At 36.4% G+C, this 72,089-nt stretch overlaps 1 protein-coding gene across 2 annotated transcripts; it reads right to left on the bottom strand.

Moving 5' to 3' along the window:
• Window positions 1–12,756: 12,756 nt before the first annotated feature.
• LOC134667958 (octopamine receptor) lies at window positions 12,757–66,472 on the bottom strand. 2 transcript variants are annotated; one of them, XM_063525392.1, is made up of 3 exons: window positions 66,240–66,472; window positions 15,117–15,186; window positions 12,757–15,042 (listed from the first exon to the last, which is right to left on the bottom strand). In XM_063525392.1, the coding sequence occupies exon 3, from the start codon at window positions 14,849–14,851 to the stop codon at window positions 13,424–13,426; it is 1,428 nt and encodes a 475-aa protein (XP_063381462.1). In that variant the 5' UTR covers window positions 14,852–15,042; window positions 15,117–15,186; window positions 66,240–66,472; the 3' UTR covers window positions 12,757–13,423. The 2 variants fall into 2 exon arrangements, with proteins under 2 accessions (XP_063381462.1, XP_063381461.1); XM_063525391.1 differs by having other exon boundaries at window positions 12,757–15,023.
• Window positions 66,473–72,089: the final 5,617 nt, after the last annotated feature.

Below are 72,089 nucleotides of genomic sequence, written 5' to 3'. Positions count from 1 at the left end.
GGATTAGTCCGGTTTCGGTTTGTGAGCATGACGTAATAAAAAATCGTGAACGGATAATAATATTTCATAGATACTTAGGTACAAATTTTTCAATAAACTCATTGGCAAAAATTCGTTCGGCTTGGTCACCAGCGTTTCCCATTAAAAACCACCAACACTATAGTCCAAAATTAACTCATTATCCTCCTTTAGGGTTAGAAATTAACCAAAACCATACACAGAACATTAGTAATACATTATGTTGTATTGGTACACTGGTACCGTAAAACGCGGTGAGTAGGTTTCGCGGGGAGAGTTGGGTTATGAATGGGGAGAGAAGGTTTGAGAGGGGGGTGAGAAGGGATTTTAAGGCTACTGCTACAAAAATAATGTATTCCAATTTAAAATGGGGCTATAGTAATACGCATAATAAAAAAAAATCAATCCAACAATCTTCCAAAATCAACTTTGTATGAAAAACCCTCTCACCCCAAATACGAGGCACTACGGGGTGAGGTGGGTTTTCCTCTTTATCGTCAAAGTTATGACTTAGTTAAACTAAAATACAAACGTCCGAACCACTTATTATATACACCATTCAGTTTTCACATGTAAAAATAAAATTTTATCGAGGTTTGAAAGTCAAATTTCACCCAACTCACCCCATTTTACGGTATGTATTTAGGTGGTTTAACGGTATTCATAATAAATGTGCCAAGTGGATAAAAATCCTTAAATTGTATACATCTATAGCTGTGAGGATCGTATATGGGTTAGTAGACTGAAATATATGAAAATATATTCAGCAGCAGCATCTGTCGCAATCGCAATGCCGCAAAATTCAATATCTGGTCAAATCGAAATCCCGGTTTTAAAAAGAAGTTTAAAGAATTTCCCATTCATATTACAGTGGTCTAAAAATGATTTTCCTACATTAGAGTATTTCTTTTCTGTCTGTCCTAGTAAAAATGAGAAGCTAGAGCTATGTGGCGGAATAAAAGTGACAAAAGACAAATAATAGTGTAAATATTGTTTTAATGCGAAAAGTTCATTAAACCTTTGTTTTTTAGTTACATTTATGTTTATAAATATAATTAATGTCTTCAATTATTGTATCTCATGTACATAATATTAACATAAACATGTAAACATGAAAAAAAATGTTATTCTGATTCTAACGCACTCAGAATTAATTAGCATATGACTTTGTAAATCTAAATATTGTTTTCCTTTTTAATATTTAAATTGGCTCAATAAATAAATGAGTAGGGGCCTGATTCGGATTTTGAAATAGATATCTATTAGATATCTTTTAGACATCACCAAGATACGATAACGATATGTTTAAGATCTAACCTATAAAATTTGACATTTACGCGATTCTGGAGATACTCTTGGACGATTTCCTCAGGATATGACTTAGAGATCCAATTCACATCTAATAGATATCTTACGCTATCTAACGTAAAAGTGATATTGGTTGCCCGAATTGCGCTGCAAAAGAGAACTAGTTGATATCTAAACTATAACGTGTCTAGAATGGATCTAGTACGTGTCGTCTCTTGTGAATATCTTGAAGTTCGAATACCGCAGTAGGTATGAGTAGTATTTAAGTACGACATTCAAAAATAAAAAACTTACCTAGGTAGACTAAAAATAAAGCAGCAATAATTCATTCAAATATCTAATTACTCTCTAGGCAAGTATTCACCAGTCGAAAACCGTTTTAATGTCGCCAAATAGCACCGTCAAATTTCCGGGATTCCTGGAATACTTGGAATTGTCAAATCAAATCCCGGGGTGGACGCGCTGAATTGGAATGGTAAATTAACGCATTCACTGCCAGGGGGCGTGGCCTAGGAACAAACTTGTATGACGGTGAACGCACATGTGCGTTGGGGGCAGTGAATGTGTTAAACAGGTTTCACGAACGAAGCACGTCAATGATTTTGCAAAGTAATTTATGACAAAATATTGTTGGAATTAACGATTAATTGTTTATTTCATACATTAAAGTTACATAATAATATTAAAGTTATGATAAATTTCTTGGAATTACGTTGTATCCTAAATCCTGGTCGGATTTAATATTTAGTTACCTAGTTAGTGCCTATATTAATACCGAAAGTGTCTACAATTTTATCGGGTTTCTAAACATCATTAATAACGATTTTTTTTAAAGTTATTTTATGTCTTCCAAATCGGTCAGTAGTCACAAAACAAAATCAAGTGAAAAGTTTTATGGCGCAATTACATAGAAAGTCTTAATTCCTCTAGTTAGGTAAACATAGTAAGCAATAAGAATACTTATTCAGAATACAGAGAACGTAAACAGTTGTAATACAAGACTAAAAAAATCATACATATAATAATATTCTCTCACGCTTTGCCGTCATGGGTTTAGTATAAGCCATGGATTACCTTATAATAGATTATGTATTAGAAAGTATTAGACTCCTGGTCATCGAATATTGGACCAATTAGGTACCTACACTTAGATCAAGTTAAGGCACCCCGAGCTCATGTTTAAATATCTATAACTTTTTTTTATTCCTTATCAACATTCAATATAGGTACCTAATCGTTTCATTAGAATAACAGGTCGCGATATTATAACCGCACTGCCACGCTACGTGTCCACTTACAGTGGAAGTTCATGACGAAAGTGAAAATTATCGCAACGTATAAAAATAAAAATATCACAACCTGTTATACTGACACTCCTGTCATCCCGATTTATAGCGAAGATTTAAGACGTGGACTTAACTAACTGAGCAATGACGCTCTCATACTTTATTAACATAAATTACATGATGCTAATGACGCTCTCATACTTTATTAACATAAATAACATGATGCTAATGCATGGTGAGTTGCTAGTCGATTTCAATGCTTCGTCTAAATGTAGGCTGTCTGTGCCTTAAAAGCAATAAAGTTTTACGGGGTGTTTATATCGCGGTCGGAATACGGCGGTTATCGCAAACCAGTCGTTGTTTGTGTGCTAGGCAAATATTCTTGGCGTGTAGGGAGTAGGTAATTACTACACCTTATAAAACAAAGTCCTCCGCCGCGCCGCGTTGACTGTTTATGTGTTTGTTTGTATGTTCTCAAAAACGAATGATGGATTCTCATGCGGTTTTTCAACATCAATAGGGAGATTCTTGACGAAGGTTTAGGTGTATAATTGCTAACCCGTGCGAAGCCGGGGTGGGTCGTTAGTAATTGTAATGGCTCCTCTACACGATGGGCCAACGCCGGCCACTCCAAGGGACGCAGCCATGCGGTAGAATGAGATAGCAATATCACTTGCTCTAACGCATAAATGCGTCCCTTGGAGTGGCCGGCGTTGGCCCATCGTATAGATGAGCCATAATAAAGGGAGAAGCAAGCGGAAACTCTGATCCGGCTCTTGCCAGCCGCCTTGCGGAGGTCATCGTTGCCGCAAATCGTGCTCAATGGCGTGCAATACGAGAGGCCTATGTCCAGCAGTGGACGAGAGTAGGTTGATGATGATGAGGATGATGAGAAGCAATGGCATAAGCCTATCCTTTCTTTCGCAGAGGAACCTCCGAACCAACGTGTGCAATGCGTGTACTCTGCCTGCCTGTGGTTTATATTGTCTGACTTACATTGTCAAATGTTCCTTTTAATATTTAGGGCTCCTTACGCAATAATGATCTACAGAGATAGTCCTGCTGGAGATGGTTGACTGGTGCAAATGCCCCGTCCTTGGAGGACAACGAAATTGTCCTGTCGACCTTCCTTGATTATGAGGACGCTTTCGACAACACTCGCATTAAGACATTGGTGGAGGAGCTGAGTGCCAAATATTTACTTTACTAAACTAACCTTTCAACTAAACTTTTATTTCTTCGTTTTAATACTTTATTTCTAGCACTGTCCGCTGGGTGAAAATTATCCTCTAATGGCTCCTATACACGGTGGGCCAACGCCAGCCACTCCAAGGGACACATTTATGCGTTAGAGGGAGCAAGTGATATTGCTATCTCATTCTACCGCATGGCTGCGTCCCTTGGAGTAGCCGGCGTTGACCCATCGTGTAGACTTATAGAGGAGCCATAAAATAGTAGTTAAGCTAGAACTGCTTAGTGGTAGGTCTCTAACGGCAACCTTAGAGGATATTCTGTACGTGCTGCCATTTTACTACCATTTTAAATTGGTGACCAGGTCTAGAATAGCGGTCAAAAGGAAAGGAAATAGGAAATAGGTTCGGTAGAATCTTTATCATAGTAGGTAGAAACATATAAAAGTAGATCAGTTTATTGAAAAGCCATCTTATATGGTCAAAACTGGCTTAAAAGAAAATTTGTGCCGTGCTGACTGAACAACCACGAACTCCTCTTAAGAAGATGCACTTTACTGATACCTATTAACTTGCAATTTTTCCTTGCAACTTCAACACTAAATATAGAATTCAGTGTTGAAATATATACCTACGTGCTGAAGTAGGTGATGACACCCCTAGAATAATATGTTCATAAAACGTTATTCCCTACTAAATACTCAGCAGGATGTACACATATTTACCACCTTAAATATTTTAGTAACAAAAAAATTAAGAATTTATTCTAATACCTACTTATTTCCTCGTGACTCTTATTAAATTAGTAACATTGTATATCGTATTGAATCTTCTTTGTATCGAAGACTCTTATAAAGCTCGTAAGAGGCTTGTACCTATAAGTTTCGACTAAGTTTGTTATTATAAGTACGCCTGTTGATTGTATTTAATATTAACTAAAGTTATTATTTGAGTAGGTGTTTAGACAAGCAGGTAAAAAATAAAGCCTGTCAATCTCCATGGAAATAAAGGTTCATCATCATCATCTCTGCCATAAGACGTCCACTGCTGAACATAGGCGGAGCCCTTGGACTTCCATCTGCATGATGGGGGGTGAATGCCATAATCGCCACGCTTGGCAGGCGGGTTGGCGATCGCAGTCGAGTACACCGAATTTGAGGGACGCTGCTGCCCGTCCACCGGTGGTCTTGGACGTAGTTTAAGGACATACCCGGGTCCCGGGTCCGGGTCCTTCTGGGTAATAAAGGTTAGGTATCATTATCATCGGATCTGGCGGCCTAGCCAAGGTGACAATCGCGATAGCGATTGGCATGTTGTCTAATACGGGGCCAGATTCGCACCTACAACATGCTTTTCTAACCACGAAGCGGGTTCTCCCCATTGGAAAACATTCTTCTTCTTCTTCTTTGTCCGTCCCTGCTCCCGTTATCTGGGGTCGGGTCTCCTCACACTTCTGCGCTATTGGAAAACATTATGTGCATCCATTGAAAAACAGGTTAGAATCTGAAATTGGTTGTGTGACAATAATTGAATAAACATACTTGTTGTTTCGGCTGCTATTTGTAGGTAAGTAACAGATTTTAGAAATTTAATCCGTTAAAAAAATTGGCAATGTTATATTTTGAATTCCCATAGATCGTAACAATAACGATCTGTGTCCTAAATAATTATCTACTTCCTTTTAACAATTTGACTGTCTAAGGCTGATTTATTTTTATTTCACGTAATAAAGGTAACTTACTTTTAAAGAACAAAAACTGTCTCATACAAATTCCTGATTTTTCTGCCTTAACGAGTATTTGCATTGAGCAACCTGTATGTCAGTGCACTGTTTTAACACGTCTCGTTATTAGCAAATGAGCTGCTCCGCTAGGTGCAATTTCCGACCTCATTAGTATGTAGTGTGTAGTAGTATTGTATGGACTTGAGGGACCTCATTAGTTGTAGCAGTGGGGAGACACTCCTCACTTCGGTCGAAATCGGATCCGTTCGGCTCAGACTTCCTTTTGCGTGCACGACCACAGATAAGCTAATCACTTGAATTTATATGAAACACTGGCTTGTGACGTCACGATCAAATTACTCTTTATAGTTTTATAGGAGTGTTAAAATAGATATTGTGTCCAAAAATAACTGCTGTCTACGCTTCTCTATTAATCTTCTGATGATTTATTCCATGCATGGTGTAAAATAATATGTTAATTTTAAAACATTCAAATACCCTATACTTGCCTGTTTCCTTCCCCTGTATAGATATTAATATATATTTATTCAAGATACCTACCTATTTCACGATCGCGCGGGTTCTAACGTTTTTCCTCCTTTAAAACGTTAATTTCATATCAAACTTTCGTGTAAAATTTGCAACCACACAAAACAACAAAGGACACTTTTATAAATACATTTATTTATTTTATTATGTGTACCGTAAAACGGGGTGAGTAGGTTTCGCGGGGAGAGTTGGGTTATGAATGGGGAGAGAAGGTATGAGAGAGGGGTGAGAAGGGATTTAAAGGCTACTGCTACAAAAATAATGTATTCCAATTTAAAATGGGGCAATACGCATAATAAAAAAAAATCGATTCAACAATCTTCCAAACTCACCTTTCTATGAAAAACCCTCTCACCCCAAATACGGGCACTACGGGGTGAGGTGGGTTTTCCTCTTTATCGTCAAAGTTATGAAATGGAACTACCCAAAATAAAATACAAACTAAAATACAAACGTCCGAACCACTTATTATATACACCATTCAGTTTTCACATGTAAAAATAAAATTTTATCGAGGTTTGAGAGTCAGAGATTCAGACCCAGCTCATCCCATTTTACGGTACGTGCAATTTTGCCAGTCTGTTGTACGTCGGAAATATAATTTCGTATCATACTGGTATTAAACTTCGCCTGACTTCGATACCAGTACAATGTCGCGCGATGTCGACTTATGTCAAATGAAGTTAGCGAAGTCGAGGGAGTTGTCGTCGAGATTTGTTGTGAGATAATATTTGTCACCCAGTGAATCCCTGGCTTAAGGTAAGCGTGTTCGTCATACATCACGTTGGCGAAATGATTACGGAGGAGATTGAAAAGCAATAATTGCTTTTCAATCTCCTCCGTAATCATTTACACAAAATTATTTTGTGTTGTGATGCTTATTCCTTCTTCTGGATAAATATTTATGGGTGTATTCGTAGAATTAATTTGTGGCAATATGTATGCATAAGATATATCTCTGTAACACTGTTTACATTTTACTTAATCCATTTTATGTAATACAGGGGAAGTTTGAGTTTATCGTTAAATATGTAGCAGTAACGTAATGTACATTAGGTACCTAATCACGCAAAAAAATATTCAATAACTTTCTGGCCCTGAAATACATATCTTTGACCTTGGAAATGGTAGCTAGATTTAAATAAAGCGTGTCGATTTTTCTAGACGGCATTTTAGTCATTTATGTAGGATATAAAATGTAAGCTTGAGTTATTGCCAATTCGATGAAATCTATGGCGGCATCAAATCGTTTGACGGGTTTATGGCGTCCTTGTGTCAAGAGAGAGGTGACCTTCAGGCGCCGTCTTTCAGCACTTTTAGTGCCTAGCTTTCTAATAAAAGTATTGCTTAGTGCAGTAAAAGTAGGTATGTAATACGGTGGGCTATAATTTGTTATCTACGAGTAACGGAAGAAAGCTTCAAGTGACTTCACTTATCGCTGACTGGCAGCGTTGATGTAATTGTAATTACGGCCCGATTCGAACTTTAATATACGTCAGTTAATAGATCTAGAAACGATATGAATTAGATATATTTCTTCAAACAAAAACGTCACTTTTGACACTGACACATCTAATCCATATCGTTTCTATAGTTCGTTTATTTTAGCATTAGAAAGAACTTGAAAGAAGGTAAGCGATCTTGACATGTCTTTTAACTGAAAAACCCTTTTTAAAAATCAGTAACTATTACTTATGAAAGCAGAAGAATATAAATGATAGTATTGGATTCATAATTGTTACATAATTGCCGTAACTTATTTTTTAAATGTGTTTTTCAATTAAAATACACATCAAGATTGTTTACCTTATTTCTAATGCTAAAAAAACGAACTATAGATCTATTAATTGACGTATCTTAAAGTTCGAATTGGGCAGATAGGTACCTACATTTCATGGCATAAAATAAATAATCGATAGATTTGTGAAAAATAAAAGTATGACGATACATGCTTCCAGCGTCCGCGTCGAGTGTATTCGCTTAATTAAAGCTTTCATTCATGGCCGAATTGGCTGAGCCATAATAATTGGCATTTACTTATGCGTCGTTGGCAATATTTTCATTCCTGGAAATGTTCCCGCGCGCCATATTCCTCAATTTCATATGAAACAGGTATACAAGTCAAAATTATTTACCTATATTTAATATCAGTGTAATATGACAAAGAGGCCGATTTTATCTAACAATTTGATATACTTTTCATCTCATTTTGATACGATGTTTAAGCGTGCCTAATAAGACGACTGGCTGAATTTCGTGAGAATCACGGCTCGATTCAGGAAATGAATTTGAGACTCACTAGATATGAAATAGTAAAGATATGTGACGTTCCACTGCAATAGTACCTTATGGCGGCTGGCGCCGCGATTCGGGAAATGAATTAGAGATTCACTAGATATGAAATAGTGAAGATATGTGACGTTCCACGAAAAAAAGTACCTTATGGCGGTCGGCGCTTACGCATAGCGCAGCAATAATATTGGAGCGGCGTTAATAATAGCGTAAGCGCCAACCACCATAAGGTACCTATTTCCGTGGGACGTCACATATCTTTACTATATCGTATCTAGTTAGTCTCTAATTTATTTTCCGAATCGCGCCGTCAATCAGCGTGAGCCGCTAACGTTGATTGGCGCTCACGGTCAAGGTTATGTTATTCAAGTAAGATGAAAACCATATTAAATTGTTAACATAATCGGCCTCAAGCAACATAATTCTCCTTCTGATACTTACGCTCTGAAATTGTAATCTATTTTTAGACATTGATAGCTCTTTAAATTGTCCTTAAATCATAGACGCGTTGGCTATTTACTTATTTTCACTTCGAACCTAACTAATAAACTAAATATTGTAAATTATTATTTGCCTACTTATTATAATATTAAAATAAATAAAAACCGGCTAAGTGCGAGTCGGATTCGGATTTCCGTCTCGCCAATCACTCCGTAACATTACGCCAAAAATGGCAAAAATATTATATTCTGTTTTCAGTGACAGACAGACAGACAGACAGACTTACAGCGGAGTCATAGTAATAGGGTCCTTTTTTACCCTTTGCGTACGGAACCCTAAAAAGTAAGTATATTTGGCTTAAATACCTAGTTTACTGATTATTTTAATCTATTTTCCAAAGAGAATTTTTTAGTATTAGTATTAAAACAATTAAATATAATACAAGAACATGATTTCAAAAAAGCGTACTTAGTTATATTTGTAAATAGAATGAGTAGCATCTACAAGTACACATGATTTCAATAAAGCGTATAGGTACATATACAGGGTGATCAATCCAAATGGGTCAGTATGGAGAAGTCAGAAACTATGAGAGATAGCAAAATCTGTTCTTAGGAACCATGGCTTCGATTTTAGATTTAATAATAATGGCATTAAATTTTTTTTTTAAATCTATCATACATAACCGGGATTCGAACATGGTCAATATTCTTGTTGTTTGTTTGTATGGCAACTTTTAAACGATGCGTGATAGGTGGGGGGTGCTCGACCAAATATCATAGAGGGCCCCGAGACAAAACAAAGTACATTAAAAAAAATCAAAATGGCCGACTTTTTTTTTAATTTTTTCAAGTTGGTCCGAGCGCGCTGAGATTCGGCATGCGGCGAGCCTGGGGGCCCAAGATTACAATGTCAAAAAAATATTTTTGGAAAAATACAAAATGGCGGCGGACACGGGCAAAGTAAAATTTTCAAGTAGGTTAAGCGAGCCCGAAGGGCGAGCTTCATGCCGGGAGGCCGAAGGCCGACCCCGGTGGAGGGCCCGAAGCCTCCACCCCGACGCCCAAAAAGCGACTCCCAATAGGAAAAGTGTTGGGTCGTGTTTAAGCTCCAACTTCCCCCTCTCGTGTGACGCCTCGGGCCTTCGGCCCTACGCCTAGCTCGGCCTTCGGCCTTCGCAAGCCTCAACGCTTCGCCGTGGGGCATTCGGCCTGCCGGCTTCGGTCATCAATACAGTTGATTTGGTAGAACGCTTGGAAGCACCGAATTCACGCAGTTCGGCCTTCGGCCTCGCGTTTTGGGAGTAGGGGTGGAGGCTCAGGGCATTCGGCCTTCCACCGGGGCGGGGTCGACCTTCGGCCTCCCGGCATGAAGCTCGCCCTTCGGGCTCGCTTAACCTACTTGAAAATTTTACTTTGCCCGTGTCCGCCGCCATTTTGAATTTTTCCAAAAATATTTTTTTGACATTGTAATCTTGGGCCCCCAGGCTCGCCGCATGCCGAATCTCAGCGCGCTCGGACCAACTTGAAAAAATTAAAAAAAAAGTCGGCCATTTTGATTTTTTTTAATGTACTTTGTTTTGTCTCGGGGCCCTCTATGATATTTGGTCGAGCACCCCCCACCTATCACGCATCGTTTAAAAGTTGCCATACAAACAAACAACAAGAATATTGACCATGTTCGAATCCCGGTTATGTATGATAGATTTAAAAAAAAATTGAATGCCATTATTATTAAATCTAAAATCGGAGCCATGGTTCCTAAGAACAGATTTCGCTATCTCTTATAGTTTCTGACTTCTCCATACTGACCCATTTAGATTGATCACCCTGTATAGTATATTTTCTTCTTTCACCCTACCAAATTACTTACAAAGTTTTCCAATCGAATGCCCGACTTCCAAAAACCTCTCGATACACTGGCTTTCATTACAAGCGTTCCCCGCCGTACCTTCCGCTCGTGCGTACGGAATGTTCCTCTGGCCGCGTAGCCAAGATGCCAATCGCTAACGCTCCGTAGCGATCGAAACGCAACTGTCACTGTCACACTTATGTGGAAGAGTGATAGAGATACACAATGCTTTTCGTTGTCGAAGCGATAGCGATTGTAACCTTGGCTAGGCGGCCTGTGCAGAATGTTCTTCTTTACCGTTGGACTGGATATATTGAAGAGTAGTTCTTACCTTAGCAGAGCGTGTATTTCCATTGTTTTATGACGTCAATATGCCTACTTGAATAATAAACTATCTTTATATATTTTTATTTAATATTGATTTTAATGAAGATCTTCCCGTACTATTTTTATACCGGGTGTGGCCTGTAATATGGGCAAAAAATTAAATTGTAGGCTGTACTCCTCATACTGATCAACATTTGTTCAGCGAATTTTAAAAATAACTTGTGGTTTGATTTTTAATACACTTTAAAGTTTATTCTAAGACGCAATTTATTGCAAATTGTGTTATGTTATGTTAAAGCCGTGATAAGCACCGTCAATCACAATGATATGGCGTGGCGATGGCATCCATTGAAGATAATATTTATTTTGTATGAAAAGTCTAAATACTTCATTAATTTTAAAAGATGTTGAATAAAAGTGTCACCGTTTAGTGAGTACAATCTATGTTTTAATTATTTGCTCGTGTTACAGGCCACACCCGGTATAAGACGAATACTACCGAGCATAAATAATTGTAGAAAAAATACTAAATCTAAATAATGTTGATCAAACTTATCTAAACTTACTCTCTAACATCAACATCTTTATATGTGTACGCATATTCCTATGAGTTTGGATAAGGTATCCTGATAAGTATTGAAACTCCGCCAAAAATGTATTGAAGATATCATCGCAATGTCTTTCATAAAGGGATATGGGGCTTAGTATGAAGATATCTCGCTAAACCCAAGATTGTTTTCTATCTAAAGTACCTACACCGATATACTTATTTGAAATACATAAGTTTCGAGGTTTTATGTGAATAATATATGGTTTTTGTGGGTATTCAAAAACTTAATACATCCTATTTACTTTCAATAGATAGTAAGTATTTTATTAAGCTTATATTTGATATTTTAGTATAGTTATTTGAAGTAGTTCTAATCTCATAGTTCATAGTGCTTTTCGCGTAGTATGCCATTTTAATATAAATAACTATCATTAACTGAATTGCTCAACCTATTTTGTGACATTTATTGTGACAATTTGCTCAGGGTTTGTATACGTTTTCATACGAGATAGCCCCAATATTGTGAAAAATCTCATCCATTTAAGTAACAAATAAAAATGTGTTTACGACAGATTTACGTTCCTTTTGTAGTAGCCTAGATTCCGATGAAAATATGACCTAGAAAGGTGTATGAAGTGTTTTATGTAGGTATACCGGGTGTGGCCTGTAATACGAGCAAAAACATTTACTGTAGACTGTACTCCTCATACTGACCAACATTTGTCCAGCAACTTAAAAATAACTTGTGGTTTGATTTTTAATACACTTTAAAGTTTAGTTCTAAGACGCAATGTATTGCGAATTTTGTTATGTTTAAGGCATGACATGCAACGTCAATCACAATATGGCATGGCGATGGCGTCTATTGAAGATAATATTTATTGTGTATGAAAAATAGGAAGTCTAAATACTTCATAATTTTTAAAAGTTGTTAAAGAAAAGTGTCACCGTTTGAGGAGTACAATCTATGTTATAATTATTCCCTCGTGTTACAAGCCACACCCGGTATAGTATAGCTGTAACGATGACGTATTGTGCGTAATTAAATTAAAGTCCGATTCAGATTTAAAAACTTCCGGCTTGATTCGGGAAATGAATTAGATACTCACTAGATATGAAATAGTAAAGATAATTATCTTTACTACATCGTATCTAGTTAATCTCTAATTCATTTCCCGAATCGCGCCGTTCTTCTTGTTTTGAAATGAAACACCAACTTCCATTAATACTTTATTAAAATCTAAACAATAAAAATTGTTGTTAATATCCCTTTCAAAATACGGGCTCAAATTATTTTAAAGGGATATAAATTTAAAAACAACAAACATGTACCTACAGATTCAACAGAATGGCGTAACCAATAATGTGAAAATAAATTTAACTGTGAAATATTATCATACTGACCAATTAATTTTAAAGATATGCATTAACAATTTATAAGAACTCATTCGTTGACAGTAAGTATATTAAGATTCGTTAAGTTTAAATTCGATATTTTAATTAACCACGAAGTATTTACATTGAAGCATTTCTTACAGTAGCTAATGTGCTATGCACATGCACAATTTAAAACCTGTAATTGTGTATTCGTATACACTCTAGAATACAATTTAGATCGACATTAAGTTAAATATACTAATGTTATTTATATGCAATTATTACCAATGCTGTACAAGAAATTTTAAATTCTATTCAACATTGATCGTACCTATATTTACAATAATGAGTATTTTTATGAAGTCCAATCATATTTATACACTTATGTAATATAAATATCAATGATTGATGAAACTAATTAATTTGAGCAAACCAGCGGCTTTCAAAATCATTAAGCGCGTTATACACCCTAAACGAAATTCTTTACAGTCTTTGGCACCAAATATAACAGCTACGCCTTTATAAACAGTAGTTTTTTGAAGGCCCTTCTAAAGTCCATATTAAATATGGTGTATATTAAAGGATTTAATGCCGAGTTAATGTAGCCGAGCCAGGTAATAAAGTTGATGAACTTGTTGGACAAACAACAGCTAGCACAAAATGGTATAACCACGTAGATGAGGAAGAAAGGGAGCCAGCATACGACGAAAACTCCCATAATGATACCTAGAGTTCGAGCTGCGCGGCGTTCCCTGGTTAAAGAGATACGCTGTTTTTCTTCTATAAACTGATACACGGTGTTCTGTTGGATCAGCCGAGGCTTCTGTGGCGGTTTTTTAGTAACCGGCTCTTCTACTTCCACTTGACCTTCATGTGTTTCTTTTGAATTACTTTCTGAGGACGTGTTCCTATTCTCGTTATCAGCTATATCAGTTACCGAGTTTTCATTTGACAGGATAGGAATCATCAGCTTATTTTGAGTTTTTTCATCTTTGCTCCAGTATCGCCGTTTTGGCTTCTTTTTCGAATTTGATTTTTTGGAAGGTTTTTTCTTTTCGCTATCTGACATGAGGCGCGTGACACCCGGGTGCTCATTGTGGTTCGCTTCCGAGCTGACCGAGTCTTGGTCATTGTGATCACTCTCTCGAGGTGCGCATTTGTTACGGCCACTAGATATTGTACTGATCTTAGTAGCTTTAGCTCGATCTCTCAGTCTTTTTTTCGTCGCCAAGTATATTTCGAAATATACTACAGTCATAATAACTAACGGTATATAAAAGGAGCCAGACGAGGAGAATATGACGAAACCCGGTTGAGAGGTCAAGCGGCAGGGGGTGTCGGGTTCGAATACTTCCGGCCAGTCATTCCAACCCAACAGCGGTGGCGAGCTAATAATCAGTGACAATGCCCACACTATGCCAATCATGAAAAGTACCCTTTCGAGAGTTCTCTTTTGTGCGTAATTTATAGGATCTGTGATAGCCCAGTACCGATCTAAGGCGATTGCGCACAAATTTAAAATGGACGAAGTGCAGCACATTATATCGCAGGTCAACCACATTTTGCACACGTATATACCGAAGACCCATTGTCCTAATATAGAATATGCTACATTTAAAGGTAGGACCAGTATCGCTACTGTCAAGTCCGCCACCGCTAAGGAAACGATGAAGAAATTTTGAACGATTCGAAGGGGTTTGTAGGTGAATACGCTGAGGATTACCAAAATGTTTCCCACTATTGTAGAGATTATTATGAGGGTCAAGACTATGGCCGTGCAGATGGCTTCCCATTCAGGGACTGCGAGGGTGATGCCGAGGCTGCTTTGGTACTTAGGTTCGTCCGCGACGGCGCAGAGGTCGGTCTCCGCGCCGTACAGCAACGACTCATTGCTGATGGAAGTGAAGTTGCTGTGTCCGTTTGTCGCCAACTGCCCCATCGCGCCTCTTGCTACATCGCCGATCTCAATTTATGCAGTTTTATTTACTAGCACATGGAACTGTGAAACAGTTTTCATGTCATCATACTTAATTAGCAAGTAACGCAGATATTTTTTCGTTTGCGATACAACCGCGAGTTCCCGACGGTTTATTCTTTCGTACGCCATTTTCCTGTAATCAAAACAAAAGCCTTCTTTATAATGAAGAAATATTTGCAATGTCGTCCTCAAAAGCATCGGGCTGGTAAAATAAAGACTAAATTACCCTCTGCTCGAGATCTTTTCTAAGAAGTTCCATTTGCGAGGCTTGTTCATTTTTTCGAGTGTACATAAATCTGAAACAAAAGAGAAAGACATATTTTAGAAGTTTTGTATGGATCGGAATAAAATCCATTGTATTGGCGTGGTTGGCGTTTTTTATGTTCGTTTTCGTACGTTAATCAAAACTATTCCCCTGGCACACATTCCATTACGGCACAATATACCTGAGTAATAATGTGAGCTTCCCCTGGGCATGAGTACCCTAGTATACTGCTTCTCGAATAATAGCGAATGTAAGGCATAACTAACCGTTCACAGATACCTAATAAAGGCACATGTTCAGAGGCTAAGAATACGTGAGTTAACTTCTACTTTAATGAGTCCGAACGTCGTTTAGGCAGAAACTTTTATATCGGGTGAAGGAAATTGATTAAAAGGTTATTTAAGGAAGAAACTGGCAATTGCAATCTACCAAAGTTATTCTACTAAAGGGTGTAATGTAGTGAACTGTTTTTATTGCGGAAAAAGTCCTTTGTTAAAATGCTGGAATATTCAGTTTGACACTGCCTGGATTTCATTATTAGTGTATACATTTACCGAATATTATCTGTGAAAGATTTGAACTTATATATTGAACTTTATACCTATTTTTCGTAAATAAATAATAAAAATAACATGTCTGAACCAAAAAATATCTAAACTGAAATAACCAACCAACCATAATTTAAGGACATGGCTCTTGTCGGTGGAGTATGCGCCAGTTTTCGTGGACCTCGGCCAGGTTCTTTAGGTCCCTGTAAGACACGACATTTGCTTTTGCTTTTACTGACGAACTGAAATAAATCGAAACCTAAATAAATGTTGTCTAGGTACACTTAAAAATAAACATGAACTTTCATTTGTATACCTACCTACCCACGAGAATAAACTGTAACCAGTCCCGGGCTGCTCCCGACGCAGAGGTGCCCATCACGCTTACTGGGTTTCTGCGTTGGTTTGCAATAGACTTATAAATTTATATAAATTTGATCCTATTTATGTTAGGTTTTTTATAATGTGTTTATAACTTTTTTTTATTGTTTTGTAAGTGTTTTTATATTTTACTTTTATATTCATATTATAATTAACCTAACTTAAGAAGAAAAATAAATAAAGATCCTATTTGATTATTATTACAAATTCTAACTAAGCAATAAAAAAATTGAGTGAAAGCGAGCACATTATTTGCAACTAGAATAAATACAAAAAAGGAAATTAAAATCAAAATTGCCCGACAAAGAAGAACCAGAAGAAAGGCAAACAAAAGCTTGTTGAATATGCATTTATTTTTCATCAAAAGTCGAAAAGGAATATATTGAATTTTCTTTTGAATAATTTTATCAAAACGGAGGGTCAATTATTTAATAATAAGTAATGGGATTTTTTTATAACAGCCACAGCTTTTTTTAGCTTCGAAATAAAGTACGAAAAGTTAATCAATCAAGTTCGGAGTGCGAACAGCGTCCAATCAGAAAAAAAGGAATTGTAAAGACGGGAAATAAAGAAACGAAACGATCGTTATTTCATCCTTTATAAAAGTTCTATTTGGTTGATCCTTATATTATTTACTTACAGTAATCATCCTTAATGGTTTGCTTATGTTAGAACTACGACCCCTACAAAGAAACTGTTGCCAAAAATAGTGTAGGTTACGTTAGGTTAGAACTTCGAATTAAAATATTTGACTAATTAGTTAAACATACATGAGGTAGGTACGTAATGAGTAAAACCTTTAATTTATAACTCACTAAAACAATTTTTTTTTATTTTACGAAAAGAAGATGATTGCGGACTTAATTTTTTGAAACTCATATTTCTTTAACTATTTCCGCATATTGCGAAATTAAACTAGATGAAAATCCTTTGGTTAGATACGACTCGAATCAACCCGTAACATTTAACACTTAAACACTCCCCCGCATCTCCCTCGCACTTCGCCTCCAAAAATTATAGATCTGTCTCTGGACACCCAAAGTGCAAAAATAATAATTGTTTTGTTTGGCTTCGACATGCAGCAGAATGCACTTTCTTCTGCTGTCTTGTCTCGGAGGCCAAGTCTTATTTCGTCGCCGCAATATCTTTACTATTTCATATCTAGTGAATCTCTTATTGATTTCCCGAATCGCGCCGGTAACATTTGCAAGTGACAGGAAACCTTCGCGACAGTATTATCCTGTATCGTTAGTGCCAGATATTGGATCTATCCATTAGTGAGTGCTAGCGCAAATATATATGCTTTCAGCAATACAACGTGAAGGGAACGGTTAGGAATCGTAGTCAGACAATTTTTTGTTTGGTAAGCTTTTATTGCTTTTATATATTATATATATCGACGTCTGAGTACCCACAGCACAAGCCTTCTTGAGCTTACCGTGGAATTTAGTCAATCTGTGTAAGAATGTCATATAATATTTATTTATTTATCAGTTATCTATCCCATTTTTACGATTATAGCGACACTTTTACGTCATGTCATTGTATATATACCTAAAGTCCCTGCAAAGCTTGGTGCGCCTCTATTGCTTATTTTTGTTATAGATTTCATACGGTTATCTGCAATAATTATTCATAGTATGCAAAATTTGAGTCTTATCCGATAACAATAATATAAGGTGCTAACAAATTAGTCACGGATATTTTTACAGCTGACAGTACTCGGTTCTCGGAGTACATTTAAGTATGAAACATCATTAGTTTTGTTATGTTTTTTTGGAGAAAACTAGGAAACAAATTTCCTACGTTAAAACACCCTGTTAATAAGACAATTAAATGAGACCACTTTAGACATTCTAGAACCTATTTAAACTTGACGTGACGTGACATGACAGACAGTGTTAAACATCTTGACAGGTACATAATAGGGTGAATATTTTAAAAATTTATTATAATTTTTTTTTTGTTCGGTAAATGAAAACAAAAAAATATACCGGGTGTGGCCTGTAATACGAGCAAAAAAATTAACTGTAGGCTGTACTCCTCATACAGACCAACATTTGTTCAGCAACTTTTAAAAATAACCTGTGGTTTGATTTTTAATACACTTTAAAGTTTATTCTAAGACGCAATGTATTGCGAATTTGGTTGTATTTAAGCCTTGACAAGTGACGTCAATCACAATGATATGGCGTGGCGATGGCGTCCATTGAAGATAATATTTATTTTGTATGAAAAATAGGGACACTAAATACTTCATAATTTTTAAAAGTTGTTGAGCAAAAGTGTCATCGTTTGAGGAGTACATCAAACATCAAACATCAACATTTATTCAGCAAATAGGCCACAAGGGCACTTTTACACGTCAACATTGAATTTACATAAAAGCAAAAATAATAACATCAACAATTTTATAAAATAAAACTAACAATTCAATCTAACGTATTACAATTACTAAGAGATGTATATGGTCTCTTAATGTCGAATTACATACAAAATACAGATAAAAAAACACACAAAAAAAATCTATAATATTTAGAGGTGTAAATGTCTCTAGGTGTCAGAACTATAAGATTATATAGTTTATCAAGTTATCCTTAGAGATGTATAAGGTCTCCAAGAGTCAATATCCTGTATAATTAATACATTCATTAAAAGAAAAGAAACATACGAGAACAGAATGAGGCGTCTCACTGTATTTAATTAATAAAAGTTACTAAGTATAATAGCTCGTGTTAGCTTAACAGACCAGTCTCCACAAACAGCACCCGTTCACGAGTATGACGCGTATCTCAGCCATCGCCTCCCTCAACCTTCATTCGGGAAAGTGGCGACCCGATCAACAACGCCACCGTAAACAAAGACTTTTAAGCGAGCATGACATGTTCAAGCTACCGGCCTATATTAATATTAAAATAGTAATAACATGTAGCTGTAAGACACGGCATTTTGTGCTCATATGTTACATAAAAAGACAGTAATATAGCTTCACATAATTACTAGCCTAAGTTGACTTAGAGATGTAAAGGTCTCTAAGTGTCAGAAACATTAAATGTTTTAATTATTTGCTCATGTTACAGGCCACACCCGGTATACAAAGGTTCCTTAATTACAGTTAAAAGTTAATTGTTTTAATGTAATGTATTATTTCTTAAAATATCCGTGACTAATTTGTTAGCACCTTATATAAATGGTCGATAAATGGGTTGCAGTTTTTTTTGTACAAATTACATAATTACATACAGTTGATGCCTATATAAGTTATTTCAAAAAAGCTTATTTATAACAATGTGAACATTTATTTGATTAAATAAATTGAATTGAGATTAAAAACAAATACTCTTTATTGCACACCTCAACACAGAAATCAATACAATGAATAGAGCAACTCAAATAGGTCTTATGATTGCTGTATAAATATAAGATGAGCCACTACATTTACTGTCGATGTTATTATGTACCTATATGTAAAAAATTCTCACCACACTCTCGCCGGGTTGAGTACCTATACTACCTATTAACAGTATAGACGTTAGGAGGTTAAGTGGCGGAAGTATGCTTCAGATCCTGATCCTCAGTCGGATGCAATGACCGAGAAGCGTTCTTATCGGGGGGCCGTAACGTCACATGCGTGATTCAATTAGGTCTCCAGCCTATTCTGTTTTAAAAATGTAATAAGGTTTTCATTTTGTTTTGAGCTTGAGCTAACTTTATTTGCTGTTCGCGATATGCATTCACATGTATTCTCATTAGGCATCTTGCTCGCACTTATTTGTTGTGATCCACTTGTGATGCCTAATGCCACGACTCGTGATCGTATCAAAACAAGATAAAAATCTTATCAAAATGTGAAAAAACACTTCAAAGTGCAAAAATAATCGACCCTACAATGTGATTTAAAATGTTCTGATGTTTTTTTGCTTTGTATACCTAACCTTAATTATTTAGGTAGGTATTTATGTTATTTTTAGTAACTACAGATTAAATGAATGACATTATATAGTAGCTAAACTACTTATTAAACTAAGTAAGAGCAAAGATCAAGAGTTAACGACATAAACAAAAATCTTGATGGCTTTTGAATTATAATCTATGCTGTATAATCTCGGATTCCACGGTTCTCCCTGGGAAGTTGTTACTCCTCTAATTATAATCTATGCTGTATAATCTCGGATTCCACGGTTCTCCCTGGGAAGTTGTTACTCCTCTAATTATAATCTATGCTGTATAATCTCGGATTCCACGGTTCTCCCTGGGAAGTTGTTACTCCTCTAATTTGGTAATTTGGTAACTTTTGACAGTGCTAAATTTTAATTACAAAGGTACCTAATTTAAGCTGAATGGGCTGGAATATTCATATTAAATTAGTTTAGTTACTTTTGATTGTAAATAGGGAAAAGTTAAGAGATTAAAAATATTTTATTGCCCTTATCGTGTAAAACAATCCTTTCAGATAGGTACGTACGTAAATAAATATTATTTTGTACAGGCAATGAATTAAATTTCCAACCCATTTCGTACCATCATGGCAGTGAATATCAATATGAAAGTTGCCAGAGACTTTTCATTCATTTATTAACTTACATTTATAGACGGGTCTATCGCGAATTTCACTGTGACAAAGTACAAAATGGGTAGGAAGTAAAAAATTTTGACGTAACATTATGAAGCTACATAATGATTTCAGTTCTTAACGGTTGCATGATTGGCCTAATTTCATGTTTGGTAACTATTCATAACATGATTGCTAATATTCATAACAAGTTGGGTGCAGGTGCTCTGTGGGTAGGTGCAAAGTTTAAAAATCTCTACTAACACAATATGTTTAGGTAGGGTTTTCAATTACAGGTATTTAATTTTGTAGTTATTTTGCAACTCCTTTCGGGAGTGTTTTAGTCTTCATCTTATTTCAAACTTACAGTTTGATATCAAAGTGACGTAATTTTGTAATAGTTCGCGAGCGTGTGCATTTTATTAGCGCGATCGAGACAGCGACGGGTGAATGGTAACAAAATTACATAATTTTCATCATTATATGAGTTCAAATTGGCCTCCGTGTGTCGCTTCAATAATTTATCATTTTCCCTTGAGGAAAAAAAAAACAAACTCGTCAAGTAAATTCAAAGCAGTCAAATTAATTTCGGAAATTAGACTTGTTGACGGTTTGGCAAGATAATTTCAACTCATCACGTTGATAAATTTTTCTCCTGACTTATTAACAAGAAAGTTGATTTGCATCGTACAAAGTTTGAAGGACTTTATACCTTTGCAATTAAGGACGTGGCTTACCTAATGAAAAGGGAGCGAATTATTTTATATAAATAATTATTGATTAAACTTTCATCATTTACGCCATTTAATTTAACAGAATGAACACAATCGTACCTACCTAAGCACTTTTATTTACATACGTGTCTATCGTGAATAAGAAAAATTGTTGATTTTATAGTCGCACCGAGAAGTCTGCAGCGGATTTAATAGCCCACGCAGTGTAAGTGTTATTTATACGTCATAATTTCATAGAAGTTTGACGTTTAAAATTACACTTGCACTGCGTGGGCTATCAAAATCGCTGCAGACTTTTTACGGTCTAACTCTAGTAAGTTTTGTCATCTTTCGGTAGATTTACTGTCCCTATGGCCGCGTATAGCGATGTTATCGTCGCTGCTTTGATTTTTGCCTAATAATTCAATATTTTTCTTATAGATTGCTTTGTTTGTTATGCAAAAAACGACAGCTGCACTACTGTCAATTTTACTATGGAAATTCTGAACGCGTTAGAAATGGAATGTTACCATTAGTTAAACAAAATAACCGTCACGAATCGTACCTGGCTCAAATGTCCTCATTAGGCTGGAAGCGTTACCGCGCTGAATGGCCAATTAGATCTGTTGGATAGGTACGATCCAGACCGAGGGTCGTACCTCCTGTCCCTCAGCCGTCGACCCAAATATAAAATTGCTATAATATTTTTTAATGATAAGAGGCAAACGAGCAGACGAATCGCCTGATGTTAAGGGATTACCGTCGCTCATTGACATTCTTGAAGGTTTGAAGGTCGCTTCGGTCCGGAAATAACGCAGGCGACAGTTCATTCCACAGCCTAGCTGTGCGAGGCAGAAAATTATACGTATACCATACCAACCAGAACTCTCACCAATAAAAACTCAACTTTCTCCATGACACCCCTATTGATTATTATACTCGTATACTAAAACGGGACTTATGATATAATATAATATAGCCTCTTTATTCCCTAATAAACAAACATAATTTCCAGTCTCATTTCTTAAATACATTAAAATTTCATTTCATGCATACTTTACATATAACATATAACATTTCAAATTTTTTTTTTTATTATTATTATTTTTGAATTAGAAAATTATTAATTGATATATTATACATACTTAATTTAATTTGTATATCATACATAATTATTTATTTAAATGTTTATTTAAGGACCTCTCTACGAGTAAAGGCCTCCTCCATATCCTTCCAGGTATCTCTATCCATTGCCTTCGTAATCCAGTCCTTTCCAGCAGTTCTAGCTAACTCGTCTGACCACCTCTCTTTCGGTTTTCCTTGAGTTCGTTTGCCGAGTGGTCCTGGCCACATAGTTACTTTATTTGTCCATTTGTCCTTGCTCATACGTGCCACATGGCCTGCCCACCTCCATTTTAGTGTTTTACAGTATTGTAAGGCGTCTATTACGTTTGTTGTCCTTCTTATGTCTGTATTACGTTTCCTGTCCCTCCTGTTTATTTTCAGTATACTGCGTTCCATGGCTCTTTGACATGTCTGTATCCTATTTGTTGTGTAGTTACTGTAAATCCATGTTTGGCTTCCGTATGAGAGACATGGGAGTATACAGGAGTCCAGAACCTTTTTCTTAAGCTTGACTGGGAGGTCTGACTTTAGTATTTCCTTATAACTCCAGAATTTGTTCCATGCTAAATTTATTCTTCTGTTTATTTCGTCTATGTGTCTTGATTTATTGAAAGCTATTTGTTTACCTAAATAGATGTATTTTTCTACATATTCAAGCTGTGTATTATTTACATATATGGGTGTTTTTGAAGCATTTGTCATGACTTTCGTTTTAGCTGTATTTAATTCCAAACCAATATTTTTGCTGACTGTATCAAGCTCGCGAATCATTTGTTGTAGTTGTGTTGCAGACTCCGAAAAAAGAATTAAATCGTCGGCGAAACGAAGATTATTTAGAAAATCACCTTTTATATTTATTCCTTTCCGGGTCCAGTTTAGACTTTTCATAACATTTTCTAGGACAGTGACGAAAATTCGAGGCGAGAGTGGATCGCCCTGCCTGACTCCTCTACAGATCTTTATTTCTGGACCTTTTGTTTCCATTCGAACACGAGATACGCTTTTATTATAAATGTCTTTTATTAGTTCTATAATCTCTGTGGGAACGTCGCAATCGTGTAGAGCTTTCCACATGCTTTTATGTGAAATAGAATCGAAGGCCTTGGCATAGTCAATATAGGCCAGATATAAAGGTCTTTGATGTTCTTGATACTTCTCTATTATAAGTTCAAGCGTGTGGATATGATCCATGGTCGAAAAGCTTTTGCGGAAGCCCGCTTGCTCTACAGGTTGTCGTTTTTCAGTAAATGTAGCGAGACGTTCTTCAAGGCAAGATGCGAAAAGTTTGTACAGGTTTGGTTGCAGGCTAATGGGTCTGTAATTGGCAATATTAGCGGGATCCCCTTTCTTATATAATAAAATTATATCAGATTTTGCCCATTCCGTAGGTATCCTTGACGCGTCTAGAATTTTATTAAATAAGTTTGTTAAATGTGGTACAAGTAGCGATTTGCCCACTTTGATTGCTTGGTTTGGAATTTCGTCTGGACCAGAGCTTTTATCTATTTTTCTATTTTAAAACGGGACTTAATCGGAGGAAAATTTGAATTTACCTCCGACGTTTACAACCCTAGTGCGCAAATGTTCAAGTTGATAAACAAGCGGCGCGATTCGGGAAATGAATTAGAGATTCACTAGATATGAATTAGTAAAGATATTTAACGTTCGACAGCAAAAGGTACCTTATGGCGGCTGGTGCTTACGCTATTCTACACGTTATGTTCTTATGTTTTTTCGGAAATAAACTATTTGTATTTGTATTATTAACGCCGCTTCAATATTCAGCCGGGGCAATGCTACCTTTTGCCATGGAACGTCACATATATTGATTATTTCATATTTAATTAATTTCCCGAATTACGCCGAAGACCAAGTGCGGGTAGTTCGAAAAACTCGTGCGGCTCGAAGATGTTTATCTCAACTTAAGCCTCTCTTCTCCGAGACCACGGGGACAACGCCATCTTTGAAACATTGGAGGTAAATTTTTAACTTAATTTTGCGCGATTAAGTTCCGTTTTAGTACATGTATAAAAATCTTGAAAGTTTAAACCAGACCCCTATTGATTTCAACAAACCGAGGCCTAATGGCTATGCAAACGTCGGACTATAGGGGGCAGTTTGAGGGCAAGGGAAGGTTTACAAAAAAATCTTAACTTAAGAGTATTATAATGTACCTAGTATTTGTAACATAGTTAATTAAATTAGTTACCCGTTATCATTATCAGACTATTTAATCTTATTTTTATTGAAAATTTAAAGGATATAAAAAAATAAACACCTAACTAACGTACCTACAGCCTTAGTGCCGTGTTCATAGAACTTGACATGCCCAGTTAACTCATTTGTTTTGTTCCTTTCTCACAGCTGCAATTGTCTGAGTGACGGATAAAGCGAAACGAACTTTTTCGCCATTTTGACTTATGTGCAGCGAACTGATATACATGGAAGTATTCTGTCCGCTCAGTTATGACCCAACGTAAACTATTCGATTGTTTTTTTGTAATTAAAAATGTCTTCATGTGTCGTGAAGTGGTGCAGAAATTATTTTAGTTCATACCAAGGATAGTGGAATCACTTTTCACTTGTAGTAAACAGATAACTTCAGTAAAATTTGGAATAAACATGACGATTTGTTTTCAATACTACCGTGCTAAGTTAAAACGTAACAACTGCATACGACTTTCATAACAACATACGACTTTTTAAATTGCGAGTATAATAGGGATGGTGTTATGCCAAATGAAGTAGACTATTTTATTAACTTGTGCTTGGTTTAGGTATTTTCTATATAATTATAAATGTAGTAATGAATTCTTTCTTACAGATTTGTGTTTTCCTTTTTTATTTCATGAGATGGAGCTGTAAAAACTACCTAATTATTCCAAATTAATAATCAAATTTGATATTATCATTTTACATTACTTTCCATTCAGATTCCCACAAGATGCTATTCGCAGAGAACTATGGAAAAAAGCTGTCCAATTAGAGAGACATGAAATTAAGTGGATGCCTGGAAAGATATCTAGAATATGTTCTATTCATGAGATATAACTCGTGAGATAATCATACCCGGTCTCCTATATGTAGATACACTTCCACTGAATTAATTTAACAAATACACACATTATCTGAAAATGTTGATCATTCGAATCCACCCTCTACCGTCACATATATGTAGGTTCTCTCTCAAGCCATTTCCGTCAGTAGAAAAGAGCGGCAAATTTAGAAAATGTAAGCGTGCGAACGGGTGTGGTCCCAAACAAAATTTTAATTTTGCACCTTTTTGTACTGACTTGCTTGACCGGCTATATACATATAACATATTTCCATTGGAACTGAAAGTGGGGATTTATTGTGACTCCGCCTATTCAAATATTTTTGACCCGATTCGTGTACCCGTGTAAATTTTGCAGACTGCAGCCAGTCCGATTTTTAAGATCAAGTTCGCCATACATTTACTATGGCGTACTTGATCTTAGAAAAACGGACAGACTATACCTGAACGTGAATTCGCACTGCCATACAGATTGATAATAAAATATACAAAATACTTATTATAGCGGAATACATTTATACAACAATGATATATTTACTTATGTTGAGTTAGTCTGTCATTTCATAACAACATTTTAACTAGTTATCTTTTAATCTGCATTAAATTATTATACGTGAATTATTTGACTGGTTCTTCAATGTATGGCATAAACTTGTCCCTGTCCAAGTCATATTCTAATCAAATATGAACCGCGAACTCTCAGCGGCCAGTACGTACAGCAAGAAGGTTATTAGCGGATTAATGTCGCTGATTGGTAGTTATTGACATTACACTTAGCTATGTACCATTAGTGTAATAAAGATGACTATTATTTCGTTTACCAGCTTTGATTACAGGCTCTGTAAACGCGTCGTCTTATTTGAATGTAGGCGTAATTGTGTATGTGTGCTAATTTGGCCCGAGAATTTGAACGGTAATGTTCCTAAAGGCGGTATCCATGGTTATATATGATCGCAGCTTATGTGTAGTCCAAGTACGTTTATAAATAACGCAGTTAGTTGCTATGATATTTGGAATTTCACATTATAAATACTAGGTACCAAATACTAAGTACAAATACTCGAAAGTGAATTGATTGATTTGCGAACCTTACCTATCATTCTGACATGCCACGAAAATGCCCGCTGGAGTCCGACGTATGGGGCTATGTGTTTCACAACTCGTTTTAATTGACTGTGGGACATTGGTATTCAGAAGGCGTCGTACAAATCGAATCCACCTATACCCTATATCAATCATTGTCAACGGTGACTTATCTATATTGGCGTAGACGGCCTGTGGGAAAGCTTCTTTATAAATACGTTAGAGTTTGAGTTATTATTATGAATTTGCGTTGAGGTCTAGGCATGTTCAATATATAAGGTATTTCGGTTAAAATTGAAATTCACTCTGCTCTATTAGAATTAGTTTTAAATAATTCTACAGTATAGTATGTAATTCGTTTTGCACGTAAATACAGGGTGATTCAGGAGACGTGAGCAGGACTAACACTGCGGATTGTGTAAATTATAAGCAACTGTTTCGTATCAGTATTAGTGAGATTAACGTTAATTTTCTACTCGTGTTGAAAAAAAAATTAATACATTTATTTACGACATACATGGTCGCCCTAAAGTTAGAATATTACTAAACTACCGATATTCTGTGTCAAATGGAATGTCATCACTGTCGTCACAGTCTGGTTACTTTTGAAAACTCGTATCTCACTCAAGTTTGACAGTTTATTTTCTTCGTAATCAAAATTCTGTCATTACGGTTAAAAAGGTTTTATGTTCATTAATTAGGTCTTGTAGACTTGTAGGGTAACCATGATTGTAGAGAGTTAAATTTGCCCTCACAAAAAAGTAAAAAAATAGGAAAAAGTGTCGTTGTTTCACCTAAATACGACGGTGATCGGTCAATTATCATTTACTGAGTGTGCAGGATTAGTCCTGCTCACGTCTCATGAATCACCCTGTATATGAAGCTCCAGATTTCGTAACCAGTTAAACTCTGTCAGTTACGTAGGGGCAGTCTCCAAAATAATGACGTCATCAAAGAAAATGTCCTTTCCTTCTAAAAAATGAAAGTAACACCCAAGATTTGGTTTCTTTACTACCCAATAAAGTGTTTACATACAATTCAATTCAATTTCAATTCAATTTCAATTTCAATTTCAATTTCTTTATTCATAACGTAAGTTACATGTCAGTTTTATTATACATATTTACATCTTATGTCTATTTTATATTAACAATAATAAGTATCTAATTTCAATAATCACATATAACATTGTTGGTATTCATAAATTCATCAAATGAGTAAAACGCCTTATCTATTAAATATTCCTTTAGTTTTCTAATAAACATATTGTCCGATAATTCTGCTGACTTTAAATTATTTGGCAAACGATTATAAATTCTAGGACCTATGTACCACACACATTGTTCGGACTTTTTTAGTCTGTGCCGGTTAGGGAGGAGATTATTTCCATTTCGGAAGTTTGGACCACGCATTCTAAATTCATTAAGAGTGTTTCGAACTACCTTTGCCACTTCAAATATGTACAAACCTGGGACAGTCATGATCCTTAACTTCTGAAATAAGCTACGGGCAGGTGTGTCTAGGGCATGCAGTACCGGTCCCGGTACCAAGAATTTCATTTCCCGGTTCTGGGCATGGCCGGAACCGGGATTCCCGGTTCTTCCCGGTTCTCAGGGCATCTTATGATTATTTTTAAGAAATTGTTTGTGTTAGCGTACAATCTTTATGAATGACTTATTTTCATATAAATAATTGCATAAGAATTAATATATTAATTATTTTATTGTAAACAAACACTTAATTGGCGTTCCAACCTATTTTACAAAACTAACCGGCACACTTTGCCTCCGCCTGGGCCGAGCCACACGGCCGTAGCGTTGTCGATGCACTCAGAACTATGACGGCACGGCCTACCTGCACGAATGTCTACTCTACTAGGTTAGTTTGTTGGGTTATTTGGGTCCCCCGTTTCATAGCACCATTATTAAATGTTATACAGGGTGATCAATCCAAATGGGTCAGTATGGAGAAGTCAGAAACTATAAGAGATAGCCAAATCTGTTCTTAGGAACCATGGCTTCGATTTTAGATTTAATAATAATGGCATTCAATTTTTTTTTAAATCTATCATATGTAACCGGGATTCGAACCTGGTCAATGTTCGAATCCCGTTTATGTATGATAGATAAAAAAAAATTGAATGTCATTATTATTAAATCTAAAATCGAAGCCATGGTTCCTAAGAACAGATTTCGCTATCTCTCATAGTTTCTGACTTCTCCATACTGACCCATTTGGATTGATCACCCTGTATAATGTCTTGAGCTAAAGTACTAAAACATTACTACTATTGAAATGGGAATAAATAGTCATATGATGAGAACCGGGAAGTACCGGTACCGGGTCTTCAGTACCGGTTCTTTTGACAGTATAAAATTCCCGGGAATTCCCGGGAATATGAGAACCGGGAATTCCCGGGAGCATGCCCTAGGTGTGTCCCAGGGTACCCCAGCCATGATCCTAATTACCCTTTTTTGCATTATAAACACCCTTTGTCTGTCCGCTGCTAGTCCCCACATATCAATTCCGTACGTTACAATTGACTGAAAGTAAGCAAAGTATGCATTTCTGACACATTGCTCATCAAGCATTTTTGTCAGTCTCGAAATTGCAAAACATGCCTTGCCTAACCTCTTACAAAGCTCGTCTATGTGGGTATCCCACTTTAATCCAGAGTCTAAGGTGAAGCCTAGATATTTTGCTTTGTTTACTAAAGGTACTTCGATATTGTCCAGCACGATATTCAATGTTTGGGGTGGCAAACCCCTAAGGTTAATCTGGATTACATTGGTTTTTTCCAAGTTAAGCTTCATACCATTGATAGTGAACCAGTTCCTTACATCCCGCAGCAGGTAATTTACTTTAGATTGCAGTTCTGTGAAACTAGTGCCCCATACAACAAAAGCACTATCATCCGCGTATGCGATCAGTTGACCATGCGACGTACACGCTGACAAGTCATTAACTAATGTAATAAATAAATAATTACCTATTACTGAACCTTGAGGAACAGATACGGAATCAAGCGATTGATAGTTGGATCTTCCCTTATAGCCATTAACATCTACTTCACATAATTGTTGCCTATTCTTTAGAAAGGCTTCGAATACTTTCAGGAAAGTTCCCCGGGTACCGTAATGGTCTAACTTCTTAATAATAAGCTTGTGGTCTACGAGGTCGAATGCTTTCGACAGATCGCATAGCACTAATGCAACTTTGCATCCCAATTCTTGTTTCCCAGCGATAGTTTTCAAGAGTTGTCTGGTAGCATCTACTGTGGATTTCTGAGACTGATAAGCATATTGTTCCTTTGCCAAGATACCCTTACTTGTCATATGATTAATTAGCCTATTTGCAAGACCCAGTTCAAAAATCTTAGACAACGCTGGTATTATCGATATAGGTCGATAGTTCTTTAGTTCTGTTTTTAATCCTTTTCCCTTATATATAGGTACAACTTTAATCTTTTTCAAAACTTCAGGATAAGACCCATTTTTTAGACACAAATTCATACTGTAACATAAAATATCTATAAATGATGCAGGAAGCTCACGCAAGATCCTTGTAGGAACTTCATAAACATCTTTTGTGGGTTTTGGCTTAATAAGCTTTATGAGTCGATAAATCTCTGCAATGGACAGTGGCTCTAATATTGCACATTCAACTGCCATGGGACTATATGATTCGAGAAGTTGTAATGCCAGCCGCATATCTGGTTGACTCTGGGTGTCCCTCACAGAGTTGATAAAGAATTTATTTATTTCATTTGCCAACTTGTCAAAACGTACGTACTATACTTTTTGCATATATACACGTGAACGTTTTACAGAAAATATTAACAAAAAATTGCTTTGCCTTCAGAATTGCCTCATTTTTCTTCTTTTACCCAGGTTTATAATCAAAAATATTATTGGACTTAATAGGTCGCGGTATAAACTCATTGTGCGGAGCTAACTCGATTGTCTGCCTAACGCGGAATTAAATTAACTTTGTCTTTTCTATTTATTTTTATACAGACTCCAGATGGTATGGAACATGTCGCAGTAATATGTAAAGGTTCTATGCATATATTCTGAGAGTATCATTTTATGATATTTAATTTTAATCCGTGTCATAATCTCATAATATGTAAGGAGCGAGCAGAGTCATATGGATGGTAAGGTCTTTCCAAGAGGTCTTCTTCAAAAGATCTTCATTAGGTACATCCGTTAGTGCTCTGCCTGCATTTTAGTGACAGCTACATACTTCTTCTGGCTGATAAAAATAATGAACATAGTTCAGTTCAGTTCAGTTCGGTTTCATTTTAGTAAAAAATATTTTACAGGTCTCACAGGTATATTTGAAGTATGACACACTCTATAAATAACATCGCAAAACAGGTTTCTAAATGACACGTCTTAAGTGGTAGGTACCTACATTTGAATTTATACAGGGAATTTTCCTTAGGTAAGCTTTACCTATTACTTTCTATTTTATTTATACACATATATATACCAATAATATCATTAAAGTGACAAAAAGATCGGGATCTAATGCGTTTTTTTAACAGAATGGCTTTTAATATTAACGAGATTTTTATCTGAATAATATATTTACTCAAGTAGAAATCGTTAGGTGCCTTGCTTTTTAAGAGCTCCGCCACTTCAATTTAATACGAAGATCAAAGGAGCTAAATCTAGTTCTTAAATGCCCATATGTATTTTGTGTTTAACTAATATTTGAGGTAATATTTTGGTACCTATGATTTAGATATTTCAAAGCAAAAAAGAAAATATTTTGTAGATTATCGTCCATAGCATGTCTTATTTTTTTTTACTCGTTGTATAAGTTCTTTTAATGTTGCTTTGATGTGATAAAATTGTTCTTTAAAAATATATTATGTTGATTTTTTTCTTTTTCTTAGCAAAGAACTAACAAACTATTACTTTTAACTACAGCATCTGTTACAAAGACGTCTAGGTACTTTATCATTCAGAGGATTTCCAGAAAAACTTACATAAAAATATCCTGTTATTAAAATGCATTAAATCGATAGCTGTATACATATAATTTATTCAGAGTCAAGCTTGCAAGGCTACTCCACTCCACAATAAATCTGCAACAATATTTGGAAACACAAAACATTACATTTGAAACCTGGAGGGTTTCGCAAGCGTAATATAATACACCTACTAATTAAAATTTCTTTCCCTGGTAGCATGAAACTAGGGAAAGGAGTATATATTTTTAGCCGAATACTGCAAAGCAAAAGGAAGGTGTAGATTTTGACCGGTATATAGGAGAGTATGTACACATATATATAATGTACATTAATCTTCTCCCTTTTAATTTTTAAAGTACTTTCCAAAAAATCTTTTACATAAGTAAGTAGTTACTTCTATATTATTACTTCTTAGCCTAATATTTTAGTAGGTATGCTGCTTCCCTACGCTATGTGACAAAAATATATACAATAGGTCGGTAAATACGTGTCTGTAGTGGCTACATTCTAGCTATAACTCTATTGTAAAGTATATCCATATACCCGTATTTGTACCTATGGAAACGGAACTAAAAGGGAGTCTTTTCCTTTCACTGTATCGAAGGACGTAAAGAGGGTAACGTAGCGAAAATTTTTCGTAGGTACGTTGGAGTCTCAATACGCGGAATACGCCAGCAAGAAACACATTTACGAGACGAAATGTTTCGATGAAAAGAACACTTAAGTATCTTTATTTGGATTTTACCAACACATTTCGTTGTGACTTTATATTATTTTGCCGTTAGAGTTAACACCCAAATATCACAAAAAAGTCTGCCGTAAACAAGTTGCAGGTATGTACACAAATCATTCCTTAGGGCCCCCCACATCTAGCGTCTTTCGAGCGTCGGCGTCTGTCGGCGTCTGGTCAGCGCTATGAAAAAATGACGTCGCTGCGCAATTGCGTCGACGTTGCGTCGAGCAGCGGCCATAGAGTTGTAGACGCCGACGCTCGAAAGACGCTAGATGTGGGGGGGGGGGGGGGCTTAGATGTAATAAAAACTGTTAATATGGCTCAAATGTAATTAAAGAATTTACCTTGCTAGCTAATACAAAATGCATATGTCGGCAGCCGATCGTAAGATCAGGCATATCGTGAAATTCCTAGGCATATCGTGAAACGTGAAAATCTTTGACCCGTTCTCTGTGTCAACTTTCTGGGCAGTTTGCCCTTCGGGCATATGAAGCAACCTAACGAACTTATCCTACTTTTATTGGTTTAATGTGACTATCGTCAAAACATTACACAGGAACATTACGATCTGCCTGATCTTACGATCGGCCGCCGACACATATATATGAACACAAACGTAAAAACTTGTGTTATACCTAATGATCGGACACCGGTAGCATTTTATATCATTTTGACGCCCAACGTAAGGACTAATATGGATAAGCCTACGTTGTTCAAAATAAAACCACATGTTGTTATGGATTCACTGAATTTAATTTGTTATAGTATATTATTGTAGTTTTTTCCATGCTTGATATTGTCAATCGGTTCCTTTTAATATTGAGGATCTATTTACATAAAGAGAACGATCGTTCACGACATCAACAGATGTGAGAGGTGCAGAATAACCTCGATAATAAAACTCGATTAAAAATTAATAGGTATATAAATTCTGTCCAAAATAAAATAAAATCATATCTATGTAATACTTTCGTCAGAAAAATTATCATTATTAGACTTATACCATTGGTAGCCAGTCCAGATCCAGACTTGCTTTAATGAAATTGCTCCAGATTCTAAGATTTGTACTTGACATGTGAAAAATGAACAACTAATTAAGAAAATATTGACTAAGCCGAAAAGATCAATTACCGAAAAGATAAATGAATGAAGAACCAGAGAAATAAATTAACGACAGCATAACATATTAACATCATGAATGTATGTACAGTTCACAATAAATAGAAAGTAATAGCTAAAGTGGTCAAACACACACACACACACACACTTTTTTTGCGAAAGCTAACCAGTTTTGCTACTAAAGTACCAAAAACCACATATCAATGACAATACTATTTCAATAAGGGCCACTTGCACCATCCCGCTAACCCGGGGTTAACTGGTTAAACCGTTAACTCAGTGTCAAATTGTACTGGTAACCATGGTAACTCCAGGTTCAACCGGTTAACCCCGGGTTAGTGGGATGGTGCAAGTGGCACTAAGTATCGTGGCTGCCGCTGTGTCTGACGGCCTGATTCTATTGTAATTTTAATAAACGTCAATGATCCGATCCATATCGTACCGAGATCTAATTTTTGACATTTATTAAAATTAAAATGAGGTCGTGTGTCGTAACACGTGGTTACGTTTGTTCCTTCAGTTTACCTAACGCAAGTGCGTGACATGCCTCCCCGCTTCTCTCTAATTATTTTAACATAAATGAGATAAAAGTAATCTCATTTGCGCGCGACATCGGATCGCACACATAACATGAAAATACATACTTTTTATTGCACACCTGTAATATGATAATACTATTACTTACGGCGCGATTCAGGAAATGAATTAGAAATTCATTAGATATGAAATAGTAAAGATATGTGACGTCCCACGGTTAAAGATACCTTACGGCGGTTGGCGCTTAGGCTATTTGCGGCGCTATGCGACGTAAGCATTTCCCGAATCGCGCCGTTATTCTGTGACTGAAATAAAACACACGGCGCGATTCGGAAAATGAATTAGAGCCTAACTAGATACGATATAGTAAAGATATGTGACGTCCCACGGAAAAAGGTACCTTATGGCAGTTGTCGTAAGCGCTATTATTAACGCCGCTCCAATATTATTGCGGCGCTATGCGTAAGCGTCGGCTGCCATAAGGTAAGTACCTTTTTCCCGTGGAACGTCACATATCTTCACTATTTCATATCTATTGAATCTCTAATTAATTTCCCGAATCGCGGCGCCAGCCACCATAAGGTACCTTTTACAGTGGAACGTCACATATCTTTACTATTTCATATCTAGTGAGTCTCTAATTCATTTCCCGAATCGAGCCGACAAACTTTGTTGTGTTGCGGAAGCACAGAGGGTGGACGGGTAGGCGAATAGGTACAATACCTATATTGTAAACACAACAACCTTTATCAGAAGCACACGTGTTATAGGGGTTTACTTAGGTACAGATGTAGTGCATAATTATTTTCCAACGTATTTTCTCGGAAACGTTCGTACCTATTTGTCATGCTACTTCAGCCAACCTCATGACTTTTTGTACCGAGACTGGCTGAAATAGCAAGACAGATTCGTAAGTTTCCGTGAAAATACGATGGAAAATAACTAAGCATTACATCAATAATTGCTTGAGAATTGTTTTTTTTTTCTATTTGCACTTAATGTTATTGCTTTGTACAATTCTTGGTAAGATTCAAGTTAGAAAGTATTTGTTCAAATGGCTGAAATAGAATGTTGAATGACATCTTACTAAATGTATATTAATTTTCGAATAATGTTTGATAGTTATGAAACTCGAGACATTAATTGAAAGCTTGCCTAAATTGATGATAGCTTTTGTTTGATGTTTCCCGTCGGTGTTAGGAAAGGCATAACAATTGGTGGAACTTTAATTTCGTAACTACGTCGCGTTTCGAAATTTAATTTGTTTGCTCATTCATTTGGGAAGTTTCTAATATCAATTACTTAGGTATAATCAATATCGTGCTTGACAATTATATCTGCTAAAAGATTTATTAAGTGTTCCTTCATTCAATAGAAAATGTCGCCGTAGGTATTCGCGGCATTGTTATTTGATTTCCTTTTATAATTACGAGTAGATTACTTTTTCGTTCATTCGTTGTAAAATATAAATCAGCAATTACTTCCTCTTGCAATTTCACTCGTGCAAAAGTATTTTAAACCTTTTTACCCAATGTTTATCCTTTAGAGGCTTAAGAGCCAACAGGAGTGGTCATTTCTCCATACAAACGTACTCGACTGTTTCCTCCGTTGGTTTTGATGCTATGAGCAATGATTTTTTCAACACAGATTAATATTGTTAATATCTTTTTTAAGGCACTAGAGCCCTTCAAAAATGGCCAAAATGGCCTCATTGACTATGCCGCAATGAAAGGCGTAGTATTCAAAACTGATATCAATTAGCCAAAAAAGCAAAACGGTCCGACACAGATAATTTCATAATCATTATGTTTCCAAATATGGTTACGATTGGTTAAGTGTTGGAGGAGGAAACAATAGAGTACGAAACGTCGATTTTGGAGATTTTTCGCCTTGTCCTTATCGCACTAGTTTTAAGAGCCGCTTCCGTTAGCGAGACGGGTATATTTACCTAAAATGTTTAAAACTCAGCTTCTTTTCCGTCTTAATTTCGAATAATCCTTTCTGAAAGGATCTGTACAAAACATGTAGAATATTAACATTTCAATTTTTAAAATTCTAACTTTGATCACTTAAGCTGTGAGTTGCTTGTAAGTATTTATTAAGAATGAGACCGTAATAAACAGTCTGGTATTTCGAATTAGGTAGGTACTTTATAATTATGAACTTCAGGTCTTCCGGCCTCTAACTTTCAACCGAATTGAGAACACAAGTCTGATGATTTGATGAAAAACCGACTAGGCTAATTCGAACTTACAATCCGACATCAAAATGATGCTATTTTGTTATCATTCACGCGTGTATTTACTGTGATTTAGCGAGATACAGGGGCGAATTATTACAAAATGACAACAATCTGACATCCGAATATAAGTTATGATTTACCTCTAGGCCTTGATGATGTAACTTGCCCCAAAGTTGCACTCTGAAGCGATAACATGATTCGTGAACTCTCAACTTCATTGACATGCAGATTATTCAGCTCACTACTTATCGACTCGCTTACTATGCAGATCTGTTAACTTTCGGGCTCAGCTCCGTGAGGCCATTCGCAACAAACATTATAGTGTTAAAGTTTGAAAACGGTTAGAATTTTATCAGTTAGAAGAGGTTTCTAAAAACTGTAAATTATAGATAATTAGGCTAATTTAAACCGGTAACGTTCTGATTTTGCTGTCAAATTTTATAAATATACTAGGTATTATGGAATATTCTGTTGTTTTGTTATTCATTATATCGAGTAGGTACATTAAATAAGTCAGTGATGTCCCTTGTTATGAACTGTTTAAATAGGTATATAAAATAGTCCGATGATATTTTTAATTATTGTAATAATACTTCATAAATAAATAGAATGAGGTTGCGACTGATAACAATGATGTTAAGACGAAACAGGAGGTGAGTTTTAAATATTTTATGTAAATATACCCGTCTCGCTAACGGAAGCGGCTCCTAAAACTAGTGCGATAAGGACAAGGCGAAAAATCCCGCGTAAAAATCTCAAAAATCGAGGTTTCGTACTCGACTTTTTCCTCCTCCATAACTTAACCAATCCTAACCAAACTTGGAAATCTAAATGATTATGAATTTATCTGTGTCGGACCGTTTTGATTTTTTGGCTAATTGATATCAGTTTTGAATACTACGCCTCGCATTGCGGCATAGTCAATTAGGTCGTTTTGGCCATTTTTGAAGGGTACCTTTAAAAACAAACATATCAAAAAAGCAAAACGGTCCGACACAGATATTGACAATATTAATCGGTGTTGAAAAAATCATTGCTCTAGCATCAAAACCTACGGAGGAAACAGTCGAGTACGTTTGTATGGAGAAATAACCACCCCTGTTGGCTCTTAATATTAATCTCAGTGTCTATGACACAGGAATCTACAGGTATGCGTCCAAAGTTAAAACGGCCGTTTTGTTTTGAGTTCCTAATCGACGAAACCAGCAACATAAAAACTAGTTTGATGTATTCAAAAGGTACATACAGTACACAGCAGCCCCCTTTTTTCAATATCTTTCGTTAAATTTAAAAAATAATCATGATTATTTAGCTGTGCTGTAGTGCTAGTGTGCACGTTGATGGGCTATTCAAAATACTTATAATTCCGTTACTTTAACGATACCTAGACAGCCAAAATTATTTAAAGTTGGGCGTATATTAGAGCTCCAAAAAGGTAATATTTTTTGGAATTAAATCTCTAACTTTAAGCGATTACATATACATATATTATATTAAGCTCAATAGAATATAAAGAAAAGCCACAAATCAAACTGAGTATTTCTCGTCTAAACCTGCCATTCTAATCTAAACTATCGATTGGTCGGTCGGGGCATAAAAAATGCATCCTAACGGTAGACTGTTATTTCAGTACTATCGACTACTGTTGAATTAAAATATTCAACTACCACGCGATTCGGGAAATGAATTAGAGATTAACTAGATACTATATAGTAATGATATGTGACGTCCCACGGGTAAAGGTACCTTATGGCGGTTGGCGCTTATGCTATTATTAACGTCGCGTCGCTCCAATATTATTGCAGGGCTATGCGACGTAAGCGCCAGCCGCCATAAGGTACCTTTTTCCGTGGAACGTCACATAATTATCTTCACTATTATATATCTAGTAAATCTCTAATTCATTTCCCGAATCGCGGCGCCAGCCGTCATAAGGTACCTTTTGCAGTGGAACGTCACATATTTTTACTATTTGATATCTAGTGAGTCTCTAATTCATTTCCCGAATCGAGCCGTAAGTTTATATTAACTAGGGTAAAGAGATGACCTGGTTCTGAAGTCGGTAAATAACTTGCAGAACAAAGCGGAAAATTTCAAGTAACATGCCATGTACCATCCTACTCGTAGTACCTAAGTAACTTTTTAGCAGTAGGTAGGCACTTTTTAATCGAATTATTTTCCCAGAAGGGGGAGTTTTTGTATTCGGTTAATGTCGCTATGTTTTCTTATAGCTTATATTCATAGCCCGGTTTTTCGTAGGAAAAAACGTACCAGTTCTAGTTGTTAATATTAGTTTAAGTAGTTTATATATTTTGTTCATATCATTATCTAAATAAAGAAATATATTAACAAAGTGATTAATTAACAGACATCGTAACTTTTACAGCATTTTTGGTGCAGCGGAGTGGTGTTAACGGAATTGGTATAGAATCTATATAAAGATCTCTACTATATCTATACTATAGATAATTCCAACTGAAATGGTAAATTAAGGTAATTAATGCTAATTAATCATTAGGGTTGAAATTGTTTATACGGATTACGTTAACACCACTCCGCTGCACCAAAAATGCTGTAAAAGTTACGATCATTTTTACCCGACTACGGCAACGCAAAAGGAGGGTTATGATTTTGACCGGTATGTATGTGGGTATGTATGTATGTATGTATGTATGTTCATCTGTTCCCTCATAACTTCTAAAGTACTTATTATATTTTAACAAACGATGTGTCATTCCAATCGTCTTAATCGTCCTCTGGTTATAGGCTATATGGCGTCACAAAAAAATGAACAATGCGCCCTCTAGAGGTCATAAAGTCACGAACCAAAAAACTAAAATTAATTAATGATGATGTGTTATACATCATTGGAAAGAGCTCAATTAGCACATTTCAAATATATAAATATTGTTAGCTTTTGCACCCGGCTTTGCTTGCATGCGCCAGATAAAACATTAATTTATCGGTTAGGTGATTCGAACTATGAATCTACAAGCGCTCTGGATTCTATCCGCGTGTTACGCGACTACGGCGATACAAGAAGGTTTTTGCAAAAGAGATTTGTTTGGCCGCTATACATGGTGTTTTTTTAATCTCCTGCAACATTTTATAACGTGAATAGGTATAGAAGTCCCGATCAGCCAAAATGTACGAGTATGAAACGTTAAATTTTTTTACAAGATACGTACGCGTTCCGAAGCCGGGCGCCTTTGGCGCCCTCATACTAAACGTGTCGGGCGTAGCCCGACGTACGCGTTCCAAAGCCGGGCGCCTTCGGCGCCCTCATACTAGAAGTGTTCGGCGTAGCCCGACGTACGCGTTCCAAAGCCGAGGCGCCTTCGGCGCCCTCATACTAAAAGTGTCGGGCGTAGCCCGACGTACGCGTTCCAAAGCCGGGCGCCTTCGGCGCCCACATACCAAAAGAGTCGGGCGGAGCCCGGCGTACGCGTTGCAAAGCCGGGCGCTTTCGGCGCCCTCATACTAAAAGTGTCGGGCGTAGCCCAACGTACGCGTTCGAAAGCCGGGCACCTTCGTCGCCCTCATACGAAAAGAGTCGGGCGTAGCCCGACATACGCGTTCCAAAGCCGGGCGCCGTCGGCGCTCTCACACTAAAAGAGTCGGGCGTAGCCCGACATACGCGTTCCAAAGCCGGGCGTCTTCGGCGCCCTCATACGAAAAGAGTCGGGCGTAGCCCGACATACACGTTCCAAAGCCGGGCGCCTTCGGCGCCCTCATAATGAAAGTGTCGGGTGTAGCCCGACGTACGCGTTCCAAAGCCGGGCGCCTTCGGCGCCCTCATACTATAAAAGAGTCGAGCGTAGCCCGACGTACGCGTTCCAAAGCCGGGCGCCGAAGGCGCCCTCATACTAAAAGAGTCGGGCGTAGCCCGACGTACGCGTTCCAAATCCGGGCGGCTTCGGCGCCGTCATACTAAAAGAGTCGGGCGTAGCCCGACATACGCGTTCCAAAGCCGGGCGTCTTCGGCGCCCTCATACGAAAAGAGTCGGGCGATACGCGTTCCAAAGCCGGGCGCCTTCGGCGCCCTCATAATGAAAGTGTCGGGTGTAGCCCGACGTACGCGTTCCAAAGCCGGGCGCCGAAGGCGCCCTCATATTAAAAGTGTCGAGCGTAACCCGACGTACGCGTTCCAAAGCCGGGCGCCGAAGGCGCCCTCATACTAAAAGAGTCGGGCGTAGCCCGACGTACGCGTTCCAAATCCGGGCGGCTTCGGCGCCGTCATACTAAAAGAGTCGGGCGTAGCCCGACGTACGCGTTCCAAAACCGGGCGCCTTCGGCGCCCTCATAGGCACTAAAGGGCGTAGCCCGATATAGGCGGCGCTCTGCGTGCATTTCTGTACTGAGGACGCCCTCGCAAAAGTAATATAAAGTGACTTCAAAAAGTTAGTAACGAAATCATGACCCCAAAATTAATTAAATAAAAAATAAGTTCAAAAACTAAAACCCGACTACTGCAAATCGCGCTCTAAAAAGTATGAAACAAGATAGAATTCTTATCTAAAATTATCAAGCAGGAAATATTATAAATGTTACCATTTTTTTTATATAAAAATACAACGTAATATAATTTACTGATTTTTTAAATATATTTACAGAGATTCAGAGGATTACTTTTAAGTTTATAATCGTGGCACGTGGCAGAGGCACATTACTTTTAAGTTTATAATCGTGGCATACGACCACGGCGATCCTCTGAAACTCTGTAAATATATAAAAATCAGTAAATTATATTACGTTGTATTTTTATATAAAAAAAATGGTTACATAATATTTCCTGCTTGATAATTTTAGATAAGAATTCTATCTTGTTTCATACTTTTTAGAGCGCGATTTGCAGTAGTCGGGTTTTAGTTTTTGAACTTATTTTTTTCATATATGTTCATATTCCACGAAATTCATAATTAGTATGTTTTCCATCCAGGCAGAAGCATTCCGGTCTCGAATTTAAATAAACATAGGTATTTCATTTGGTGTGATATTTAATCACTCTTAAAGCCTAAATCACACACACAGCTAACAGCGTTTTTAATATATTTTTAATAAAACAGACAAAACAAGTTCTAATATTACTTTACACAAGAAATAGTTAAGTGATACTTGCCATTAGATTTCGGTTTTTCCTGCGGCCATCAATCGTATCGCTAGGTCATTAATCTGAACCGTCACACGGATTCCGTATTGCGGAGTTTTACGATATCGACGTCTGTATAAACCCGGAGGCTAATCTGAACTTACATTTTGAAGTCAAAATGATATCTAGGTAATGTAATTTTCTTATCATTTGCCCGTGCGTCTTGCTCGGGTAGCAGTATACATGAATTTGGTCATAGATGATATCACAACAGGTTGTCAATTTCACATTTAAGAGTAGGTAATGCCGAAGATTTGCCTTACTATGCATAACAGTTCCCTATAGGTATTATTTTGGAAACCAGTTATAACATGAATTTTACGCGACCGTAAAGTTTACAATTTAATGAGTTTTAAAGGGGATGTTTTGTGTTGTGGAGATTGCAGAGTAGTCCGCAGAGAGTGATTCCTACTTGTAAACGCCGTGTTGTTTACAAAAATCTACAAGTATCTTCGCCCACACTCTGTGGACCTTATGCCTATTGTAATAAGGTCCACCGATGTACAGTTAGGAGTGTTGCTGTTTGTACATTCCGCTGAGCTGACAAGAGGGTTATTATGGTAAGAGGTTTTTAAACCGGCCTTGCCTTTTGTTTTGGTGTTTTTGTCAGGATTAAATAGGATCAGGATACTTGCCAAGATGACAATCGTTTGCAGAGAAACGAAACGGAACGTTATCTATCTCTATCGCAATATGAAAGAGTGATAGAGGCACAATAGCATTTCGTTTTTTGCAAACGATTGTAACCTTGGCTAGGCCCCGTGGATTAAGAGCTTACCATAAGAAGGGATCTCTTGAAATCGCGGCGAATAAAGCTTATTATTATGACTGCCCATAAAAGGATTGTATTGTTTTTTAGATATTTTTAAGCAGATTGTGTTTGTCTGTTAGTCTACAAGTCAACTTTGGGACGGTTCGCATTTTACGCGCACCGTTAATCACGAGCGTTTGTACCATGAAATATTATTATATCTGGATAGTGCTTCGGGCTACTAGTAAAAGTATAAGTGGTGGTGGTAATATAAGGTTTTCTATTGTTAATATTTTCATCGTATTTCTAAGCAAAAGTGATGTCAATATACTTCTTAGATCCTATGCTAACAGACGTTTAAAGGTTTGCCCGTATTGAATTTACACACTGTATAATACAAATAAACTTGTATATAATATTTATTATGATAGCATTGTGAACTTTGAGTATATTAAAAGAGTATTCATTAAAACAACTTCACACAGTCTCAGGGATATTACCTACTGCGTACATACTTATATTATGTAGAGCATATCGACGGCAAAATGCGGACCGCCGGAAGTAGTAACCGCCAAAATGCAAACTTGCACCCCTGTTTCGCTAGCACCAACCACGAAGCTTCACGAGGCACGCTGTCAAAAGCTTTCTCAAGGTCAACAAAGTAAAGAAATAGTGGTTGACCTTGTTCTCTACTCTTCTCTTGTAGTTGGCGGATAGAGAAGATGGCTTCGCAGGTGCCTCGGTCAGGTCGGAAGCCAAATTGTGTCTCCGGCAATATGTCAAAGGTAAAAGGCAATTCAGCAATATGCGAGCAAAGATTTTACCCGGAGAAGTTAGGAGGGAGATGCTTCTGCAGGAGTTGCAGTCTGATCGGTCGCCTTTGTTTTTATAAAGGACTGATGCGAGATATCCGAAATTCACTAGGAACTCGTTCCTGCTCACATCTGCTTAAATAATATCCAGAGAGTCTCATGCAACTCCTGCCCTCCATATTTGAGCAGTTCTCCAGGTAAGTTGTCGATGCTCACAGACTTTTAATTTTTTTGTTGCTGTATTGCAGTGACAACCTCTTTCAAGGTCAATAGCTCATCAAGCTTTGAAACGATAGGGAGCGGAGCTAATGAATTTATTTACTGCATATATTATCTGCAGCACGATCGACATTAAGCAGGATCTTGAAGTGCTCTCCCCGCCGATTCAAGACGTCTTGCTTGCTGGTCAGTAACTTCGATCCGGATTCAGTTTTCAGCGGAACCGATCCAACAAGCTTACGCACTTCCTCGTAAAACTGACAGTTGGTTGGTATCTGATAGCCATTGAATGCGTGCGGCTTTGTCCTTCCACCACTTGACCTTTACCACGCGAACTACTTTTCGCAGCTCCGCACTACTGCGTTTGATAGTTTCCGCTTCTCGACCTTGGCGCAGGATCTGTCGGTGCTTTCTGACGGCATCGGTCAAGGCATCGTCATTGTCGTCAAACCACTCCTCGCGTCTGCTACGCTTGTTAAACTTTTATTGTACTATCCAAAGAAGTGACCTTATTTTAAACTGTGTTTCACCCCTTATACATTTATCGCACAATATACCACGAAGTGTTTCAGCGCGCGACGCTGACATGTTCCATTCTAATTTTATTGTAGCCGAAGCGTGGAATATTGTCGCTTCCCGCACCGTTAAACTATGTTAGCGCGGGCACAGCCGGCCCCGGCCGTGTCTCTCACGCCGCCCATATAACAAGCCTTTGTCCCATTACTGGCTAGCGGTAATTGCCGTGGTTCATGGAAGGTATTCATTATTTTATAGCTCTGATTTACATACCTACTAATGCCAAGTGGTTCAATAGTGCCAATTTCAAAAATGAAGTAATACCCAACAAACAATTAAGGAATCTGAATCAGAATCAGAATCAGAATCAAGCATTTTATTCGTGATAAACTTAAAACTAAGATTACATACAAGAGTATAACTAAAAACTACAAATATTAATAAAGTTGGAAAGCGTTAAAGTTTACCACGAAATGGGCTCGCCTCAGCATAATACTGACCCGAGGGCCAGCGCTGATCTTCCGGCGAGACCATTTGTGGGCCACGAACGCAGCCGTACGACACGGCCCTATCATAAGCTGAACGCAGCCTTTGCAGCAGCGACCGGCGCCATCTTGACTACTGTCTATGGCAGTAGCTGAAAATGACATTTGACATTGACAAGACAATAACAAAAATGGCCATGCCGTACAACGCGATAAATATATATATATATTTTTTTTACCTTTCATTCATATGAAAATAACTTTTATAACTACATATATCCGGTGACAACATATATACAGCAAAAGTGATAAATTCAAATACAACTTTGATACAACATAACTAAAGAGGTGAAGTTTATTTTGTCAATGTGAAAGTTCCTCAGTTGACCATGGAGATCATGCCAAGTTTACACAATTGAAAGTTTATACTGTACACTAAGGGAATTAAATTAAATAACATAAGATAGTTACATAAAGACAAAAAAGATAACCACACGCGCAATTGTAATGTGGGACGAAGCGAAGAAATAAATTACAACAAGCACTATATACATACAGAGTACAGATCAAGTACAGACGCATTGTGTGATCGTGAGGAAAGGACAGAAAAAGCAGGTATACATTATTATTGAGTTGACTATTTGTTTGTAAAACATGTAACATTTTCGGCTAAACAACAAAAAAAAATAAAAAAATAAAATTATATTAAAAGCAACTCGTATCATGCCGTAATGCCTCCTGTGACTGCTGGTGTTGAAGTATAAGTATTTTGAGTTTGGTTTTGAAACTTGTTACACTTTTTAGGTTCCTGAGAGGGGGGGGAATAATGTTCCAGCACTTGGTTGCGACATACCTAAAGCTCCCACGGAAAGCCGCCGACGCATGACGAGGTGTCATCAATTGTACACTGCAATTACGAGCCCCAAGTGACCTGCGAGTGGACATCCATGACAACTTCTCGAAGAGATATGATGGGGATTTGTATTTTACTACGCCAAAAAGGAGACCTGCCAGATGAAGCTTGCGTCGGTGCAGCATTTTAAGAATATTGTGTTTATTTAAATATGGAGTAACATGGGCTCGTGGCGGGATATTGAAGCAGTACCGAGCACAAGCATTTTGCACCCTCTGTATGAGTCGTTTTGTTTTTGATAGGAGACGTGGGCCATACACCAAATCCATGTAGTTTAGTTTGGACAGAACAAGTGTTTCAATTAATTGAATGCGCAAGGTTTCATTAATAAATGGTCGTATATTATAGAGTAGTTTAAGTCTATAGAAACAGTTACTAACAGTTTGAGCAACATGCTTCTCAAATCTTAGTTGGCTGTCCATGATTAAGCCTAGATTTCGAGCCTCATATACTCTTTCTATTGGTTCACCGGATAACATTACATCCCTAGTGGGTCTGATATTGTTTAACTGGGTTTTGGTGCCAAAGATAAGGTATTTTGTTTTAGATGGGTTTAGCATTAAATTATTGTCGAATGCCCAAGACGCTATATTTGCAAGGTCCATATTTAGTTTTTCTATAGCACTATCAATTTCTGATGGTTTACAAGCAATATATATCTGAATATCATCTGCATAAATATGATATTTGCAGTGTGTAATGCGAGTTCTGATGTCTGCTGTATATAAAATAAACAGGATTGGGCCGAGTATCGATCCCTGAGGTACGCCTTGTGAGAGGGCCTTGTTTGCTGAGATTTTAGTTATTCCATCATTTGAGCACAGTTTTACATACTGGTGCCGCTCAGTGAGATAACTGTGAAACCAGCGCAGTGCACTGGTATCGAAACCATAATAGCTTAGCTTTGACAGTAATAGGTCTATATGGATACAGTCAAATGCCCTAGAGAAATCAAGCAGTACAAGCAGTGTACACATGCCTCTATCCTGTGCGCAGAGTATGTTATCTGTGACATCAAGCAGGGCTGTCACTGTACTGCGTCCCTTCCTGAAACCTGATTGTACATCGGGCAAGATACCGTTGCTCTCAATGTAGTCATTTAATTGTGTGCATACAATCTTTTCTAGAATCTTAGACATACACGGTAATATGCTGATGGGCCTCAGGTCCTTTAATTCGGAAGGGTTAGAGATTTTAGGCAGTGGGCGCACAATGGCGGTTTTCCAGATGTCGGGAAAAGTAGAGGTTAGAATGGATTAAGGGTCACTTAGCACTTGTTTTATCACCTTAAGACATAGAACGGCTGTAGAATAGCTACATATTCTAAGCTTACAGGCTCTAGTGACATCAAGGTCTTTAAGAGGTCCATGTATAGCTTTAAGATCCACAGTAGCCGTTTTGGCCGCTATAATGCATCTTAAGCCGCTAGTGTTATAGCTCAAAGTGAATTCTACCACCTTAATATCTATATGAGTAATACGCAGCTGCAATTTTCACTTAAGGTTCTAAACAGGCGATAAAAAGTTTTTTATAGCTCCGTGTATCTAAATCGCTACTTAACTCTCTTGTATCACTTACAGTCGAAAAGAGAAGTTATAAGTCACCGTTATCGATCATGTAGTCGCAGACGAGCGTTATTTAATACCTTAGTACATCTTATACTGTTATTAGAGTCTTACTTAGAACCTAAGCCTATAGCGCCATGTTAAGATGACCGATGAATCAATAAGCAAAACAAAAACTATTAATTAGAACGTAAATACTTCATAAAAATCGATACTTTTACTCAATATTGACCTAATGTTAGTATTGTTATATTTAAAACCGGACTTCACGTATATTGAGTAATTTTTCGATAATTAAATACGGTGGACCACAAATAAAAAAATATTATATTCAGATAAATATGCAAAGGGTCAGAGGCCCATTAAAATTTTGTTAGTAAACATATATGTATTACAAACAAAGTTTTTGACAGTGTAATTAATTTCGCCATCATAAATCCGCAGATAACTCCTGCATCAGTGAACTAAAATAATTATTTCCTTTTATTTATCCGCCATTACATTTCACTTCAAGCTGTCACAGAGCAAGCTTACGAATAATAATACAAAATGGAAACATCTGCAACCAAAGCAGATAGGGCTAAGGAAAAAATGTGCAATTAAAGGGTGAGTACTATTAAATTGTCGCAATTTGAATAAAATTTTATACAATAAAATAATATACAATAAAATTCAAAAATGTTTATTATTGGTAAGTTTATGATAAAATAGGCGAGCTAAAACCGTTTTATTGTTTGTCTAGAGCACGACGTGAGAATTCTCGGACTTTACTCTTGACCCGACTCATAGAATTTTGCACGGAATCATTTGTGATAAGTTTAGTACATTTAATCCACTTCCTTTTGAAATCGGGCAATGATGTGGCCGGTTGGCATGTTTTCCGCAATTTTGTTTTTATATTTGCCCAGTATTTTTCTATCGGCCGTAATTCTGGGCAATTTGGCGGATTTAATCCCTTTGGTACAACATCGACAGAATTCAAATTATACCAATCCATAGCTCTAGATGAATAATGGCAACTTGCCAAATCCGGCCAAAATAATGTCGAACAATTGTGCTTTTTAATAAGTGGCAACAACCTTTTCTTTAGGCATTCGGATATATAAATATCTGTGTTAATTGTGCCAGTGGTTACAAAAGGCGAACTTCTCATACCGCACTGGCATATCGCTTGCCACACGAGGAACTTTTTGGCAAATTTCTCGACTGGAATCACTTTTTCTGATTCAGGCAGACCCGAGACGTTGCGGGAAGAAAAGTATTGATTGCCTGGTATTGAATTGAAATCAGCCTTTACATACGTTTCGTCATCAATGATTAAGCAACCTGCTGTATTTTGAACAAACAAGGCGTACAATAATCTAGAACGTCGAACTGCTCGATTATACTGATCAACCGTTCTTTTCGGAGCTTTTTGTTTTTTGTATGTAACAATACCGCAGTTTTTTTTTATTTTTTGTACATTGCTTTGGCTTGTTCCAACTTTTTTGGACACATCTCGGGACGAAATAGCCGGATTCTGATCAAACAGCTTACACACCTTTGATTCCAACTTTTTGTTCCGTTTTCTTGTCGGATGACCCTCTCGCTGCTTTCTTTCAGTAGTTTTACCTCGTTTTAGCTTTTTTATGGTCCTTTGCACTGTTCTCCGAGTTGTATTGCACGATTTTGCAAGTTCCAAAGTAGATATATAGGGATTCATAGTAAATTTTTGCAAAATTAAATCGCGCACGCTTTTTTCTTTTGACGACATCTTGAAAGACAAATACAAGTGAATGTTTTTTTTTAAGAATAAAAGATGCCAATACATTCTAATTTTGATATATATAATAAGTTTTACCAAAAAGGTTGAGAGTCTAGAAAAAAAACGGAATATGTTAGCGACAATTTAATAGTACTCACCCTTTACCTTTCTTGAGTATTACAAATATTGACATTAAATGCTAATATACCATCTAAAGCTGAAAGTATCATCTATATGGCCCTACACTACTACTCAAATAGTTAGTATTCGCTTATTTGGCGTCCTTTTAAATCCTAAGTACTTAATCAACGCTATTACAACACTACTTTAGCGCTCTTCTACTACAACAGTTTGCAGTCACCTATATGCAACCCATCTAGCTCCTAAAGAATTAATTAACACTATTGTAGCTCCACTATATCGCTCTTATGTCTCTTTTTTTATCCGCTAACCCTACTGTAGCACTGTTATAAATCTTATGGTGATAAAATTTGTGCCCAATCCGGGGTTAAAACGGGGTTATAGCCGGCTATAACTCCTATTTTTAGAGCACTAACAACACCTAAAGAGTAAATAGGCTCTTATATAAATCTCTTCTAACCCTTAAATTTAGCGCCTAATGTTAGTTGGGTAAGCACTCAAGTATTACTTGATATTTGCTATAGACCAGCGGTCGGCAACCTTTTAGCAGCCAAGAGCTACATAGTAGTTAAGGAAGTTGACTCGGGCCGCATTTTGTTAATATGTGTCACTTGATCAGACATTGTTGTTTGACAATATTACATACAAAATAGCCAGGGGCGGGCCGCAAGTGAGAGGTTCTCGGGCCGAGGCAACAAGCGCTGCTGTAGACGAAAAATGTCACGAAAAGATTGAAGTTATCTAAACATGTTACCTACAGTTTCTCCTCTGAGCAGAAAGATTCAATGCCAGTCGTTTTCGGAAACTCAAAAACGTGTAACCTAATCAGTAGGTACCTAAGAGAGGACAGCAATGAGTATTTAATCAAATAGGTACAGAACAGAAAATAACTTATTTATTACCTACTTATTTGTTTAATCGAAGCATCATTCATTTTTATTATCAACCGTTAGTTTTTACTAGCTGTTGGTAAGTAATTGCCTCAAGATTTCCTTACTTATATTATCGAAAGGAAACCGTCACTTCAGGCATTTACGAGGGTTGTCTATTCCAGCCCAACCTCACCCACCCACTTTTCCAGTAGCATTACTTTTCTGTAAGGGTCGCAGTTCAAACCTAACCCATTTTTCTAGTAGCATTTGGTTTCCGTAAAAAAAATATATTATGGCTAGTGATAATTATGGCTTACAATGATGATGACAAATGATATTATAGAAATTGATTTTATGGGAAACAAAGTTTCTGGCACGTGACTAATATAGTAAACAATAAGTATTGCATATGTAATTATGGGAAACAATATAATGGCTGTTGACTATTATGGCAAATGAAATTATGGCAAATGAAATTCTGGCAAGTGGGTGTATACCATTTACGAGTAATACATCTCCAAATTCATTGCCAAATCTTTTAGAAAACGGGAATTCCTATTTTAGAACGCAGATTTACAATTTCAATCAACAGTTAAATTTTAATTAAACTAAGGGTTGAATTACATAATAAATTCCAATAAAAGTACAGAGGGGCTTCGAAAGTTAGAGAAGACATCAATATATCGCGATTTTGAAATATAATCGCATATTTCAAATTGGAACTTCGTAATTGTAAAGGTAGTTTTGTTTGAGGAAAAATGAAGGGCATGGTCAGAAAGTTCAGCAGGCTGGTACGAGTAACATTAGTTAATTAAAAGTTGAGAGTGGCGATAAACGCGTTTCTAAGTGTGAAGGGATCGGCTTAATGACGGTCTTTCCTCTAGGCAGTCATGAACGCAACTTGGGATTGTATTGTGGTGATGAGTTCATCAGAACTTGTTTGAGCGTCGGTTAACCGGTGTGTGATAACACACATCATTATTCTGATGCGGTCACGATCTAATAGGATTGGGAATTGCAATTTGAAACTGAGTTGGAGTATTGAAAGGACGTGCTGTGTGCGTCCTTTTATCCTGCTCTCACCTCCTACCACATTGCCATAGTTGATTTTAAAGAGCATAAGCGAGATTGTGCATATCTTTTTGAAAATTTGGCTCGTTTAGCCTTTTTTGCTGCTAATTGTCATATTAGGACAACTACGTCTGTATACCACTGTATATATTTTGTTTGTAAATGAATGATTTTTTAAATTGTTTATACCAATTCAGTTAACACCTATCCGCTGCTATAAAATTGACAATGACTGCTTATCAATTAGTAAAAGAACCCTTTTGCTTCTTCATTAATTCTTAAAATTGCCCAGGACTTAATGCCAAAGATTTTATCTAATATAAGGTACATTGTATCCGTTCAGGCTTCATTGTGTCGGTGGTCAAGAAGGCTAATTTCCTGTGCATTAGTCTCCCCCGGATGGCCGGAACCCTCCTATCTCCCGGATAAATGCTTCTACACAATGGGGAAGCGCTCCAAGATAGCGAGGTTTTAAAAATATAAATTGGTCGCCTCGAAGCTAAAATTGCGGTATTATACTTAAGTATATATAATCTTTAGAAGCTAAGTGATTTTATCCTATCATACTGGCATTTGTTTTGATAAGCAGGCAAAGGTTGTTAGCAAGGGTTTAGTATTTCGTTTTTGTTTTAGAAGAAGGGTAGACCGAGCTGAATCGGATTAAGTTTTCTTTGACTGCAAATAAATAAGCATGACACCTAAATAAAGTGTAGAAAAGTACAAAAATTAACCATTTAACATATCCCTTTAGGTACCTACTTGAAGGGATCTCTGTCAGAAAATCCTATTTAGGTATACCTATATATGTTATCGAAAAATCGTTTGAGTAAAGACTAGGGATGTAACGATACATGATTTTGCCGATACGATACCGATACCGATATTTGAAGTAAATAATCGGCGATACCGATACAGATACCGATATCAATGGCACAGTAGTTAACTAATAGATATAACAAATAAGGAATAACTAAATACTTATTATGCATAAAACATTCATATGTATTAATAGAAACTCGATTTTGTGAAGTGTGAAAAACTGTAAAATTAATAAAGAAAAATGCCAAATCAAAATCAAAGAAAACATTTCTTTAGGTAACCACCAAGCAATCAATGCAAAAGTAAATCCAATCCAAATCAGTAGTTATAGTTCCCTTTAGGTAGTTTTTAACTTCTTACTCGACTACGGCAACGCAAAAAGAGGGTTATTTGTTATGGAAACAAAGTGTATTCAAATTATTAGCAGCGTCATTCGTTTCGCGCGCTTTTCAAACTGTAATATCGGCTGAAGTTAAATCGGCGATACCGATATATCGGTCTGCCGATTATATCGGCCGATATATCGTATCGGTATCGGTATCGTTACATCCCTAGTAAAGACAGTGCCTAAGGTTTGAGTTTCAATAGAAATAAAACACATTAATACACAGTTTCTTTGAATAGGGACCGTGCGCGTTGGAGGGTCTGCCATCTTGTGACCTGAATCGGAATCGTGTGTGCACATGTTCACTCAGCAGCATAAGTTGCTAAGCGGACGAAGTGTTCAAAATTACCTGAACACGCCCTTATTCTCTTAACAATAAAGTCGCGTCAAGATCATTTTGAACACCAGGGGGCCGATTTTTTAATTTCGATCGCTCGATTTCGTCACTCGAAAATCGGTGGAAAACGTCGAAATGCAAATTTTTGAAATACGAGCGATAGAAATTTGGAATCTAGTGGTATTGACCACTCGATTTCAATTGTATTAGTAGAATTGAAATGCCTAGTAGTGGATATATTATTTAACGAAATACACGAGTGGTCGACATTCAAAACTCGGCCCCCAGGCCAGTTTAGCAACTTCTACTGCTGGCTGTACATTGCCAAAGCAAGTGCTAACATCTACTGTTCTCGTAGGTACGTTTCCTTGTACATAGCATAGTATAGTTTGTGGGCTGCATTGGAAGCATAAACGTCATATTTACGCCTCGCAGCAAAAATCTGACGGCTCCTATGCTGCCCCCTATAGTTCATACACGCCCAGTATAGCTTGATGTACCCGAGCATTTAAATTAATAAGTTTTTCACAAAAAAATAATTTTTGGCACAAGCTTTTATCGCTGACTGTACTTTTCTTCCCACAGGCAACTAATCTTCATCGAGACAATTCTAAAAACCCCAAACACAATTAGGTTTCGTTGTTTCATCACTGAGTTCCTATGACCTCCGGTCTCCATCATCAGATCAGCTCGATGACACCATAATATTGCATTGTCACCTGACTTACGTATGTATGCAAAATTTCAGCTCAATCGGAAACCGGGAAGTGGATCAAATTTGACTTGCAAGATTTGATTACAGACAGACAGACAGACAGACAGACAGACAACGGTCAGGTGAAAGTAAAAATAAAAGCTTGTAAAAAGTAAAAGCATCATAAAATATGTACCTGGTACCGGAACACAATTTTCACCAAAATTATATTCTGAAAAACATTTCGTACTATTCGGATAAATTATTAAGAATAAACATGCATATGGCTTAATTAATGGCTTGCGTAGCCGCAATAAAGTTTATATTTATTTAAATTGTACGGAACTGCAATTTTCTGGTCACGGCTGAGTCTTTAAATGCATTATAAATTTTATAAATTTTGTTCAAATAAAGCACGAAATATGTACTTTCGAATAATTTAGGAGAATGATGAGAAATATTTCAGGATTAACTCACACTTATAGACGGGTCTATCGCGAATTTCATTTATTACCTTTATTTACCGACGTTTCGACACAGGTTTCACTGGTCGTTGTTGCGGCTAACTGATGTACCAGCAAAATGAAATGAATGAATGAATGAAAGTTTTAAATATTATATTTCAGAATTAATTATGGGACAAAAAAATAATTACATACTCTGCTCTTGAAAATTTTCTGTTCAACGATAGATAAACCAACAACATAGGGAAGTAACAAAGACTGTGGCTGTCTATATTATGAACAGATCTTCTAATTGGAAAACAAAGAGGTGTACTCTATAAGTGTACCTAAATACATGATGAACTTCATAATATCGAATTTGGACGGCATTACTCCTACTGGCTCCTCTACACGATGGGCGAGCGCCGGCCACTCCAAGGGACGCATTTATGCGTTAGAGAGAGCAAGTGATATCCTACTATCTCATTCTACCGCATGGCTGCGTCCCTTGGAGTGGCCGGCGCTGGCCCATCGTGTAGAGGAGCCATACCGAATTCCCGTTGGCTCGACTGTTACTGAATCGAATCAACATCATTAATTTAAGAGTTAGACTCTTGTCGGTGGAGCGATTTCCATGCATGTCGGTCTTCTGCCTTCACCTTGACAACCTGATACGACATGACGTTGGACTTTTCCTTTACTTGATCTAAGTTCGTTCTCGTTGGTCTTCCCCTCCGTCTCCTTGCCTCAACTCTCCCTTCAATGATGAACTGAATCGATTATTCGATTGAAATACTCGTACTTATAGTTGAAATTATTATATTGTACAATCGACCTGACATAATACGGAATATCTAGCTTCAATTAGTGGTGTAGGTATCCAGGTTCCGTGATTGAATCAAACCAGCAGGACTGACGCTATTATACTATTTCAGAAGGTATTTGACTACGAACTATTCTAGTTAATACAAAGAGAATATAATATTAGCTTCCCGAGGACTTACCGAGAACTACTTCGTTTTGTTGGTTTGTCTGTTTTCCTCTATCGCTCATTAAGAGCAATAGAGAGGCATATAACGAAACCTCTATTTACAATGTTCGCGGTAGTCTCTTTTTACGAGTATTTCGGCCCGATTCGAACTTTAAAATACGTAATTAGATCCAGAAACGTTAGGGATTAGATATGTCAGAGTCAAATAAGACGTTTCTTCAAACAAAAACACTGACACATCTAATCCATAATTATCCTTTCTAGATCTATTAATTGACGTATCTTAAATAAAGTTCCAATCGGGCAGTTTGTCGGTACTATAGATATTTATAATATATATTTATTGTAATAGTACGTAGGTGTAGTGTGCAATGGCACAATGCCATTTTATTGTAATTGGATTGATAGTACTCGATACTCGTTTTTGCAGCTGATGTCAACGCCAGCGTACGGAGTGAGTGATGCGTGCCGCGTTCGAGAACCGCTCCAATTTGCGCTAAACAAATAACTTGTATTGAACAGTGACGGATTAGATATACATATTATTGTCCATTTGGCAATATTGGTACCTAATTAATTTATATTTCATTATGGCGGTCAGCAAAATATAATCAGGGCGTGTCGATAACTTAGTATTTATAGGTTAGAGCACTCGCAGATTCAGTTAAGATAATGTCTGTATCGCCGCAGATTAGAGATGTTATGCCAGGATAACATGATGTATAAAACGCTTAGGTATGATGGAATAAATTAGTCTAAGATTACCAGTCAACAGTTGACGACCGGTCTGGCCTAGTGGGTAGTGACCCTGCCTATGAAGCCGATGGTCCCGGGTTCGAATCCTGGTAAGGACATTTATTTGTATGATGATACAGATATTTGTTCCTGAGTCATGGTTGTTTTCTATATATTTAAGTATTTATATATTACATATATCGTTGTCTGAGTATCCACAACACAAGCCTTCTTGAGCTTACCGTGGGGCTTAGTTAATTTGTGTAAAATGTCCTATAATATTTATTTATAAAAAAAAAAAACACTGTCTTTACTCACCCAACCCAGTTCCTCTAAATGTATTAAAAACAGGTAGGTTAAATTATAAAACGTTAATAGGTGTAACGGAACGTAGCTACGAATGAGGAGGAAAAATAAACCTTCGTTAATGGAAATTCTTGATGTTGATATATTTTAAGACGGTGCCAGCCAGTAGATATCATAATACAAACACATTTATGAATAAGTATATATATTCTTGAATGCTTATATTTTTTGAAAGCGATTCCAGCCAGTAGGTACCTATATCAATACATTAAATAGCGCATATTCAGCGTAATAGCTTTTCTTAAAGGAAATGGGCTAAAGGAAATTAATAATAATAAAACCTTCAAATACTCAGTAATTTTCTCATCACATAAAAATATGACAGACATTTTAAACCGCCATCCACTGTCGGAATAACAGAAATATTTACAATACAATAAATCACAGCACTAACAAAGTTATGGTTATATCTTCAGTTCAATGGGTACTTAGCTACCTTTATAAATTATAACCCATTCAGATATATATTTCAGTTCCTTTGGCCATTGTACTCGAAGTGAAATTACTTGCATCATTGTCCGGGCTTTGGAACAATAAAAGTATAATTTCCACGTGCAAAAAGTGAGCGTTACGATTTTTCTTTTGTGATATATTTTATAGAGCACAGTTCTGTTGAAGGTTTTGTGAAATAATTTTATCGCTAAATCTGTTGCTGCGAGGCTTTTGTATTTGTTGCGTTTTTATTTACGATCAGACCAAATTTATTTTTAAGGTTCCGTACCTCAAAAGGAAAAAAAGGGAACCCTTATAAGATCACTAGTGCGTCTGTCTGTCTGTCTGTCCGTCTGTACCAGCATATTTTCTCGAAAACTACTGGACCGAATAAGTTGAAATAGATACACATGTAAATTAGTGACCCAAATATGGACATCTAACGTAAACAAATGGATTTTAAGCATAGGGGGCACTTTTGTGCGGTAACTGAGAAAGTTAAAAAATAGAGTCTTTCAAACTATATAGGTTATATTTCAAATGAAAGAGCTCATTTTGAGAATTTCAAATATGTAAATATTTTTTTAATAATTTTAAACACTTATGTTAGAAGTTACGACTTACGGCGCGATTCGGGAAATGAATTAGAGATGCACTAGCTATGAAATAGTAAAAATATGTGACGTTCCACGACAAAAGGTACCTTTATGGCGGCTGGCGCTTACGCTATTATTAACGCCGCTTCAATATTCAGCCGGGGCAATGTTACCTTTTGCCGTGGAATGTCACATATCTTTACTATTTCATATCTAGTGAATGTCTAATTCGTTTCCTGAATCGCGCCGTTAGACGCCTTCATCAATAACTGGCCGGAAAGGGCACTACAACGGGAGTTGTGGAAATCAAAGGGGAGGGGCCTTTGCTCAGCAGCACAGAATAAATAATAGTAGTAGGTAGCTAGGTAGGTAGGTAGGTAGGTAGGTAGGTCAGCAGTGGAATACTAAAACAGGCTAATAAAAAAAAAAGGTTAGAAGTTATTTAAGAAAATAGACGAAGTAAGGAGTGACAAAAAAGGAGTGGATGTGTATATTGTGTATGTGTAGAGTAATGTGTTATTTGTTTTACTCAATTTAGCGAGAACACTAGCCCGCCCCCCAAATAACTTATAAGTACCTACTAAAAACATAAATATTAACTTACGGATCCTTATTTAAAAAAAATTAAATAAATATCAAAATTATTTATTCAATCAACAGTAGTAATTACATATAGTGATGGTACCTCTTTTTAAGTAAATCATTAGGTACCTATATATTGAGAGGTACTGGTGTTCTCATAGTTGGTATATAAAATGATACAGTAGTAATTTTTTCGAACTAAAACGTGACGTAATGGAATGGACATTTTGGGACATCTTTTTTTAACGGTGGGATGGAGAATGCTGTCGATTCTGAGTAGAATGAGCCCAAGAACGTCCAGATGTGAAAGAATCAGGTTTTAAATATTTATTTCTGAAAACGCCCTTCTATCATAGTTTCTCACATCCAAGTATAGTATTAATGCTTAGTCTGTAGTTAATTAGTATACAAATAAACCGCTAGGAATCCAAGTGGGACCCAATCAGGTAATGAGGAGAACAATCAAATGGATCGGAAAACTGCTGCCGCAATATTTATCGAGGGTTCTTATTATCATGAGCAGAATGAGAGAATGTGTACAAGTTGCGGTATTATAAGCAAAATAGTGATTCTAGTCACGGCTTGGGTCACAATATTGGTGACAATGAATGACCTTGCCTTCATAGTGTTTCATAGAATAGCTATTTATTTACGGTCGCTCGCGCTCCTACTTAAAATGGTTTTCTCAATGCTGCTTTCATATTTATGTAAGCATTATTGATTTGATTTAAAAAGCATTTTTTAATTAAAAGACACGTCAAGATCGCTTAGTCTTTTTTAATGCTAGAATAACGAACAATAGTTTTATAAATTATGAACTGAAATACATAAATATAGTGGCGGATGTCGTGTTCAATTTAGGCGTCTTTACTTCAGCTATCACGGGTAATGCCCTAGACCTCTAGGCTACCCCGCTCACCCCGTCAACTAGAGGTCCTGGTATTTGATCGTGACGCTTTAGTTGAAACCGTCTTGGAGTATGATGACGAGAAAATTGCTGTATACAGTTGCTTGATTTTTTTTTGATCCTGGGAATCGAAAGTCAAAAAAAATTAAGTATCTATAATTTTTTATACGTATTAAATAATAAAAAAAACGATCAGGCATAGCTATGATGGTCTCTTCTTCTACCTAGCGTCATCCCGGCCTTTGCCAGGGTCCACTTTCCTACTTGCTTTCCTCCACTTTGCGCGATCCTGGGCGTCGTCTCGTGTGAGCCCGTTCACGCTATTTTTTAATTGTGTGATCCGTGGTTAGAACTCTTCGAATAAGTAATTTCACGGAAAACCTTGTATATTTATTGTATTTCTTGATCTACAAAATAAATAAGTATCTAGGTATAGTAGGTATACCCAACTCTGCGGGGTAATGTCAGAAGTGATGATGCAACACCTAACATTACCCAGCCAGTATTGGGTAGACCTAGACGTGTACTAAACGCCGAATTCAGATTAATGTTGTTTAAAGTTTCGGTCTCCAAAATGCTCGGGTAAACTTGAGTTTAATTAACCTTCTAACATGACCCGTAACGTAAAATATAATATATATTTTTCTTTGATTGTACCAAGATTGTACCATACTATGAAAATAGGTAAAATAGGTAAACTAATTATAAAATTCCGAAAGCATGGTAAATGACAGTCGAGTCGATTTTTAGGGTTCCGTACCTCAAAAGGAAAAAAACGGAACCCTTATAGGATCACTCGTGCGTCTGTCTGTCTGTCTGTCTGTCCGTCTGTCACAGCCTATTTTCTCCGAAACTACTGGACCAATTAAGTTGAAATTTGGTACACATATGTAAGTTTGTGACCCAAAGACGGACATGTAACGTAAACAAATGAATTTTAAACATGGGGGCCACTTTTGGGGGATAAACGAGAAAATCAAAAAATAAAGTTTTTCAAACTATATCGTGTTACATATCAAATGAAAGAGCTTAATGTGAGAATCTCAAACAAATTTTTTTTATAATTTTAGAATAAACAGTTTAGAAGTAATTAAAGAAAATAGGCAAAAAATTACCATTCCCCCCCTTTATCTTCGAAACTACTGGGTCTAAAGTTTTGAAAAAAAAAATCATAAAATAGGTCTTTACCTATAGATGACAGGAAAACCTATTAGAAATATGTAGTCAAGCGTGAGCCGGACCAATTACTTAGTTTTTGATCCGGCCCCTACAGGTTTTTTAAAGGCAATTCACTCGCGTTTCACATATATAAAAAATAAATTGTTAAAAATTTAGTAATGTATGGAACCTTTGGAACGCGAGTCCGACTCGCACTTGGCCGGTTTTTTTTATTTAGCGTGCCTCACCTGAATAGGTAACTAAATAGGAATCCATATTCATATATCATAGTTAAAAACTGCCACAATCGGTTGTGTGAATCTGTTCTGTTCAACATTTTTTCTTTATTTTCACCTTCAATTTACGGGCACTTTATCTTGGCAAGCCAACTCAGGACACTCTTTTGTAGCTAACTCTGTTCTGTTCTCTGAAGCCACTTGATCCCTAGGGTGCATCGTGCACTCTCCCGTCTTATTTAAGACGAAACAGGAGCCGAGTTTTAAATATTTTAGGTAAATATACCCGTATAAGGACAAGGCGAAAAAACCTGCGTAAAAATCTCAGAAATCGAGGTTTCGTACTTGACTGTTTCCTCCTCCAAAACTTAACCTATCGTAACCAAATGTGGAAATATAGGTAAATGATTATGAAATGATCTGTGTCGGACCGTTTTGCTTTTTTGACTAATTGATATCAGTTTTGAATACTACGCCTCTCATTGCGGCATAGTCAATGAGGCCATTTTGACCATTTTTGAAGGGCTCTAGCGCCTTAAAAAACAAAAATATCAAAAATAAACGAATCACAGATATTGACAATATTAATATGTGTTGAAAAAATCATTGCTCTAGCATCAAAACCCACGGAGGAAACAGTCGAGTACGTTTGTATAGAGAAATTACCATTCCTGTTGGCTCTTAAAAACCTTAGATAGATATCGCAAGATTTGTGAATTATGAAAAATACACGGGCAGCTTTCTTATTCCATTCGTTCATCGTATGCTGGTACAATCTATTTTAAAAGATTTTGCAATTAGATTACTTTTCATAACTGTATATTTTTCAAAGCGAAAATGTGTAGTAACGAAGGTATTACTTTTTCTCTCTCTCTCTCTCTCTCTCTTTCTCTCTTTGGTCGGTCCCTCATGTCTGAGGATCGTGGTCAGTATCAGGGTTGCATCTGGAGCGAATGATCTCCAGCGGTTATTGTATTACTTTTTAATGGAATCATAATATGTGAGAGATTGGATACTACTGGGATATTAATTAAATTCAAATGTAATTGAAAACGCACAAGTAGGTATACCTAACAAAAATATATATATCTATTCGGTGATATATTTCAGCTAAACCTTATTTCTCGCAGCTTCCAGCTAAAAAAAATCAAACAATATCGTTGTCATACGTTTAATATTTTAGCCTTAAAGGCGTGCCGTAAAAATAAGCATACCTACACAATTATGGCACGTGCCTGCAAAAAAAATAATGTCATCAATGTTAATTATACAGAACTGTTTTTGCAACTCTTCCGCACGAACCGCATATTACCAAAATTGCGTTACGTACATCTCACGTTTAATATAGATTTCAGGCAACTAATTATGAAAGATGCATTGTTAGTGCCGAAACTTTGTTGGTCGTAGTTTTCAATCACAATTGCTAATTATGAACGTGCAGTTAATTTGGTGGAGACTGGAGAGTGTGGAAAACAAAGTGGGGCAGGTGGTATTACAATTTTGCTTTAAGAGCCAACAGTAGTGGTCATTTCTCCATACAAAAGTACTCGACTGTTTCCTCCGTGGGTTTTGATGCTAGAGCAATATTTTTTTCAACACAGATTAATATTGTCAATATCTGTATTGGACCGTTTTGCTTTTATTGATATTTTTGTTTTTTGAGGCACTAGAGCCCTTCAAAAATGGCCAAAATGGCCTCATTGACTATGCCGCAATGAGAGGAGTATTCAAAACTGATATCAATTAGCCAAAAAAGCAAAACGGTCCGACACAGATAATTTCATAATCATTTAGATTTCCAAATTTGGTTACGATCGGTTAAGTTTTGGAGGAGGAAACAGTCGAGTACGAAACCTCGATTTTTGAGATTTTTACGCAGGATTTTTCGCATTGTCCTTATCGCGTTAGTTTTAGGAGCCGTTTCCGTTAGCGAGACGGGTATAAATATTTACTTAAAATAGGTACCTATTTAAAACTCCGCTCCTGTTTCGTCTTAAGAAGATAGGGGACGATCGATTCTCTATACACACGTAGTCTTTATTTTCCTCCCTGGATATTGACGTTATGAAAAATATTTATAAACAATTTGATTTAAAGGTATTTTAATCATAGCTATGCCTGATCGTTTTTACAAGCTTTTATTTTTACTTTCACCTGACCGATGTCTGTCTGTCTGTAATCAAATCTTGCAAGTTAAATTTGATCCACTTCCCGGTGTCCGATTGAGCTGAAATTTTGCATACATACGTTAGTCGGGTGACAATGCAATATTATGGTGTCATCGAGCTGATCTGATGATGGAGACCGGAGGTGGCCATAGGAACTCTGTAATAAAACAACGTGTTTGGGGTTTTTAGAATTGTCTCGATGAGTATTCGTTGCCCGTGGAAAGAAAAGTACAGTCAGCGATAAAAGCTTGTACCAAAAATGAAATTTTTGCCTAAAACTTATTTATTATTTAATACATATAAAAAATTATGGGTACCTACCTAATTTTTTTTGGGATTCGATTCCCTGGATCAAAAAAAAAAATCAAGCAACTGTATACAGCAATTTTCTCGTCATCATACTCCAAGGCGGCTTCAACTAAAGCGTCACGATCAAATACCAGGACCTCTACGTTGACGTCTCACACGTCGTGACGTTGTTGTCTCTCAGGGTCTCTAGGTTGACGGGGTGAGCGGGGTAGCCTACAGTTGCCTCCAGAAACTCGCGAACTAAATTGACACGACTTTGACAAATAAAATGATACCAGGAATAGCAAAGAAAAAATAGGCAGGGGTATATGTCGATAACATGATATCGATAAGTAAGATATTGCACTTACTACCCATGTCATAATTATAAAGGGGTCACAACCGATTTCGATTTGTATGAATGTGACGAGAAAAGTGGTTGATTCGATTGGAAGATTGTGACGTTACCGATCAAATCAGGAGGTGCGGATGCAAAACTGACAAATTTCAATATTAGTATGCAGGTTTGGGGAAAGTTGTTTATTTCAAGAGCTCGCGGTTGTCGCCATAAATCTAAAATTGGTGATTTAATTTTATACAATGTGGCCGGTAGATGAGATTGATCGATAATTAAAGTTAGACCAAGAAAAGTCTGCAGCGATTTTGATAGTCCACGCAGTGCAACTGTTATTTGTTTGTCTTAGAAGTTTGACGTTTAAAATAACATTTGCACTGCGTGGGCTATCAAAATCGCTGCAGACTTTTTTTGGTCTAACTGTATTTAAATTCTGACCTAATTGTCAACTTGAATGTCCAGTTTAGGGACGGTCTTCTTTACAATCGAAGCAATAGGGATCACCGAGGCGATTTAATTTTTACGTCCACACCACACAAATTAAATGAGAAATCTTATCTTATTTCCCCGTCTGGGTCGGCCTTTTTTGTATTTTGAGCCAAAATCACTGTTTCTATGTTGTGACCTACAACTTGTTACTCTAGCTGTAAGTTTTCCTAACAAATAAAATAAATGTAATAAAATATTTATTTAATTACCTACAATGTTTATCCAATATCCTTGTGTCTATTACTATAAAATTGCACAATTTTCGAAATACCAAGTAACATTTGTAAAATAACTTAAATTAAGTACTTAAAGATACATTTTAACTGACCGCGCAACAGTAGCGCCGCTAGCGGTGAATTTTCGCGATATTCTCTAATTCAAACTTTTTTAAAAATATCGATATGAACAACACTGGCCAAACTGTGGTATCATTTGTGCACATTGACCTGTCAATTTAGTTCGCGAGATTCTGGAGGCAACCTTAGAGGTAGAGCTGCCGTATTCGACCTTCAAGATATTCACAAGAGACGACACGTACTAAATCCATTCTAGATACGTTATAGTTTAGATATCAACTAGTTCTCTTTTGCAGCGCAATTCGGGCAACCAACATTCTTTTACGTTAGATAGAGTAAGATATCTATTAGATGTGAATTGGATCTCTAAGTCATATCCTGTGGAAACCGTTCAAGAGTATCTCCATATTCGCGCAAATGTCAACATTTGACAGGTTAGACATATCGTTATCGTATCTTGGTGATGTCTAAAAGATGTCTATTTCAAAATCCGAATCGGGCCCTAGGGCATTACCCGCGATAGCTGAAGTAAAGACGCCTAGATTAAACACGACATCCGCCACTATTTATATATTTCAGTTCATAATTTATAAAACTATTGTTCGTTTTTCTAGCATTAGAAAAAGACTATGTGGTCTTTTAATTAAAAAATGCTTTTTAAATCATATCAATTATGCTTACATAAATATGAAAGCAAAATAATATAAATAATCGTATATCATTCACAATTGTTATATATTTGCCGTGACTTATTTTTTAAAAGTTTTTTTTTTTTATAATTTGACACGTCAAGATTCATTACCTTTTTGCTAATGCTAAAAAATCTAACTATATATACATACTTATAATTGTCTTATATAGTATTTACCTAGTACTAGAGTCTGGCTAGCCAAAAATTGTTGACAGATATTTCGTTGTTGTATCACCAATTGTCTATGATTAAAAAAAAGCTAAAAGTCAGTTGTCAATTTATTTCATTCATTCAAATTGTTTGCGGTTTTTATGGGGTTTATTTTAAATAATATTAATAATTTCTATGCTGAGTGAGGTTCACAAACTATTATTTAAGCTCGTAAATAATTACGACAATGTGCGAAGACGACGTGTAGCGTTGTATAATGAAAAAGTGCAATGTTTACAACTTCTAACCAAATGTAAACAAATTAGGAGGTTGGTGCTCTATAAATATTTTGATACTTTAAGTACTAGTTCTAACATTTGCCGATTACTTTGATTAAGTACGTGAATTTATTAATGCCTGAATCTCATAAATAAGACAAGTGTATAAAGAAACGGATAAATTAAAAGTTCTGAAAAATATCTATAAAATCTAAATATTGGAACGTAAACATGTGTGTTTGTCGTTGACTGTACTTTAAATAGTGGTAGAAATTATGTGAGCTGACTTTGAGTGCATTAAACGTTTATTTAGCTTATTTCCTTAGGTACCTTACTTGTGCACAGAATATCAAAGATATTGTCTAGTATCAAAACTATAATTCCTACTGCACAAAGTGTGACCAGCCCAAGATTTTTGAATTTCCCGCCAATAATTTAGGTAAAATTTCAGTAGCCAGACTCTAGTTTTTTTTTGTGTAAATAACACAAGTCAAAATATTTGATTTTTATCAAATATAAATCAAATATTTATTATATTTAATAAAATTTCATTTGTTCCCAAATTTTTTTGTTTTTTTTATTATTTATAAATTGGTAAAATAGAATTGAATTAATTTCAATCATAATCATATAAAACCAGTGAACGGAAATATAACACTGTATAAAACTACAAGCCACTTGAAGAGGTATACTTTACATATATATAGTGTACCTACACTTATTAATTATAATATTATAAATGCGAAAGTATATCTGTCTGTCACTATGGTACTCTCTACGCTTAAACTGCTGAACCGATTTAGATACAATTTTGTGTAGAGAGTTTGAGGTCTGAGTAGAGATGGGTCGCGGGTATTTACCCAATTTACCCACCCTAAATACCCGGTAAATACCCATCTACCCGGTATTTACCCGTATCTACCCGAATGGGCGGGTAGATTCATTTCTTGTTGCACATGTCGATTTGTGTTAAAGTGGAGATATAAACCGAGTTAATGGTTGTAATTATTGTATGTCATTTAAAATGAAATGGTTTAGTGGAACCTGCAGTTGTAACTAAGGAATTTTTAGTACAATTTTGATAAATATTTAAAAAAAGGCCGTCATAAGAGTATTTTATTTAGATTTGAGTAAATTATCGTACTTATACGTTGATAATACACGTTCGAACTTCGGTCGGCGGGGGGTGTGGTTGGGGGGAGGGGGGTAAAAGTGAACTTTTTCATTTTCCTTGGAATCTGTCATTAATATTGAAAAGTCTTGTATGTACAAACTAAACTAGACAGAATTTCCTACAAAAAAGATTATATGCATTTTTGTCCTAAAACTAACTGTATTTGACTTATGAGCTTCCCAAGTTGTGACACTGCAATTTTTTTTATTATCATTCATAAGTAGTATTTATTTTCATCCTTCTAATGTATATTAAAAGCATTTTAAAACATTTCCGAAAGCCAGGGAATGATTTTACACGATATTCATAATTGGACTGATATGCTAAAATCGAACTTCAGCTCATAGCAACCTTTTCGTAATTAGTTTGAACATACATTTTATGTAACATTATAAAAAAAATACTTAAATTCATCTTATTTATACTCACATACCATTAAACACATCAAATTTAGAAGAAATACGAAAATACCCGCGTATTTACCCGCGGGTAGGTAAATATCGGGTATTTACCGGGTAAATACCCGCTCTCGGGTATTTACCCGGGTAGTTACCCATCTCTAGGTCTGAGGATGCATTTAGAATAGTTTTTATCAATCTTTATCATCCCACGCATACAAAGTCGCGGGCAAAAGCTAGTAAAGTAATAAAAAATATAAAGTAATAAAAAGTAAAACTAAGTAAGTAGTAGTAAAGTTCTCTGTGGTATAGAAACCCATGAATAATAATTAAAATCCATAATATGTATATTGGGGCCCTATTACCGTGGCACGCCTGTATAATGTAAATCCTAAATATTTTGAATTTATTTTATTTATTTAAACTTTATTGCACAAATTTACAAAAAAACAGTACAATTGGCGGACTTAACGCCTTGAGGCATTCTCTACCATTCTTAGGTATTATCTATTCTATTCTATTATTTTTTATTTTTTTATTTTCGTTGTGTAAATCAAAAGAAATGAATTTTAAATACGAGTAACAACGATCATAATAAATAGGTAGATATATTATACAGCTATTTGAATTTATATTTACATAGTTATTATATTATTTTCACCCCATGATTTATTTTCAGATAGTTTAAATGTCTTTGATAAAACAAATAATTACGTTATTGAAGTTGTTTTCATTGAAAGATAGTTTTTTTTAAACCTAACATTAAAAAATAATTTTATTAGGTATATATAATACGAGTATATACTCACCTCAAAACTTCTCCCTCAAGTCTTTAAAATTCAAATTTTCTAACTCCAAACTTTATCTTACACCATTACGACACTTTAAAGTTTTAATTAACCTAAATAACATTCTTAAATAAGTTACATCACCAGTCTCAGTACAATATTACACTAAATTTAAACAATTTCGAGTTACGAACTTTTACTCTCTCAGTTTCGTAGACCCTCTACGACCGCCTCTCGTAGACGCCGGCTACGAACTGGCGCTACGTACCGACTACGCCACCCGCGAGTCTGTCGGCCTGATTCAAATTTTAATAAATATCTAATATTTGAATTGCGAACAACTTTTGAAGAACTTTGAATTGACGCCATCGTCTCGTTTTTATTACCGCACCTCCCGCCTATCACCGTCTTCTTAGATACTCGTACATGCGGCGCTATTCGGGAAATGAATTAGAGATTAACTAGATGCAATATAGTAAAGATATAATGTGACGTTCCATAGAAAAAGGTACCATATGGCGGCCGGCGCTTCCGGCGCATAGCGCCGCAATAATGTTGGAGCGGTGTTAATATTAGCGTAAGCGCCAACCGCCATAAGGTACATTTACCCGTGGATCGTCACATATCTTTACTATATATACCTATCGTATTTAGTGAATCTCTAATTCATTTCCCGAATCGCGGCGCCGCCACCATAAGCAGCCGCCATAAGGTACCTTTTGTAGTGAAACGTCACATATCTTTACTATTTCATATCTAGTGACGGCCCGATTCCAACTTTAAGATACGTCAGTTAATAGATCTAGAAAAGATATGGATTAGATATGTCAGTGTCAAACAAGTGTCAAAATTGACGTTTCTTCAAACAAATACGTCACTTTTGACACTTGTTTGACACTGACATATCTAATCCATATCGTTTCAATATCTAGTATTTGACGTATCTCATTGTTCGAATACGGCTGTGAGTCTCTAATTCATTTCCCGAATCGAGCCGATGGTACAAGAGATGTAGTGCATAATTGTTTTCCATCTTTTTTTCTCGGAAACGTTCGTATTTGCCATGCTACTTCAGTCAACGTCAGTACTTTTTGTACCGAGACCGACTGAAATAGCAAGACACGTTCGTACGTTTTCGTAAAAATACGATGGAAAATAATTATCACGCGTATTCGGGAAACGAGATGATCACAAGATCTAGAGATATATAGAGATCAACTAGATTTACATTAGATATCGACTAGATGTGACTTGGATATCTAAGTCATTCTTCTTCTTCTTCTTTTATCGCGACCTTTTCCCATCTACTTGGGGTCGGCCCTCCTTATCCTTCTCTTCCACTGTGCTCGGTCTTGAGCTGTGCTGGCGTCCAATCCTAATTGTTTTAGGTCTTTCTCGACCGTCGTAAGCCAAGTGGCGGGTGGCCTTCCACGTCCCCGTTTCGTCGTTGGCAAATCTTGGGCTAGCCTTACTATATGGTCCTCTGGCCGTCTTTGGATATGCCCGTACCAGCGGAGGCGGTTTTCTTTGACTTTTTCTGTGATAGGTAGAACCTTAAAGCTTCCCCTGACAAACTCATTCCGGATTTTGTCTAACCTGGTGACACCCGCAGACCATATCTAAGTCATAACTTGTCGAAATCGTTCAAGAGGACCTCCAGAATCGCGGAAACGTCAAATTTGACATATCTATCTTACAAATATCTTTAAATTATCCATATCCTAACTTGTTGTGATCTATTTCATTTCCCGAATGGAGCCGTACCTATGCACTACATCAGATCTGTACACCAACAATAAGCGGGCATCTCGCTCGTTTCTTCCCAGAACGTGCAGAATGTGGAATGAGTTGCGCCTGAGGTATTTCCTTTACGCTACGACATGGGATTCTTCAAGAAGCGGGTATTCAGGGTTCTCAAGGGTCGGCAAAGCTTAAGTGACTTTTATGATGTTGCTTATGTCCATGGGCGACGATGACCGCCTCCCATGAGGTGGCTCGTCTGCTCGTTTGCTGACTAACACATAACAAAAACTCGGTACGATAAGGATCGGATCTGTCAGTCTCAAAAGTGGCATATCTTCAAACAAAAACGTCACTATCAGTGCACGAGTTGCAGCTGCCGCGAGCACTCGAGCCTGAGGAAGGACCCCCGACGGGCCCGAAACATGTCGCCAATAGCGACTAAAATTTCAAGTGAGTGAAACCGTTGTCGTATAAACAATTTAAAATATGTCTCACGAAAGTTTAATATCGATTAATATCGAAAAACGTCACTTTTGACACTAACAGATCCGATCCATATCGTATTGAGATCTTTTTGACGTTTATTAAAATTAGATCTGGCGGTGTGTTGGTTTAATAACATCAGGTGATATTTCACTGCGGCCCCTTTTTTTGCGTTTGTAATATTTTCTACATTACAAGTTTTCACTTATTTTTTCTAAATTTAACTTACCAGCGGCTTTGAACATTCTTATGTGATTGATTAATGACGTAAAAATTATGCCTTAAAATTTATTTACCTTTATTTTTAAGTTCAATAGAATTTTGTAAATTAAGATTGCTTCATATCATATCGTTAAGGCTGTCAAGTATTTTACTGTTCTATATGAATTTAACTTTTTGGTTTTCAAAAGCCATGATAAGTTTTTTTTGAGGAACACTCAAAAAATATTATATCAACTACCTTAGTATTTTATGAACATTTTTTTACTTTATTAGTTAGATAACTTGTTTTTGTTCATAATCATAAAAATTCGCTTATAAACAGTAAATAATGTTTTCAAACATCAAGTTTAATATTTTCCCTACATTTAAATAGCAGTCGTGACATCATTAAATAACCAAATTGCTACTTTAGAAAAAAAGAGTATGAAACAGCTATTTGCATAATTTTTAAAATGAACTTTAGTGTTTCCGTTGTAAGGTTTAAATTTCTTTGGCCTTTAAAATCGTGTAAATCTTTTTTCATGACACAGAGTGCATGTTTGTGCGTCAAATAGCTAGCACTACTATGAGTTCCGTGAATGACAGTCGATCTGCGATCATATATAACTAAGGATACCGCCTTTAGGAACATTACCGTTCAAATTCTTGGGCCAAATTAGCACACATACACAATTACGCCTACATTCAAATAAAACGACGCGTTTACAGAGCCTGTAATCAAAGCTGGTAAACGAAATAATAGTCATCTTTATTACACTAATGGTACATAGCTATGTTTAGATGAAATGCATATAATGTCAATAACTACCAATCAGCGACATTAATCCGCTAATAACCTTCTTGCTGTACGTACTGGCCGCTTAGAGTTCGCGGTTCATATTTGATTAGAATATGACTTGGACAGGGATAGGTTTATGCCATACAGTGAAGAACCAGTCAAATAATTCACGTATAATAATTTAATGCAGATTAAAATATAACTAGTTAAAATGTTGTTATGACATGACAGACTAACTCAACATAAGTAAATATATCATTGTTGTATAAATGTATTCCGCTATGATAAGTATTTTGTATATTTTATTATCAATCTGCATGGCAGTGCGAAGTCACGTTCAGGTATAGTCCGTCCGTTTTTCTAAGATCAAGTACGCCAAAGTAAATGTATGGCGAGCTTGATCTTAGAAATAGGACTGGCTATACAGTCTGCAAAATTTACATGGGTACACGAATCGGGTCAAAAATATTTGAACAGGCGGAGTCACAATAAATCCCCACTTTCAGTTCAGAATATTTTATATGTATATAGCCGGTCAAGCAAGTTTGTCAGTAGAAAAAGGTGCAAAATTAAAATTTTGTATAGGACCACATCCGTTCGCGCTCTTACATTTTCTAAATTTGCCGCTCTTATAATATTTTAAACTTTCGCGTTTTGAACACATATTAACTCACATTATACGAAACGAAACTGATATACGTCGGTAAATCAAGGTAATTGAATATAATTCGCGTTAGACCCGTCTATAATGTGAGTTAATATGTTTGCCGCTCTTTTCTACTGACGGAAATGGCTTGAGAGAGAACCTACATAAATGTGACAGTAAAGGGTGGATTCAAATGATCAACATTTTCAGATAATGTGTGTATTTGTTAAATTAATTCAGTGAAAGCATGATAGGAAAAATGTATCTACATATAGGAGACCGGGTATGATTATCTCACGGGTTATATCTCATGAATAGAACATATTCTAGATATCTTGCCAGGCATCCGCTCAATTTCATGTCTCTCTAATTGGACAGCTTTTTTCCATAGTTCTCTGCGAATAGCATCTTGTGGGAATCTGAATGGAAAGTAATGTAAAATGACAATACCAAATTTGATTATTAATTTGAAATAACTAGGTAGTTTTTTTATAGCTCCATCTCATGAAATAAAAAAGGAAAATACAAATCTGTAAGAAGGAATTTATTACTACATTTATAATTATATAGAAAATACCTAAACCAAACACAAGTTAATAAAATAGTCTACTTCATTTAGCATAACACCATCCCTATTATCCTCGCAATTTAAAAAGTCGTATGTTGTTATGAAAGTCGTATGCAGTTGTTACGTTTTAGCTTAGCACGGTAGTATTGAAAACAAATCGTCATGTTTTTTCCAAATTCTACTGAAGTTATCTGTTTACTACAAGTGAAAAGTGATTCCACTGGCCTTGGTATGAACTAAAATAACTTCTGCACCACTTCACGACACATGAATATATTTTTAATTACAAAAAAACGTTGTTTTTATAAATCAATTTAGCCATTTGTCACGGACTGTCATCTCGGTCGTACTGAGATTGCCAATGGAGCAGTTTGTAAGTACCGCCTATCGCGGGGTAGTTTGCGTTGGGTCATAATTGAGCGGACAGAATACTTCCATGTATAGCATTTCGCTGCAGTCGATAGTGAGAAAGTTAAGGAAAATGTATGGAGTAATTGTACAGTGCCTCTACCGGTCACGTAAAGAACTAAAAATTTCAATTTGTACCATGAGTTACAAACGTTTTTACGCGAGTTTTCCATACTTGCCTAACTTCACACCTAAAACGCTCTCTTTCTAATTATATAATGAAAACTGAGCCAGAATTATTCTGCGTAAATACTTTACGCGAGTAAACGTGACAGATGTTATGGAAAAATACGTGCGTTTCCAACGTGACATTTCTGTCAACTTGTAAACACAACAAATACGCAGATTTTTCACGAATATTAATGCAATTTTCAACGTAATATGTATAAATTTATAACAGTATGTGAACTTCAAGCAAAACTTTCCTCTGAACCTCTCGCGCTCGAGAGGAGGCCTGTGCCCAGCAGTGGGACGTATATAGGCTGAGATGATGATGAGATGAAGCAAAACTTTAAGGGATAAATCAATTAATAGTTCGATAAAAGGCTGATTTAGTACAAAGGTAACAACGAGTTATACTTGACATCATATTTTCCTATTTCTACTGCTACATTTGCGAAAATCACATTGCTTACGAGCAGTTTTTGGTTTTAGGCAAGAAGCTGATTGAAAACAACATTTCCATGAAAACATCATCATCATGTATGCATGCGTATGCATGTAGAAGTTACATATGTATTAAGAAAAGAGAGATATCAATACAAGGAGCGGTACATAGACATGTTGCTGTTTTTGTTGCTGGGTGCACATAACACATAGTAAGAATAAGACATACCGCAAGACCTATTATAATATTTACACAAGAATTGCTACGTATTTTATTAAACATTATTATCTTAAATAAAATAAAACAAGCAAATGTTCTGTGAGTTTATTTATTTTTCTTTACTAAGTAAGTATTACTTTATTTTCCGTTGTTCAAATTATTGTGTTTGGTACCTAAGTAATCGTTTTTCATGACAA

The sequence above is a fragment of the Cydia fagiglandana genome, chromosome 10, assembly GCF_963556715.1.
Source record: "Cydia fagiglandana chromosome 10, ilCydFagi1.1, whole genome shotgun sequence".
Taxonomy (NCBI): domain Eukaryota; kingdom Metazoa; phylum Arthropoda; class Insecta; order Lepidoptera; family Tortricidae; genus Cydia; species Cydia fagiglandana.
This window is presented reverse-complemented; position numbering and strand designations above follow the sequence as displayed.

What these genes read in the sequence shown, in the direction of transcription:
- LOC134667958 (XM_063525392.1), bottom strand. Translation starts at nt 14,851, where the DNA reads ATGGGGCAGTTGGCGACAAACGGACACAGCAACTTCACTTCCATCAGC.